At 42.9% G+C, this 62,757-nt stretch overlaps 1 protein-coding gene across 4 annotated transcripts; it reads left to right on the forward strand.

The window, feature by feature from the left end:
• Positions 1–9,564: 9,564 nt before the first annotated feature.
• On the forward strand, positions 9,565–45,583 carry NCOA5 (nuclear receptor coactivator 5). Of its 4 annotated transcripts, none has more exons than XM_083147881.1 (10): positions 9,565–9,739; positions 20,440–20,623; positions 21,769–21,876; positions 25,949–26,006; positions 26,863–27,222; positions 33,669–33,769; positions 34,139–34,265; positions 34,350–34,555; positions 44,196–44,513; positions 44,613–45,583. In XM_083147881.1, the coding sequence occupies exons 2-10, from the start codon at positions 20,461–20,463 to the stop codon at positions 45,314–45,316; spliced, it is 2,145 nt and encodes a 714-aa protein (XP_083004007.1). In that variant the 5' UTR covers positions 9,565–9,739; positions 20,440–20,460; the 3' UTR covers positions 45,317–45,583. The 4 variants fall into 4 exon arrangements, with proteins under 4 accessions (XP_083004007.1, XP_083004009.1, XP_083004008.1 ...); XM_083147882.1 differs by having other exon boundaries at positions 9,566–9,739; positions 34,350–34,549; XM_083147883.1 differs by lacking the exon at positions 20,440–20,623.
• Positions 45,584–62,757: the final 17,174 nt, after the last annotated feature.

Below are 62,757 nucleotides of genomic sequence, written 5' to 3' on the forward strand. Positions count from 1 at the left end.
GCTGTACTTGAAGTGATGGCCATGGTACTATCTTGTGAAGTCCCCGGTTGTGTTCCAAATGATTCTGCTGATGGTGCATATGAGCCAGCTGCAGGTTGGCCTGCTGCAGAAGGGCCAGGTGTAGGTTGCCCTGCTGTAGAATGGTCAGGTGCAGGTTGGCCTGCTGTCGAAGGGCCAGCAGCCTCCTCATTTCCCACTGGCTGCATGTGCAGTGGCACATAGGAGGTGCTGTAGTCCATCTGTGTGCAATTATATTTGTTTTGTATTCTTATTTATTTTTGTACATTCCTGCCATGTTGTTTTTGTTTGGGATTTTTTATTTTTTGGTCATTGCATCACAGTGGCATTGACTGTGACATGTATAGAAATAAATTTGTTTACTTTACCAAAAATGTGTGGTTTCATGAGTACATGTCGAATACACATGTGTATTGCTAGTATTAATATTCAGTCATGTCCATTGTTAGCAGTTTTAAAGTGTGTGACAAGTACAGCATATGTGGGGGATTAGTACGGTTTCCTTGAAGCAGCAATGGTTTCAATTAAAGCACTGACAAGCGTCCTATTAGTGAGTAATGAGTAAAGGAGTCGATTCTATTGGGTTCAGGTGTTAATGCTTGTAGTCATTAGGCGTACGTTCGCCTACCGCATGAACGAGTGGTGTCCGCAAAGCAATAGTACACTTGTGGACACCGCACATTTCTTCCCTTTTTGATCGCGTACATTCGGAGTGGTATCCGAATGTACGCCCCCCAACATAAGTGTACTCCCCCGTGTCCGCCCATGTTTCCGCCCCGTTTTGCCCACTTTGAAACTACGCCCATGTGTCATTCCGCATGACGCCCATAATACGCCCATATTTCCCGACTGATTGCGGGGAACAGTTTTGTACGGGATTTGGCCGAACAGGTACGGAGTCAAGGCGTGGCACATGCGCGTTGCGTTCTCCACGCATGCGCAGACGCCGTAAAGACGCGATCCGAAAGTATGCAGTAAAGTACGCGTCAATCAGAATAAGGGCCATAGAAAAGAGTCATAAAATTTACCTTTTATTATTTTTATTTTGAAAGTGAAGAACACGAAATATGACAAACAACAAATAACATTAACACAAGTGAAAACAGTGTGCTATTAAAAGGCACGTGCGAGTTCCCGGAGCAAATTCCCTCTATTCAATATTATCAATTACACTACTAGCTTTCTCCTTCTTGACCTTTAAACAATTGTTTGAGGAGAGAAGTGTGTCAATCTTAAATAGGTTTGTGTTCTATATACAAATGTAACAGCCTGTCTGTTAGCTACTTGGATGCGGTGTTTGGTACTCAATTGGTTGAGATTGAATTAATTAGCTCAATTAATTACCAGTTTATCTGGCGTGGTGCTGTTTGTATTATTTGTATATTGATAATAAAATTGAGCTGTGTGTTATCACAGAAATGCAGTAATATCACTAATCGGTTACCCCTTTCCGTCTGAGGTCACTATTAAATCAGTGCTTACAGAGCGGGTTTTTAGGGTGATGCAGCACCTCTATTATATGTATGGGTTACTGCTAGAGAATCAATTCAATGCCCGGATAAACATTGCTACCTGGGCTAGGGTTATTAATTAAGCTGATGGTGTGGAGTTATTTCCTTACGCCGTTTATTGAGAATATAGCTTATAGTTGCGGTCGCAGGGAGACTCTTTAACCAGTACAGCTTAAACCTGCCCTATATGGACGGTATGCAATGATTCCCCCAAAAGGTGAGGCTGGTGGTAACAGTAACAATAGTATCACAGGTACTAGGTAGAACCTCGTGCTGTCGACCTGATACTATGGTCGCGTACAGCTAGCGGGGAGCCGTCTGTTCTCCGTATAACAGGTAGCTATCGGCGCGCACTCCCTGTCCTAGGGACAAGTGCCGCAAACAGGATTTCAGTTGCCGTATGTCTTTGAGTCCAACCCTGTGCCACTGTCAGCTCGTACTGCTGCTGGCGTGGTCTTAGGGTGACTAGTGACAAGAGGCTGCTAATACATTAGAGTCCTGAAAAGGACTAATAAATACATTTCATAGAACACAAAAAAAGGGGGGTAGGGAATTGCTGGAGGAAAGTGCGCACGGCTGGGTCGGCCGGCGTACGCTTCGTAGGTCTTCCTCAGGGCCTGAGGGCGCCCTCTGACGAAGTTTGGATACGAAATGCATTAGGGCAGGGCTAGTGACGACAGCTTTCCTTGCACCCGGCTTCTCCTGCTCCATCCACGTTCGCCTACACGCTGATACGCTGCTTGTCTTGGTGGCTAGCCGGCAGTCTGTTCGAGATCCAGCGGCACCTTGGAAGGTGGTAGGAGTTATTGCCTGGGAGTTTTATGTCAAACCTTGTGGTAACCAGCCCACAGCGGTTATCTGCCTGGTACGAGTCTTTATTGATCTGTGTACCTGCACTTGTCTGTGTTTTAAAATAAATACGGTTTTACACTATGAGGCGCACCTCTTCTTGTTTTTGAATATATATATATATATAGACAGGAGTGTATCAAAGATACAAATAGGCGGCACTCCCATGGATTTGATAGAGAAATAATTCAGACCCACAACTGGATAAGTCTGACGTTTCGGTTATTTATTAACCTTTTTCAAAGACGTCTTTGAAAAAGGTTAATAAATAACCGAAACGTCAGACTTATCCAGTTGTGGGTCTGAATTATTTCTCTATCAAATCCGTGGGAGTGCCGCCTATTTGTATCTTTGATACACTCCTGTCTATATTATACCCTGGAGGGCACCGTGGTTGTTGTTGCATTATTTGGGAGTGCCGGACCCAGCAAGCAGTATATATATATATATATATATATATATATATATTTATTTTTATTTATTTTTTCTCTTCTTTTTCCACTTTTAAACTTCTGTCAAAGCAGCCCTTCCCAGCTTCTTTAAAAGCTTGGGTCCGGGTCTGCAGCGCCCTGGCAGTAGCCAGACGTCGGTCAGGACCTCTCTTAAAGGTGCCTGCCGGGACGTTCACAGTGTGCCTGCGGCCCCTGGACAAAGGGACTGTCATACACAGCTCCAGCGCCTGTCACTGCTATGTGGCGTCTCCCCTCTCTGATGCCGCGCAAGCTCCACGGCGGGCGGGAAAGTTCTGCGCTACTAAGTGCTTGGATGGCCGTCAGCTGGAGTCGGCGGTGGGGAGAGGGAGACGCGTAGGCAGGCTGGCATGTGCGCAGGGAAGGGGGGAGTGGGGTTGTGCACGCGGCGGGCGCCATGTTGGAGGTGGCAGGCTAGGCGCAGCCGCTCTTTTAAAGTATTTGTAAGGTATATATAGAGATACCTGTTAAGACAGTGCACTGTGCTTAAACTATGCTGTTGTTTCCTATACAGAGGATCTCACAGCTGCAGGTCAAGACCTTGCTGCAATATTAATCCCTTCCTTGCTGACTGTGGGGAGTTTTAGGGGTTTTTCATTATTGTGGGTTCAGGCAGATTCTCTCTGGTGCCCAGCAGCCCCTGGTCTCCCTGCTTTGCCTCACTATACTGTGGTGTGTCAGTAACTGGTACTTCCGTTGCTGGAACGATGACAGGCAGGTCCTCTACAAAGTCGGCCCAGAAGGCATTTGCTTGCTCCTCGTGTGGGGACAAGTTCACTCAGTCCTCAACAGAGGCTAAAAGCACCGCATGTACAAATTGTACCACAACCCCTTCCACAGAGGGGGATTCAAGCACAGCCCCATCATGGGCCTCTCTTTTGACGGGCGCTATGACTAATCTGTCATCTGAGTTGGCAGAAAGCCGTCGGGCTGAGCCGGCATGGGCGGCCTCCCTTACAAGGTCGGTTGATCATTTAATGACAACCCTCACTACGGCCCCTAAGACACCGGTATTTAGGGCCAAACGGCCCCTCCCACTTATCACCTCTGACGAGGAAGATTGTCCTCAGGAGGAGCCTGAGGAAGAGGAGGATGAGGAATGGGACGAGCTACCTGAGGACATTCTGGAAAAGCCAGAGCCAACACACTCTGGGGTAGATTCCCTTATCCTGGCAGTACGCCAGGTCCTAAATATCCCACAGGATCCCATACAGGAACCTCAGGAGTTTGACTTGTTTGGTAAGGAACCTTCCCCTTTTCCAGGTCAAGATCAGTTGGCAGCGCCCTGGAAAACCCCAGACAAACGTTTTATTACCCCTAAACGTTTTTCAACGATATATCCTTTCCAGGCTTCTGCACAGTACACTGGCCCACCATTCAATTCCTTTAATTCCTTTCGTCCACAGCAGCATTCCTTTCGTGGCAGAGGCCGAGGGTTTTCTCAGACATTTTGAGGCGGAAGAGGCCGTGCTAGAGCACAGTCTGCCGCTCGTCGCCAGGAACCCAAGCCACCAGCAAAACCGGTGGCATGACGGTCTTCTGGCCTTCTTGGGAAGGTCTCAGGTGGGTGCGCATCTAACAGATTTTCAGAATCAGTAGAACGACACCACCTCGGATTCCTGGATTCGACAGCTGATAAGAGAAGGATACAGACTCGAATTCACGGAGAGGCCTCCGCGACAGTTCCTAACAACCCCTCTGCTGGGAGATCAGCAAAAAAGAATTGCTCTTCTAGTGGCAGTACAAAAGCTTCTAGACGCTCAGGTGGTAATGCTGGTGCCGTCAATACAGAGGGGTCAGGGGTTTTACTCCATCCTCTTTGTGGTGCCAAAACCAGATGGTTCCGTCAGGCCTATTCTGAACTTAAAGTCCCTTAATGTATCCATTGTTTACCATCGCTTCCCTTTGGGTTGTCTTCAGCGCCCAGGATATTCACGAAGGTCCTATCCGTGATGATCGTGGCCCTCCGAGTAGAGGGGGTCACGATCATACCGTATATAGACGACCTCCTCATCAAGGCCCCGTCAATCCAACTGTTGTTGGAACATGCCAATCAGACTTACCAGATGCTCGTCAAGCACGGGTGGATGGTGAACTTTCAAAAGTCAACCCTAATTCCTTCCCAGAGGTTGCAATTTCTGGGATTAATTCTGGACACAAACTCCAAGAGGATTTTCTTACCGGACGACAAGGCATCTTCAATTCAGCGGATGGTGGCTCAGGTATTGCGACACAGGCAGGTGACTATCCACCTTTGTATCTGACTCTTAGGGAAGATGGTGGCGGCCTTTCCAGGACTCTGTACTACTGACCACGGATGCAAGTCTCCGAGGTTGGGGGGCGGTAGTCCTCGACCTTCGATTGCAGGGTCGGTGGTCGGACTGGGAGTCCCGCCTGTCCATAAATATATTGGAGTTGCGAGCAATTCTCAATGCACTGCTGAGCGCTCAGACGCTCTTGAGAGACCAGCCAGTCAAGGTGAGATCGGACAATGCGACGTCCGTCGCATACATAAATCACCAGGGCGGCACAAGAAGTCGAGGAGCAATGCGAGAGGCTTCCAAGATTCTTCGCTAGGCAGAAAAGTTCAACATCATTTTAACAGCAGTGTTTCTACCCGGCGTGGACAACTGGGAAGCCGACTTTCTAAGTCGGCAGGATCTCCACCCGGGGGAATGGTCGTTACATCCAGAGGTCTTCCAGCAGATAACACAGCGGTGGGGGACTCCACAGGTGGATCTGATGGCCTCACGTCAAAACCATCAACTGCCGACTTATGTCTCTCGGACGAGAGATCCTGCAGCAATGGCAGTGGACGCTCTCACCATTCCATGGATGTTCCACTTCTTTCACCTGTTTCCACCGCTTCCACTTCTAGGTCCGGTACTAAAAAGGCTAAAAAGAGAAAGGGTAAAAACCAGTCTCATAGCACCGTACTGGCCCCGCAGGAGTTGGTTCTCCGACCTACAACAGCTGCTGATGGAAGATCCGTGGAGGCTTCCTCTGCGACCAGACTTACTACTCCAGGGTCCGTTTCACCACCACTACGTTCTCCGGTTACGTTTAACGGCGTGGCTGTTGAAACCGAGGTATTAAGGAGCAGAGGAGTACCTTCAGCGGTTATTCCTACCATGCTGAGGGCCCGGAAGCCGGTGTCTGTGGCCCATTATCACCGTATCTGGAAGGCCTATGAGGTATGGTGTGCAAACCGAAGTTGGCCTTTCAAGACCTTTAAATTATCCAGATTCCTGTTATTCCTGCAATCAGGTCTGGATGCCGGACTGCGCCTGGCTACCTTGAAGGTTCAGGTATCGGCATTATCTGTTCTCTTCCAAAGGAAACTAGCCCAGATTCCAGAGGTCCAGACTTTCCTACAAGGGGTGTTACGAGTTCAGACTCCGTTTGTACCGCCAACGGAACCTTGGGACCTTAATCTTGTCCTAGAGTTCTTGCAATTTTCTATGTTCGAACCGCTTGAGAGGGTGGAGCTTAAGTACTTGTCTTGGAAGACACTAATACTCCTGGCATTGGCATCGGCGCGTCGTGTATCAGAGCTGGGCGCTCTGTCTTGTAAATCGCCTTATCTCATTTTTCACGACGACTGAGCAGAACTAAGAACGCATGCCGCTTTCCTTCCAAAGATAGTATCCTCCTTCCACGTCAACCAGCCTATCGTGGTTCCTGCATTTCAGGAAGGATCTGGGGGGACGGCACTGCTGGATGTCGTCCGAGCATTAAAGATCTATGTGACCAGAACGGCATCTGTGCGGAAGACGGACTGTCTGTTTGTCCTTCATGACGCAGTCAAGAGAGGTTGGCCTGCATCCAAGCAGACCCTAGCCAGGTGGATCTGTTCTACAATTCGTGTGGCTTATATGCAGGTTGGTAAGCAGCCACCTTCTTCTTTGTCAGCCCATTCTACTAGAGCAGTGGGTGCTTCATGGGCAGCGCACAGAGGGGCATCCATTTCGCAGCTTTGCAGGGCTGCAACTTGGTCCTCGGTAAATACCTTTATTAGGTTTTACAAATTTGACACTTTTGCCTTAGCTTCCTCCGCTGTAGGTCGTTTGGTGTTACAGGATCCATCGAGCTTTCCCTCCCAGGGGATTGACTTTGGAACCTCCCCATTGTGAACGCCAGTGGCCCCTGCTGGATGAAAGAGAAAATGGGATTTTGGTACCTACCGGTAAATCCTTTTCTCTGAATCCACAGGGGCCACTGGCCTCCCGCCCTGCTCGGAGGATCTGTCTGATGTAGTTCTGGTTTATGGTTGTCTCAGTTGTTTGAATGATGTTTCATTGTTATTTTCTGTTTCTATCTCCTCTCGTTCCCAAAAATTCCTAACTGGGGGTTGCTGGGTAATAGAGGGGAGGAGCCAGTTTTTTCTTAAGTTTTTTTTTTTTAGTGTGCTAGCTCCCAGCAAGCCAAGCTCTATTACCCATTGTGAACGCCAGTGGCCCCTGCGGATTCAGAGAAAAGGATTTACCGGTAGGTACCAAAATCCCATTTTTGTGCCCAGTTGTGGATCCCCACTGGTAAAGTTCTGCCACCAACACATTTCGATCCTATGGATTATTCTCAAGGTGTGTCTGCTCTCTCCAATATCTTGGTATATATAGCTCCCTAATTATCAAACAATTGATTCAGGTGTTCATTGTGTAATAATATCCTCTAATTAGTCCAAGCGCATTATGCACTATACATGGTGCCTCTATCCGCGGCTTTACTTCCAGTTACAAGCTCAATTTCGCCACGTTACTTCCGGCCCTTCATCACTTTGCGTCACCGGTTAGGGTCGGAAGTGACACGGCGAACATATGGGCAGTTTATTCCACTGAAAATTGAGGAACATATGTGAGGAGAAAGACTCCCCTGAAATGCTATTTAATTATAGCTCTATGTGAGTAGTTTGATAAGGGGTTCTTACCCCACTGCACTTTTTATCAAATCGTGGTTCCAGATACACTTTTAATGGTGTTATATGCATTGATTGATATAAAATCTTGTGAGTGTTTCTTGAAGGGGGATAATACCCCAAATAATTCATTATTACCCTATTCTTAGAAATAAGTTTATTTAAATGATCCTGGTGGTTGTTTATACAAACAGTATTACACGAGGAGATTTGCCCTCTATCTCCATTTTTTGTCATTCCATATACTATAAGATTTAGCAGAGCCTGCATGACACCGTGTCCCTATCGCATAGCAAAGGCCAGGACCCCTTGAGGAGGATGGGGAAGTCAAATGTCCTTTCGATGGACTATAGTACCATACACTACCTTGTATTAAGAACCAACTTGCAGTTTCCTCGAGGGGCGGCGGTACGCGTCCTCCGACCTTTTCATACCCCCACTATTCACGTCGGCGTGGAGTTGATTTTATATAGTGTGGCGAGCGCAGCGAGCTACTGAGCCCGAAGCGTGGCGAGTGCAGCGAGCCTTGCGAGGGGACGCGCATTACTTCAGACGTATTACGCGTCCGCTCTCCACGCTTCGGGCTCGGTGGCTCGCCACATATATCAACTCTACACCGACGTGGATAGTGGGGGTATGAAAAGGTCGGAGGACGCGTACCACTGCGCTCGCCACGCTTCGGGTTGGCGTTCATTGTGGGGTGGTGTTAACAATGGGGGGGGGGCATTTGACATACAAATTACCCATCAGGGTGGGTATACAATCAAAAATTGGGTATGGGGGCCATTTAACATTGGTTCTTATGTAAAATCGGGTCCATCGCATTGGTCGCATTGTATGCCATTATAATGGCATACAATGGACCCGATTTTACATAGGAATTTAACATTACACACAATGCTTACAATGTAAAATCGGGTCGGTCGCATCGCATGCCATTATAATGGCATGCGATGGACCCGATTTTACATTTGTCGGGAAACCTAAAAAAAACACAGAAAATCGGGTCCCATCGCATACCTTAAATTAAGGTATGTGATGGGACCCGATGGGCATCATGCTAGGAAACAAGTACCCTATTACCTATGACTATTACAATAAAAAAAGGTCCTATGAGGAGGACAAATGCAAAATAAACTATTATGAAATCTACATATAAAGGTTCAGTAACCATACAGTGCAACAACTTGATTTTAAATTGTTTTAAGTTTCATGTTGATCTATTTTTGCAATTTGGATGCTGTTTGCATTTATGTAAAAGCATATATGGTCCACCTCTTAATACCTCTGGCAGGTGGGTACCAAAATAAAAGATATACTGTATGGAAATGTCGTACCTTACTATCATAATAAATCTAGTGTATTCTTTAGAATAAATAATTTGTGCCCCCTTTCTTGTAGTACAGAATTTGTGCCACAGTTCTATACAAATATACAATGTTCCTTGTTAAAGTGTGCACCATTATGAAAACTTGGCATGAGCAGGTTCAAATATTGTAGCGCATCATAAATATTGTTGGAAGGCAATGCAATATAAATATTGTGTAAATGTTTGACGGTAATGCATCATTTATCTTAAATATTTGTAAGCAGATCATTAGGGGCTGATACAATTCTGGACAGAAGAGATCACGGTGACTTGTAAGGTAGGTGCACAGCAGAGCAGGGAGCACAGCAGCAGCTTTCACTTTGAATTTAACGTCATCCGCAGCCATTAGGCGCCGAAGAGAGCTGTCCGCAGACCACAAGATGGCGGCAGGTAGACCGGTCACGTGATTCATGCCGCCCAATCCGCAGGCGTAACCTTAGAGACCGGGGAAGGAAAGAGGGAGGGGGCGACTCTCGTCGTAAAGCGAAGCCGCGTGAAGTGCTGAATATACTACAGCGTGTGTGTCCGCTTTGTGTTGGGGAACGGTCATTGGCACCGGGGAAGGAAGACTCGGCTCCGGCTATAGAAGAGGATCCAGCGTGATCAGGTGAGCGCCGGGCCCGCCTCACAGTGTATGCGTGAGCGTGTGGTGCTATCATTACTCCGATAATACATGCTGCAAGCGCGCAGCCGCGTACACACACCGCCTCTCACACCTCCGTGCCACTGCCTGCGCTATAGGACACGGGCTGCAGCAGCCACCGCGTCCTCCGACACAGTCACCTGTATTTACAGTGTGCTAATTTATAAATGGTCAGGACACCTATGCTGGGGATGGCAGTAGTTAAAATTCTAATCGGGATTACCCTAAATTTTCCCTCCATTTGGGTTCGGTCTATTCTAGATCCTTGTGGGAGAAAGGGCCCCTGGCCCTGACGTCACAAGTACGGGACAATGAGGAAGAAGCAAAAGTCCAAACATGGAAGCTTAAATCGCTGGCTTTTCACGTTTTGACGTGGTGGCTCACATAATTTGCCACCAGTAGATGGTGGTGTGGATAGTGACAGTGTTCTTCCTCTTAATATTGTGTGTCATATGGTTGGTCAACACTAGTCCTTTAGCAAGGGACCCAACAGGGGCGCTTGGGCTAAGGATCGACAAAAATTGTGGTTTAAGAAGCCTGCTAGGATCTACCAACTACCAGTTTGGTTCTCTGTAATGACCCTCAGCCTCCTCCCATCCCCCCCCGCCCCATACTGTCTCTCATATATTTCTGTGACATGCTGGTGTACCTGGGATTACGCACTTTCCTGTGTAATATGCTATGAGCAGACACTTTAAAGGTGCCCATACACTGAGCCGATTCCGATGAATCGGACCTGAGTCGGTGGTTGGGATCGATCACATCCCAGGTGACTCGTGGGGAATCAAGTGGCCATACACTGCTGCGAGGTATCGCAGCAGCACCTTAAGGGTTATGGCATGCTGGTGTTTACCCACCTTTATTTTATATACTAAAATAATTTTATATTATTCAAATGCTATTTTATGCTTCATGATTTACTGGTTTATGCTACCTGAACTGTATATGCTTATCAGGGTGGTTGTTTTATTTAATTTAATTTTGCAACACAAATAATTTGCTTTTTTGCACCACAAAGAATTGACGGACCACAGGTAACCAAATCATTTTGCTTTCCTCTTTAAAGAATTATGTTTAAACCAAGGTTTTGTTCATGTAAGCGTTTTATTTTAGGGCTGGTATAAATTCTTACCTTATGAAAAAGCATGTTAAGATAATGCCTAACATACATTTTTCACCTATTTTATTTTACATAAATTATTTGTAATGAATTGCTGCCTTAAACATACAACCTAGTGGTTCCATACAAAATTGGTGCCTCTGGATCCATGGGACTTCGCGCCCATGCAATTAAAAGGCATCTTATTTTCATCGCATGGCAAGGTTCGTCTGCTCAAATAAATTTGGTAAATGTGACCCCCTTCTTCAGAAAATGGAATCTTTAAAATTGATAGTGGGTAGCTTATAGTGAGCTTGGTCAAATAATAAAATATGCTTTAGTTGAAAAAGTTATACATGGATAATGCAAAAAATGTCCTAGTGTCAAACTTGGCTACTATCGGTCACATTAGGGGTCCTCAAACTATTTTGCTCTGTGACCCCGTCAGACTATAAAAATAATTACAGGACCCCAGCAAGTTACTGCAGAAGGTCATCACATCACAGGTGTAGTCAGCAGACCGCACATACATGGCAGCATTGTGGAGGCACAAAATTATGCGAGGAGTCTAAAATAACAGACAAATCAGCAGATTTTTCAGACTCCTTGAATCACTGACTAAGATTAGAGAAGTCATCAACATGGAGTCGCAACCCCATACTGAGAAGGTCAGGACCTACTTTGTGGTCTGGACCTAGTGTTCCTTCTAGGAACTGGGGCGGGCAGAGCCAGTCGAGGGTTTTTTTTTTTTTTCTGTTTTGGGCGGTCCTGGGCGCCCAACATCACAAAAGGGCCGTGTCCATGCCGTGCCATGATAGAACATTACAAATGAATGGGCAGCCAGTGATTGGCTGAGAGCTCTCAGCCAATCACTGGCTGCCCATTCATTTGTAATGTTTTTCTCTTTTTCCTTGCAGAGACTAGTTCCTGTGTGTGTGTGTGTGTGTGTGTGTGTGTATATATATATATATATATATATATATATATATATATATATATATATATATATATATATATTTTTTATAATTTATTTTTTTGCTAAATATATGGTAAGCTTCCGGGCCTCGTCAAGGCTTTTCTGATACCGGAAGTCCTACACTGCACAATAACAGCACCCATTCTGGGCCATATAATTGTCTATTGAAGGCTGCATGATAACAGCACTTACCAATATATCTAAATTGAGAGCCAGCCAATCAGGAGTTACCCCTAAATCCTCCTTGTGGCACTACAGGAACCAGCATGCATTCCAAATGCAGGTCCCAACAAATGCCTCTTGCATATAAAAACAACAATGTGAGAGCTGCTCAAACAAACTAGTAATTTAATAAACTAATAGTCAGTCAAGTTATTTGGCAAATAGTTGTCTTGACATCCTCTTTAAAATAAAAAAGTGGACAAATTTGAGAGGTGGTGGACACACCTTGAACTGACATGGAATGACCCTACCAAATGTGCACTTTGGATGAGCAGCTGCTATGATTGATTATCTATCTCTGTCACTTTCTCTGGAAAGTTTCAGTTCTGAAAATGGAATACACTTCCTATCAACGTCAAGTCTCATCTGTATCGGAGTGTTTACTTCACTTTTTTGGTATGAATTTTAACAGTGCGCAAATTATGTATGCGTTACAACCGTAATAAAGAGTTAACATCATAATTTACATTTTTCTTCTTATAACTGTACCATGCTGATTTTCATGTGTGGTGGTAGTGTATACCTCTTTACCTTATGTCAAAATAAACTAGCGGTTTTATTTTTATATGCGTAAAACACAAGTTTTTGAGTTTTTGCGAAGCGTAAGACAGAGTAATTCAGTTATAATTTTTGGATCTGGGAGGAAAGTTACCTTGAAGGTAAAAATTTAATTGTGACTTCTTAATAAACACCTGTGATATTTGTAAGAAACTGGATAAAGAAACCGCGATTAGTAAATTTAAATGGAGAACTCAATATTAAACTAATTGTCACATGAGATATTTGGCAGAAATAGTTGTTTTGCCATCCTCTCAACTACAGTGTTTCATAAAAAAAAAAGATCTGACATGGGTGATCACTTTGTTGTAAAAAAAAAAAAAAAAAATGATATTCATCAGATTGAAACCTCTCACAGGACAATGTGGAACTGGCATCACAAAGGCAATGCACAACAACCTTCCCCGAATCAAAATCTGTCTGAATTAGTCAGTAATAACTGAAGGTCACTCAGTTTCTTTTCCCTTTGCCAAGAACATTGAATTCATACCTCTCATTGATGAGATTTGTTTCACGTTTATCTGTTGACAGCAATTCTTTAAATTAAAGTGCTAATTATTAACACTTTGTTATAAACCGGAAACATATTCCGCAGGGCTTTACAGAGAATATTTGAACATTCACATCAGTCCATACCCCAGTGAAGCTTACAATCTATGTTCCCTACCACATGTACATGTGTGCATACAGACATTCTTGGGTTAATTTTGTTGGGAGCCAATTAGCCTACCAGTATATTTTTGGATTGTGGGAGGAAACCTGAGTAAACCCACGCAAGTACGGGGAGAATATACAAACTCCACACAGTTAGGGCCATGGTGGGAATCGAACCCATGACCTCAGTACTGTGAGGCAATAATTTTGTTATTTCAAGAACACCATAACTTTTCAAGCTGCTTTCAGTTGGCCAAGTGAATGTATCAAAATTTGTAGTACACTTCTAAATTTCTGGTATGGTGAGAAATCTCTTACATATTTAACTGCATTTTCAGTTAAAATTTCTTTGTCTATTTAGACAGAAGATGCTACTGCATTACTTAACATTGTGCAGCTGCACATCTTGATACTTCCAGTTTAAGTACTAGTATTTAGAAACTATTCTTCATAATACTCCATTGGAAGATGTAATGCAGCCCACACACGCACCGATTCCAGCGTGCGTTGTGGGCTTAACTAGCACACACAGCATCGCATCGTATGCTTTGTGCATGCGATGCTGTGCTAGAAAAAGCTAGTACAAAAAGTATGTGCAGCACATACTTTTTGTACTGTACGATGAGGTGCCGCGGGAGCGTGCACCCCATCGTACAGCATCGCACCGCCGGCATCGGCGCGTGTGTGGGCTGCATAAGTGAGAGTAGATTGTGTCTTGAAAATGCATCTCTACTGTGCTCAGAAAAAGCTCTTCCCTTTGAAACCCGATTGAAAAATGTTTGTGTATTTTTTGTTCAAAGTCCTGCATGTACTTCACATTTTTGACAGAAAATAAAACACAACTTTAATATATGTGCAATACAATGGACAACAATAACATGTTTCACTTTTTGCACGGTCTGTACCAATTTGTTAATTGTAGAACAGTCATTTCAGAAGTCCCAAGTTTTAGTTCCTTCTCCATGATGTTTAAGTAGCCTTCTGATGTATGCATTTTCAAGAGGTACAACTGACAAAAAGGTTTCACCTACAGCTTTGTTCTTGTTATATCTCATATAGATGATTAACATATCTAGCTTATTTTATCTCAAAAATCAAATGATTATAAACATTTGCAATGGAGTTAAAATTCTTGTCAACTTTAGTAAACCTTCAAAGTCAGGAAAGTGTTTTTTGCAATGTAGTAGGCCCATTAAAAAGTTTTAAATGCTTAGACATCTCTGCAGGGTTAGTTTCTGGAGCAAGTGACAGATCTGGAGCTTTTACACATTTTTATTGCTGGTATGATTTTTGATGCTTCTAAAGCTGTCCATCTTGAATGGCCCTGTATAGCATTCTACTATCAACGACTCTACGAATTTCCATCTGCCTTTTCAGGAAATGAAGAACATATGTCACCTTTTGCAATACCAGTGGTCTGATGATAGATCAGCCATGGAAGTTCCATCTTGTCATGGGTTGATGGAGAACTACAGTAGAGGTTGTGCTTGAGCCATTTTCACAACTTGATGCCAATGCATCAGTCTCGTTATCACAGCTAGTGGAACATATGGGTCTGTCTTCTCTCTATGTAGACTCTGAATTTACTTCAGAAGACTTTGGAATAAAATGTCAGTCATAACTGTTTTGGATTTTCTTTAATTAGCAGTGTTTGTTTCATGTGATGTACCCCTCATTTTACAGTTGAGACGAAGATGAAGTAAACTATTTGGTACTTGTGAGTTATCCGGGCTGCCGATTTTTTTCATCGCGCCCGAAATCGTGGGCATCGCGTCGGTCGTGGCTGTTATAAGGAGCCGCGACGCGATGCCCACGATTTCCCATAGACAGTAATGTTAAAAGACACGATGGACCCGATTTCCGACACGATTTCCCATAGACAGTAATGTTAAAAGACGCGATGGACCCGATTTCCCATAGACAGCAATGTTAAAATAAAATTACAATGTGAAATTGGCCAATATGTTTTTAAAAAAAATGTTTCAAGGCCCCCCACCACCGTTAACGCCACCCCGCTATTGACGCCAACCCGAAGCGTGGCGAGCGGCGGCGATACGCGTCCTCCGACCTTTTCATGCCCTACTATCCACTAGGGCGTGGAGTGAGAATAGAATAGTGTGGCGAGCGCACGCGGACACCTTCACAGGTATCCGCGTGCCCTTGCGGGCTTCACAGGTGTCCGCGTCCCCTCGCGGGGCTCGCTGCGCTCGCCACGCTTCGGGCTCGGTGGCTCGCTGCGCTCGCCACACTATTCTATTCTCACTCCACGCCCTAGTGGATAGTAGGGCATGAAAAGGTCGGAGGACGCGTACCGCCGCCCCTCGCGGGCTCGCTGCGCTCGCCACGCTTCGGGTTGGCGTCAATAGCGGGGTGGCGTTAACGGTGGTGGGGGGGCCATGAAACATTTTTTTTAAAAACATATTGCCCAATTTCACATTGTAATTTTATTTTAACATTGCTGTCTATGGGAAATCGGGTCCATCGCGTCTTTTAACATTACTGTCTATGGGAAATCGGGTCCATCGTGTCTTTTAACATTACTGTCTATGGGAAATCGTGGGCATCGCGTCGCGGCCCCTTATAACGGCCACGACCGACGCGATGCCCCCGATATCGTGTCTTTTAACATTACTGTCTATGGGAAATCAGGGGCATCGCGTCGCGGCCCCTTATAACGGCTAAATCGTGGGCATCGCGTCGGTCGGGTGTCCTTAAGTTAACCAAACTTAAGGACAAAATCGGCAGCCCGGATAACTCACAAGTACCAACTATTTAAAAAAAAAAATTGTTTAAAGGTAGTATCTGTGAAAATAAATTGCTCACCCGATATAATAGGCTGGATCATTCCTAGGAAGATCAGTGTGTGCACCAGAAGTTCAAAATTGCTTGGTTCCTGAGGTGGGGGGGGGGGGGGGGGGGCGTGCTATTCAGCAGAGGCTTTGGGGGGAGGACACCACTGCCTGGTCTGTCGATCTCCAGCATGAGGGGAAAAGGGGAGGGGGTCGGCACCACTGCCAGTATTGAATATAAGTTCCGGCCTTCACGTGGTACCCCACCCTGGGTCCACACAGCTATGGGTGTAAACCACCAACCTCCACAGTCGCAGAGGGCACACAACGCAATACTGGACCGTGCATACTAGACGATAGGACAGAGGGCAGGCTGGCAGTCGGCACACACACTTTTGTCCATATAATGGCAGCTGCAAGGATATAGGCATGAGCAAGGTCTGCTCTCCCCCCCCCCTCCCCCTCAAAAAAAAAAATCTGGTTGCCATGGCGACCTGGGATTTGTCGAACCCTGCACGAATAGGACTGAGTGCTTCTTGGGCAGTGCAACATGTTTTCTCAGTTGACCATGATTATTTACACCTTAATCTTGGAGTGATGCAATTTTTTTTTATTATGGTTATTTTGAGTATAAAAATGATACTCATATTAAAGAGTAAAGAGCCCAATATTGCAATCGCTGCTCACCGGAATAAACAATAATGGATCAATGGTCTTGTTGAATTCCTGTTTGTGGATACACACTGAGCGATTATTATTTTTTAAATGTATTTATTTTTTCCGCCGGTTCAAGCACACTTCATGGTGGTGGACGGCTTTCCATTGCAGGGTGCTATGGAAAGCCATCCACCATGCCGCTCATCTGGTAATACTAGCAGATGTGTGTCAGCGGCCGGTGATGATACCGGAGGGCGCCTCAACGTTCATCACCGGGCCTTCAACACTGGACGGCTTTTGAGCTGAAAGCAGCTCAATCGCCCAGTGTGTATGGGCGTTAAGACCACTGAGTTGCGCTACCAAGGTAACTTTATTGGACAACCTAAAACAATTCTTGGTTCTCAAAAAAAAAAATTGTCAGGATGCTATGTCAACAATATAGAATAACTGAACAATTCCTGACCTGATTTTCATAGGTGCAGGCTTTGCTATCTGTTAAGCGCTCAACGATTCCCTTACACTTAAATTGTAAATAGCAGGTGATGTTTCTCACATTTTCAGTGTTATTTGTGTGTGTGAAGCACATGAAAGACTGGGTGAAGGATCCCATGACCACAAAAGTAGTAGGGCAGAATAGAAAGCTTTTGGAGACCATTAAATTGTGTCAAAAATAGTATTCAGCAATTGTATTTTAGCAAGTAAGTGTCTAGCACATTTTGGGGCAATTTTTTACTTTGTGTATATACAAGTTTGAGAAATATAAACATATCTAACTAGCATCTACAGACTCAAACCAATTTCCCATCAATTCAACACCACAAACAAATTTTTACTTTTTAGAGAAAATTACATGAAATGTGTATTGTCCATATTTTCCTTTTTTGAAAACCGCAATGCAGTGCCTGAAGTGCTCATGGGGTACTGCACTGTCACTTCATAGTTTTGTCTTAAATGAAAAATCTGCAATGACTCTCATTGAATCATGTGTTAAAGCAGATTTCTAATTGGATACTAAAAAGTTGCAAGATAACATATTTTCACCAAACTTACAGGCTAATTGAATCTGTAGTTATAGCTGAGTGCACACTAGGTGATTTTATAAATATGTACAAAAATTATATTGTTAACATTATTATTATTATTATTATTATTATTGTGCATATTTTTACTGGGTCCTTTTTACTAACTCTTCTTACCCACACTGCCCCCCTTCCTGTCCCATCATCTGGACATGCTGTAAAATAGCTAACTATCGGTGGTGGTGCTGTGGATCTTAATGTGTGCCCGGCTTTATTATGATAAACTTGATATAGCATTATAGGGGCCATTCGGTTGTGTGGGTTTTTTTTTTTTTTGGTATGCAGCTACCACTAGGGGATGCAAAACTTATCAAATCAATTGTTGCTCCGTTTAAGCACCCATTAGCTGTGGAGGTGGCATTTCATCCTCCTGAAGTTTGAGAAGAAAGTTGTACAAAGTCTATGTTTTAGGCCAGTGATGGTGTAGTTAGGTACATATGGATCAGATCATGGTTCTATTTGACTTATAATGGGATCTGCTATCTACAGTGGTTGCCTCTTGTTGCATATTTCTGTGAATTCATTTGCATATGGCAGTTAAGTACATTGGGCCTTATTCTGGTTCACTCAGAGGCGAATTCCTTCTCAAATGGAAAAAAAACGTGCACTGCAGGGGGGGGGGGGGGCATATGTAACATGTGAGGTGAGGTGTTTTTTTATTCCTGTGCAGGGAAAATACTTAGTGTTCCCGCTAGGCTGGACCGACCTGACCGATTTTTAGAGGGCAAAATGCGCCCTGTCCCTCTGGCAGCGCCCTGCTAAAACGGCCTGCCTTCCTTCCTCCCTGCAGGTGAGACCGGGGAAGCCGGCGCTGCTGTAGATAGTGATGCCTGGCACTTCCCCGGCAGTGCAAAGCGTTCGGGGTGGCCGGGCCCGTCCCCTTCTGTGACTGCAGCGGCCAGACCAGCCCACACCGCTTTTGTGACTGCGGCCCCGGACCGCCCAAAATAGTGACGTCAGCAGGCCCAGTCCGTCCTCTTCACGCTACCCCCTGTGAAGCGGCGCTCTGCCTGCCCTAGTTCTTAGAAGGAACACTAATACTGACTGCTTTATTTCTACACTGCAATATAGATCTCACTTTGAAGATAAACCCCACCCAAATTTTACTCTCTCTGCACATGTTACATCTGCCCCACCTGCAGTGCAATTTAATTAAATTTTTTTCCTGCTTGACCGTCCTTGCAATCTTGGTAAATAGTGCAAACCCTATATATTTGGGGAAACCTCAAAGCACCAGTACAATTACGAGCAAAACCATACTTCCTTTAGTAAAAAATTTTATCTAGGGAAACTCTGAACTCACATCTTGAGAATTTATCTATGTCAACACTGATTTTTGGTTTCGTGAAGCTATGGCTTTTTCAATGCAGAATTTTGTCATAGTTGGACTTTACACTTTCTGTACTTTACGATTCTGTTGGGTTTACTTCTGTGTGCGCATCTATTTTTGCAGTTTTACAACACATTTTTAATTTTGAACTAGTCCTTTATTTAGTATATTCATTACTATTGGTTTTCAGAATCTTACCGGCATTATTTTATGGTTCTGGAGGAAATATCCCATACATGAAATAGTTCCACTTAATATTAGTGTTTTTTTTTTTTTTTGCTTAAATTCTCTAAACTAGAGTGAAGCAAACGGGAAAATAATATCTGTCTAATGGATTAATTCAATTCATCAGCATTGAAGCGATGTGCTGTCTTCTGGTGCGCATATCACGTCCATCTGCTTCTCAAGTATATTCCCTTGCAGCTGCTGATGGTGCACAGGGAAACATGATCTTGGCACAAGACTTGGTATATTTTCTTGGCCAATCCAACATGCAGCATAGATCTGCCTTGTGCCATGCATACATCCCCTACACAATTTTAGGGAGATACTGCGCGATGTGCAGTGTTATGCTGCATTTGGTAGCATGGCATCGTATCACAATGTCTTCTGGTTAGCCATGCAGCACGATCAGAAGATGTTGCGTGCAATCGCGGGTACACCCTGAATAAACAACATACGTTACGGAGATCGTTGTAGTGTGTACCCACTCTAAGAGATCACTTAATGTGACCAGCGTATCGGAAACTTTCCAGTACTCAATGTGCAGATCTGTAAACGAGATTTAGGGGGATATTCAATCGCCGTCGAGCATCTCCCGTGGGGGAGATGCTCGACGGGCCCTATTAAATGCTGTCTTCCACGACAGCATTGAACAGGGTTTCCTTTCAGAACGAGCCCGACATCTCTAGCTGTCAGGCTCGTTCTGCCGAGAACAGCCGGGAAGTGACGAGCTGCCGGCTGCATCTCGTCACTTCCCGGCCGCAACTCGCGGCCACGCCCCCTTCTCGTCCCGCTGCAGGCGGGACATTGAATCCCGCCTGCATGTTCTCGGTCGAGCTGACCGAGAACGGGACTGGGTCACGGCAGGCGAGCAAGCTCGTCTGCCGTGACCCGAAGATTGAATACCCCCCTATGTGTAGAGGGACATTTCAAGTCAACACTCATTAAATAAAATATGGACATACAGCTGTCCTAAACTATATTAAATACGCATTTTGGAAAGCTGAACTTTTATAGTGTATTGGCTGTATCTTATTTTCAAAATGATATGCATGGCCATTTTTTTCTTTTTGCGAAGTTCCTTTGGGATTTGTCAACCATGTCACGCAAACAGAAGACAACAACTGACTTTCCAGGGAGTCGAACGAACAGTGACGATCCCAGTGAATTAGACCGAAGAATTTTTGTCGGCAATTTACCCACCAGCCGTTTGAAACGAGTAGAGATGAAAGAAATGTTTTCCAAATATGGAAAGATTAGTGGTTAGTACCATTTTATACTCCCTAATGGAAAATTACCAGAAGATATGCAGTAATTTTAATTTGTATTATTGTAAGATGTAGAACATGATTTATTTTGTAAGCTGAGTTTCTGCTTTTAATTTGATTGCTTGCTAGTTTTCTTTATTTAGCATGTATTTCAATTTCACACTTTTTTATTAAAGCCTTTTATATATTCATTGTAGCAGTTACTATTTCAGTTTTTGTGAGCTGTTATAGTTGCAACTGTCCTAGTGTCTCAAATTGGCTATATTTCTAAGAAATATGGCTTTTATATGATGCAACTATATAAAAAAAAATTAAATCGCTTATTGTGAAGAATCAATATTTTTCTTAGCAGTGTGTTAAAAAAAAAATGTTGCTATGCCGAGAATATTGTATGCCGAGAATATTGTATTAGACAGCATTTGCAACAGTCCCAGCCACTGTGGGGGTTATTCTAGTTCATTCTTTCTGACAAAATCCTTCTTAGATGGACAAAACCATGTGCACTGCGGGTAAGGCAGATGTAACTTGTGCAGAGAGAATTAGATTTGGGTGGGGTTTTTCTTCAAAGTGAGATCTATATTGCAGTGTAAAAAAAAGCAGTCAGTATTTTCCCTGCACAGAAACAAAATAACTAACCCACATCTAATTCTATCTGCACATATTACATCTGCCCCCCCGCAGTGCACATGGTTTTGTCCATCTTAGAAGGATTTTGTCAAAAAGAATGAACTAGAATAACCCCCTGTGTAACTTAAATGCTAAATTCCATACCCAATAAAATTTTGGGCTGTGGCAGTAAATCAGAACACGCATAGAAAATCCATATAATCTCCTTATTGATGGTGCCCAGGTTGGAATTAAATACATGGACAACAGCAAGGCAGTAATACTAACATCCATGCCACCATGTTATGTAAGGCAAATGTGTGTAAAGTCAACATTGTTACATATTCATTGTATTCATAATTGTAAATAGCTCTAATGCCATGTAAGGGATTTGAGCCATATCTGAACTTTTTGCTCCACTTTCCTATTGCTGTATGCCCTTTAAAATAGGCAAGTTTCCTCATTTGCTGCATATCTGGCTATAGCACCCAAATGGAGCTTTTTGTTGGCTGTAACTGCTATTCATTTTCCAGCCCTCAGCATGCTTCAAGGCTATGGTTTCGTGCAATACGAACGTCAAGAGGATGCAGACGCTGCTGTGATTGGTGAAAAGGGTCGTGTTTGTAAAGGGTATAAATTAGGTAAGGCTAATTCTGTAGCTGCTAGTACAACAACAATGAAATTAAACATTTTGCTTTCAGATTGCTGTCTATTTATTTTTTTTGAGGGTGGGGGTGTCTGTTTGTTTTGCACTATTTTGACACCAACATTCATATGTTTTTCTTGCAAGAGAAATTTTCAGTGCTATTTTCTGTTGTCGAGGAATATGTAGGGCTATATTCAATTGTCATATCGCACCTAAAAGGACTGGAGATTGCAGGGCGATATGTTGATGATTTTTCTTCACGCTCATTGCGCCTAAAATCAGATTTAGCTGTGCATAGTGGTTAATCCTGACCAAAATAATGGTCACGCTGTGAAAAGTTACGTGTGAGCGATCAAACTGGACTTTTTTTGCAGACTTTTGCTCGCCACCCCCGGGATACATGCTGAAATTCTGATGACGGATGCGTGCAAACAGAGCAATGTTTGAATAGCCCCATAGAGCACCCCCTAGTGGCTGCCGGCAGCGCAAACTATGGCCCATTGTGTCATTTAATCTACTGGGCCTAATGAATGGTCTAGAAGAGTTTACCTCTGGGATTTTTAGTTGTGTTACAAAAAATCGTGTAGGGAAATATAAACAGATGCTACCATTAAGCTAAATTACTTCTCTTGTCTAATTCTATTTGAGACACAAATAATGGAGCTAAAGGGAAGTGACTCAAAAAAACACCCCAAATTGGTGGACAATCTTTATGTATACGGTGGTACTTTGACTACATTGGCTTGCCTTCCTGTCCTGAATTCCCCATTACTTTGTGTGCTATGAATACATTATACAAATTGATGTCCCAGGTTGGTGTAGATGGAAGGTCTTCTGCCAGGAATACATGCAATTTAGATCTGACATCCTACAACCTTTTATGGATTGACTGGAAGAAATAAATATTTATATTTAAGAATCTTTGTTTGTTTTGGGGTTTTTTTCTTTTTTGGTCTACCTCCACCGCCCCCCCCCCCCCTCCCCCCGTAATGCTGCTTCTCCCTGATTCCCCTATGACCGCTCAGATGCTGTGTACAGAAATCCAATTCACCTGTCTAATGCGTCGATTTTCATTGGCGGCTGCTTTATGGTGCACTGCAGTAAGAGAGGCACTAAATCATTGTATGGAAAGTCACTAAATTTTGAGGCACGCATTGAGAATCCAAACCTAAAATATGTGGTGCTGTCAGATGAATGTCCCTTTCTGCAAAATATATATGTTGCATAACAAAAAATGACAGTGCAGCATATAGTGCCCTGGTGTTTTGAGAAGACTTCCCTGAATATCAAAGGTCAAACAAGACAGAATATGGAACTTTGTACACATTTAAAGTACTTAGCGCATTCTGCAGTATAGAATACCTAAAACACTTCGGCAGTGCTGTCCAGTGGGCGCTGGTCCCTGGTAAAGTGATAGACCATGTTGAATTATAATTACTTGTTCAGCTTATAAAAGTCCCTGCCTTTCTTTTCTTTATTAGACTGGTGTTACCTAATTCGTTATTGGAAAGGGGATGCTTCAACTCTGGTGTCTTCACATGTTGTTGTAGTGTGTGTGTGTGTGTGTGTGTGTGTTTTTTTTTTTTTTTTTACAAATTATTATCTTAAGTGGGTTTGTGGAAATTGAATTAGTAATAAGTTGATTTCATATGGTCCTACAGTTTCTTTGCTAATTACAGATCAGGATAGGGAACTTGTAAATTTACAATTCTAAATCAAAAATACATTTTAAATTTACTCTCCAGTAATTTTAGTTGGCAATGACGAAATACCAGTTTTTGTTTTCAAAATACTGTCCTCGACCTAAGGTCTTCTATATATATCTATATATATATATATATATATATATATATATATATATATATATATATATATATATATATATATAATATAATTTTAACAGCGAGAGAGAAAAGAGGTCGAGGAATAGCTGGGTGCACTCTGGGAACTGTGTGTTCAGCCTTACAAATATTAGAGAATCCAGTGTATCCACCTAGCTTGGAAGAACCAGCGAGGTGGAAACGTTAAGTGAAGGGGAGGCAGTTGAATACTCTTGACAGCGAGCTATTGTCACTGCTCGCCGTATAGCTTGCCATCCGGAGCATTGAATACCGCCCATTGAATGTAAGGGAACCCATATGGTCAATTTTCCAAATTAATTTGCCCTACGTTTTCTTTGATATGTCAGAATGGTGGAAAACCTTTTAGCATTGTATGTGAGGGGCAGTTTGCTCATATTTTTATCTGATTTCTATATGTTTCTCTTCTACACGGAGGTAGTTCAATGCGGCCGGCGAGAGGGTTAAACAGCGAGGATTGCAGAAAACCAGCGATCCTCGCTGTTTAACCCCCCTCACCAGCCGCTCGCCCTATTCAATGTTCTGGAGGAATCCTCGCCGTCACAGGACGGAGAGAATTCCCCAAAGCAGCGAGACCTGCGGCTAATGCATAAAACTCGCTGTTTTTAGTCACGAGTCTCGCTGCTTCTGGAGCCGCATACGCCAATTCCCTCTCGCTCAAAAAACAGCGAGGGGGGAATTGGCGTATGAGGGGAGTGTGTTGAATACTGACAGGGTGAGTGGTGACAGCGAGCAGGAAGCCCTTCTCGTTGTCGCCGCTCGCCCACGGCATTGAATACACCCCATCATATCTGTATGTATGTATGTTTTTCTTTTCCTCTTTATTTTGTGTGTGCTCTGTAAATCTCTGCACAGTATAAAGTGGGGCTTTTGGGCTTTTTTATATTTCTCCAGTTTGTTTCTACATGCACTATATAACATTTTGCTGCGTAATATGGAAATGCATAAACGTTTGAGTGTTACCACTCTATAATTACACTCTTCACTTCTTAGCTACGGCTGCACAACTTTTGTGAACTGTGAGAAATGCGGCTTGCGTTAGGCGACTATAAAGAAGTTTTCCATTTGGGACATGTGTTCCTGGTCACAAAACACCTATGGGTTAAGCAAGTAACAACATCAACAATGTTATTTATGTCGGGTATCAATTGCTATCGTAAAGTCAAAATGTGGTAACATTTATTTTCACCACATAAGAACACCAAACTTCTAAATTGAAGGACATTTTGTCTATTATGCTCATTTAGTGAAACACTAGACTGTATATTCAAGTGTTTTTGTACCCCACCCCTTTATTGCCCCTAAATGTACATTTTACATTTGAGGTATAATTGCTCCCTATCTGTCCAGTGGAATAAAAATAAAATCTTTGGTTTGGGCAAAGTTTAAAAAAAAAAAAATCTTATGAAGCAGATTTGGCATGAACATTTAAAAACAAATGGTAGGGCACAACTGTGGTGCAAATATGACTAAGACCTTCAACAGCGGCAGAGTTCATAATTGGTAAATATTCTATTTGAGGATGGTCAGTTGTATGTATTGCTCACAACTGCTTTTATAACAGAATGTCAAAATACTTTTATTAAAATAATGTATGCTGAGCTTTTGATTATTCTTAAAAGTAAGAAATGTCAAGGCTAATCGGTTTCGTGCCTGTACTAAAACTTAAAAACTTTATTGAACATAAAGGCTTATTCTAAAAGGTGGTATAAGCAAGAACTTGACAGTGGAAAAACTGCGCACACTTTTGACTTCCTCTTGACCTTGGTAGCGCTTAATTCATTATTGATCACATTCATCACGTTGCCTTCATGTGTTTTTAAAATATATTTTTTTCCCCTTGTGGCTGCAGTACTCCAGTTTCACCACCAGGTTGCAATGTTCGGTCTGATGTTGCCAAATGGCCACAACGTCTGAATTTCGACAGTTACAGCAAGATGCCATTAAAACAATTTTCCTGATGCAGTTGTAGCAATTTAGCAAATATATCAATAAAGAGTTAAAGACCTCTATTGGGGTTAAATATTGATTTGATAATACATATTTTAAATATTTGTAAAATATTTAAGAAAAGATTGATCTGATTGCAAATAAACATCCAGTTCATCCCTTTCCTTGGTACTTTGACTTATTCTTTTCATGCATGAACTTAAAATGCTTTCAGCTCCTTCCAAGTTAATGAACAGATGGGTTAATTGTGCTTTACAGATATTAAGAAGGCAGCTGAAGGAAGAAAAATGAAGGCTCGGGCCAGTCCGACACGAAGGTAATGTTCTTACGCGCGTCATTCATGGTGGTTTTTTTTTTTTTTTGTAAGTTGAGTTCCTTGGAACAAGTCTTCCGCAACAGCGTCATAAATTTGAAAATGAAATTACCGGACTTCAAGGCAATGACCATTTGGATTTGAATGTTGCCATAATAAAACGATGCGATTCTGGAATAAATAGCGTTTGCGTTTTACGTTGCGTTCCTCAATTTAACCATCCATGTAAATATTCATCGATGAAGAGGCTTAAAACTTGTATTGCATGCTTTCCTCCTAATAAAAAAAAATGTTCACCCAGTATTGCAATACTTACCTTGAATTTTATGCAGAATTCTAATTTTTATCATTCTAGATGATAGCCAGTTTCCCCATGTTTGGTCAAATAAAAAAGATTCTTTAACCATTGTTCGACTTATTTTCTTTTAAAGAAGAGGAAGTTGACTAAAACACTAATATAAGCACATAACTTTTAAAACGACAGTACAAAAAAACGGCCAAAATTTTCGCTAAGTGCTTGAAAATAAGCGTAAAGCATGTATCTATCGAAAAAATATATATTTTTTTTCTATAGCAAATGGGAGAAAAATAAAGGAAGCCTTCGAAACTTGGGTTTCTTGCATATTTTTGTTAATCTTTGTTCGTTTCTTGAAGCTGGTATTATGGTAATGTAAATATTTCAAGTCCATGGAAGAATTAACTGCACTTCTTTAAAGTCATTACTCTGGACAATTGAATGCGAATATCGATTTTTCTTAAATGTCGTAAAAGTTCAGTTCTAATGTTTTTTTAATGGAATGTGAGCACATTTTGTGGTTTTCAGCATTTTTAAATTAATGGCTGTCTTTTGGTACTTCAGAGAATTGTACATATATGGGGAAAGCCAGGAGCCAAGACGTGATCGCTCCCCTCTACGTTCCAGCCCCAGGAGAGACAGTAGAGAACCCAGAGATTCACGAACCGCTCGGGAAACACGAGAACCACGCGAACAAAGAGATATTCGAGATACTCTTGAGACCAGAGATGTAAGAGAGGGCCACAGTTCTAGGGAGATACGGGATACGCGTGAAATCAGAGATCATAGAGAACTGCGTGACCCAAGAGACCTAAGAGATGCTAGGGAAGTTCGCCTACGTGATCCCCGTGATGTAAGAGAGCTCCAGAGTCTATTGTTTGAACGTTACAGAGATGCTCGTGACCCAAGAGATCCATTATACAGGTATGGGTCCTTTTTTTTTTTTTTTTTTTTTTTTAAAGAAGAATATATATATTTTTTTCAATCCAAGTCTTAGAGCAAGTGATTTGACTTAAGGTCCATACACACTTGTAAGGTTCTACCCTACCCTTGCGTTTGTACACACACAACCGCAACTACAATTGCAATAATGAGAACACCAATTCTTTATGCTTGCACAAATAATCAATAACTAAAACCTCAAGTGGAGTAACCTAATATTTATTTTATTTTAGTCCTTCATGATTTCTAATCTTGGCGAAATATAGAGAACTGATAACCACAGCGCGCACACTAATTCTGCCCAGGGTGACATCAGAAAAGCTTCCACCACAAAGCTCAAACAATACAAGCAAAAAATAAATATAGTGTACCCACTGGTGAAATAGAAATTTTGAATTGTGTAAGTCTGAATCTAATATAGTGATGTCTTTTTGACAAAAAGGTAATATAAAAGATAAACAACTCTTACAGGGCTCGCAAAAATGTGCTATAACACATATTTTACTCTAAATTTGGCAGCTGGGACTCTGTTTCTGAAATTGAACGAGTTCCCATGGACTCTATGTGCTGCAGCACAATCACTGCAGCGGCCGGCGGCAGCCAATCAAAGTTCACTCTAGGCTTGTTCTAAACTTAAAGCCTTTGAGCAGTTTTTTTTACTGTGCGTCGTGCGCCCTTCCGCCGCCCCCTATGTAAGTCCAGTCCACTGATTTGGAGGGAAACGGGACACTGTCAGCAGTAAGTTTACTTTGGTACAGGCGGCATCCATGGCATAGTAAGTAGCGCGTGTCATTGCTTTGAGGGCGCCGCAGGAACATCTGTCCGGATGTTTTTATGGCCCCCCTATTAGACTGACCTGGTGATTGCCGCCCATACACTTCCATAGCCCCCTGACCATAGATAGACGGGACAGGATGGCTGCTCTCTGCAAAAGAGGGGAGCAAGCGGTCTGTGTGACGGGGGACTGTATGTGGCTGGAAGAGCTGACAAGCTGCTCAACTCAAAGCAGCGAGTCGGCTATTCTAGCCGCGTCACGTCCCCCGCCGCGCAGACACTCACCTACTCTGCTGAGCGGCGTGTCAGGTTTTCCAGCACAAATTACCCCCCCTGGGCAACTTGCACAAAACGCCCCCTGGGCAACCAGAATGTAGGTAAGCTGCACTTATGTGGTATAATGTATACTAGGCATAACATTGTGTGCCTTTAATTTGTACTGGGCATGGTGTGTGCCATAATGTGTGCTGGGCATTATGGTATTTGTTATAATCTAATTTGGTTCTGTCCCTGTTTTTAGAATTATGTCTTTTCTAGTATAGATGTATCTTGCTTTCTGCGAGTGGGCCAATTGAATAACCCCTTGAAGTAATTTGTGTCATTCCTATGTTCAATTTTGTGGTGACTGGTTAGATTTGCTTCTGTTTGTTCACATAAATTATGATTGGAAGCCACAAGCACTGGTTTTGCCTATTCCTTTGACCATAAGTAATTTGGGTACTTATGTTAGTTGGGCCCACTAAGCTATTTGCTTAGTTTTCCGTGTACACTCGCCATGCTTCGGGTTAGAATATATAAAATCAACTCCATGCCAACATGGATAGTGGGAGTATGAGCGTACTAACTATAGTGGGCGCCCAACTAACATATAAGTACTGTAATTTGAGTAGGACCTGGACCTCCAATCACCATTTGGGAACCACTGCAGTATCCTGATTTTTCATGTTTCCTAATGCACAGGTTGCAAACCAAATATTTGTAAATATAAAAGAAATTAAGTACTATGCTCTCACCATGTACCTCCTTTGCTGCTATTCTTGCTCTTTTTTGGGGCTGGTCACATTCCAACATCAATATCTGTTACGGTTTTAATCTGTACCATTTATATGAGATTTAAAATCTCCTAAAAATAGACTTTAGTCTGCATGTTTCTCTTCAAAAGGTAAAGACCATCCTTGCTACAGCATTATTCCAGTTTTCCATATGTGCAAAAAGCTTCACTGGAAACTTAAACTGTGATACATTTATTCTCTTTATGACATGTTTTGATTCGATCTAGTAACAATATCATAGCTCAAAAAGGTCTGTCATTTAAGTAGATGACCTACTTATTCAAATGCGGAGACTTTTTTTTGTGTTTATTTAATGCCAGGATCGGTATTCGCAAACCCATTATGTACAGGTGATCACCTGTACATAACTACTACAAAGAAAGGATTCCAGGATTTTTTTTTTTTTTCAGGGGAGTCTGTGCCAAAATGTATACAGTAATATACAAACTACACTGTGTGTGTGTTTACACCCAGCTAAATTGATGGTGCCGGGACCCGGTGGTTATGGCAGCATTAGCTAGTGCATACATATTTTGTCCGTGCCAGCAGAGACTCACACTGGGAGCGAGGTCATGCTGCATTCTGCAATAGAATGGCATTGCTCGATGGTGTAATGGTTAGCATTACAACCTCACAGCACTGAGGTCTCTGGTTTGATTCCCACTATGGCCCTAACTGCGGAGTTTGTATATTCTCCCTGTGCTTGTGTGGGTTTCCTACGGGTACTCCAGTTTCCTCCCACAATCCAAAAACATACTGGTAGCTTAATTGGCTTCCAACAAAAATTAACCCTAGAATGAATGTGTGTACATGTGGTAGGGAATATAGATTGTAAGCTCCACTGGGGCAGGGACTGATGTCAAAATATTCTCTGTAAAGTGCTGTAGAATATGTATGCGCTATATAAGAAACTGTAAATAAATTGCTAGTCACCCCAACCCCCCTGTGATTATGCTACATGTACATAAGATTGAGGTCACCAGCAACCTGCGGGAGCACACTTTGGTCCAGTGTGTGCCCACCACTTTGTAAGCATTTTCAGAATTGGTCTTAAGGTAGATCTTTTTAAACAATTGGCAAGTTTGTTAAATTAAAATATCTAGTGTGTGCCCGGCCTAAGTGTCCTCCCCATCTGCCTAATCTATTATTTCTGCAGTGCAGGTTGATATGGTCTTCTGATCGCCAGACTGCAACCAGTGACCACATCCTTTGAAATGTGGTTCTGATCTTTTTAAATGAACTTGCCCCTGATTTTATTGAACCAGGATGCATAGAGATCCCCCCCTATCCCTGGATTTCAGATGATTCAGTGCAACGGAATATGCTGCACTATATAAGAAACTGTAAATAAATAATACATTTCTGCAGTGCAGGGGGATACTCTCTGATCACCAGAGAAAAACTGCTGAACTCAGGGTTATTTTATTAGCACATGAAGAGTCCATGACTTCAAACAACGGTAGCCCTGAGTCTCTGGATGCCGGGTTGGTTAACTTTTTATCTGTGAGCACTGGAAAACTTTACATGTTTTCTGTACTCCACACCATGGCAAGCTAAAATTCTCCATTTAGAGTTGTGAACAATTTTTGGTACTTGTTTCCTAGCATGGCGCCCACGATATTAAGTTGTATGACTGCATCGCATGCCATATGCCCGCATGCGATTTTGAATAGTATAAGCCCCTATATGATTTTTTATTGTATAAGCACCCTAATGGGTGCTTACAATGTTAAATGCACCCCCACGCCACCCCCACTATCAATGCTAACCCCAAGCGTTGCGAGCGGCGGCGGTACGCGTCCTCCGACCTTTTCATACCCGCACTATCCACGTCGGCGTGGAGTTGATTTTATATAGTGTGGCGAGCCACCGAGCAGAAGCGTGGCTGCGCTCGCCACGCTTCGGGCTCGCTGCGCTCGCCACACTATATAAAATCAACTCCACGCCGACGTGGATAGTGGGGGTATGAAAAGGTTGGAGGACGCGTACTTCCGCTACACTTGCCACGCTTCGGGTTGGCGTTGATAGTGGGGGCGCTTTTAACATTGAAAACACCCATTAGGGTGCTTATACAATTTGAAATCGTATACCATTGTATATGGCATACAATGCGATGGTATACAATTTAAAATTGTATAACATCGGCTGCCATCGCGTCGCATCGCATACCATTGTATGCCTTATGGTATGCGATGCGATGGGCGCCGTGCTAGGAATCAAGTACCCAATTGTTGTTGTTGTTGTTGTTTTTTTTATAAATTCATTACCAAATTATCAAATATTTAAAACTAATTTTGGCATTGTAGGTGCTTTAGATATGCAATGCTTTATGTAGTCAGGCCTCCTCTTACAATGCTTATACTGTACTGTACCTAACTTTAAGGAGAACCACAAAACACACTGTTGGTGAAGGCTACTTAGTGTTCACTCTAGAAATTTTTTAGGACAGGGTGCTGACCACGGGGAGGGCACATTTTTCAGTGAGGAAGGCACATTTTAATTTTAACGGGCAAAATGATGCAAGATATTGATAGATATATCTATATCTATCTTATTCTGGCAACACAAAACAGACTACCTATACTAAACAGGCTGAGGTAACGTCACACACTGTAATGCCCATTAAGGTGCCCATACACTAGTAAGATTTATCTTCAGATCTGGCTGGTTGGAACAAAAACATGGTTATGGATGAGTGACAGTTTGTCAGTTTTCCAGCATTTCCAAGCAAATGGTCAACTGTCATTTGCTCTCATCCATAACCATGTTTTTGCTCCAACCAGACAGATCTGCAGATAAATCTGCGTGTGTATGGCCACCTTTACACGTTATGCCACACACAGTGATGCCATGACTGGACAATTTAAAAAAAAATTAGGGATAATACGGACAGAGCGTGCCAAAAGATTACACCATAATGCCTATCACACGTCACACCCATATAATTCCACATGGCATAATTCCCATTACATGTTATGCCAGGACTCAATTTAATAAAAAAATTAAGGACAACTGGGACAGTTTACACCAAATATTTCAACCGCAATGCCTTTTATACATCACACACCCATTACATAGTATACAACATGCCCATTACACATTATGCCACACACAAGTTAATGCCATTACCCATCAAATGATTAGCTGATTGTGCACAGACCCTAGAGAATCTGTTACCAGCCTATACAGAAGCCAAATTAGAGATGCAATCCATGTGGTTACAACATTCCCAGGACAAACATGAAAGCACATCTCTTGATTGCTGAATTTATGTACCATAGAGATGCTCAGAGCTCTGAAGGCTGCAAACGGCTTTCCTAGCAGCTGTTCTAGAGAGGGGACTTTTCACTGAAACCTCTGTTCTAGCGCCAGGAGAATAACAGGGGAGAGACCACTTTGTATTATTCCCTGGTATTTTCCCAGAACTGGTATAATAAATAACTATAGTTCTGACCACTATACATAGGTCATTGATCAGTATGATGCCATGGTAGAATGCAGGGTATGAATGGATTAGAAATAACAGCCACATTACAACTACAGCACTATTTACCAGTAGTGACAGAAGAATACTCTAGACCCTAATCCACACATATCAATATACATGAGTACAAAAGTCTAATGGATGCTAATGTACTGGAGCCTACCAGTGCTAGCGCGTTCGCAGGTCCCTGACTACTGGAGTATAAGTGGGCACCATAGCTCGCTGGAGGCAGGTACTCAGCCCCACTTGCCATGTGTCAGTCAGAAGAACCAAGATCTCAGGCAAATGCCCCATTAGATTAATGCCAGTAGCCTGTACAAATGAGGCCCCAGACTACAGACAAGACCCCACATCAGGTTAGGTCCAGTGGTTCCCAGACTGCAGACACCAGCATTATCAGTTCCTCCTCTGACATGCTGGCATAGTGGTGCTGCTCGAACTCATAGCGGGTGGTCTTGGGGGGACCCGCGGACAACCATCTCGGAGTCGGCAGAGGGAGGCGCGCGTCCACCGACGCCGGGGTCACGATGCGGCGGCACCAGGCGCACAGGAGAGCCGGCCAGGAGCTCACCATGACCAGGGCGTGAGACCTCTGTTCCAGGTCACCGCCCGGTGGGGGCGGACACGACAGCGACACACTGCTCCATTCACTCCCTACCAGCTAGGGAGACTGCAGGGCTGAGGGGGTAGTTTACACCCCCTGCCGCGCTTAGCAGCATACATGGGTGGGTGGGTGGCAGGCAGCAGGTCCAGACAGCGTATGGAAAATCGACAGCGGGGTCCCTGCAGAGGATGGGAACTAGTTCCCATACGCTGCTGACTGCCCATACGCCGCAGGGACCTCCTGCCTACCCGCGCTGCCCGGATTATCAGCGGCTGCTATTTACTGTGGAGGGCGCAGGGCGGCAAAAAACAGGCAGGGTGGAATTTGGCGGCCTTTAAAGGGGCAGGGCGCAGCGCCTTGTGAAATAAGCCTAGCGGGAACACTACTACTAATGATGGTTTTTATTTCTTTTTTTTAGCATCTTATTTTTTTTTTTTTTTTTTTTTTTTTTTTTATTGTACAATGCATTTGATGTGGATATTCTGGAATTATAAATTTACTTTGTTTCCCACAGATTTGATGATGTATATGATAAGTATCGGCTTGAGGATTTCTATCGCAAAAAGGAGGACTTCTATGAACGTTTTAGAGATTCCCTGGATAGACACCCAGACGGTGCGTAATTATTTTTTTAATAACTAATGAGTTTTCATCCTTACAAGTCGAAGTTTCCTTCCCCCTTTGACCAAATGTAAACGTCATGGATCTCTTTAAGATAATTAATTAATGAAGTGTTAGTTGCTGGTGCCAGCAAGGGGAGGGTTTAGGAGGGGTTTGTATAACTAATAAAATATGGTTGAGAATCCTTTTTTATATATATATATATATATATATATATATATATATATATATATATATATATATATTTCTCTTCCATGAGCAAAAATTGGCTGTCATTGTACCCTTGATTGTAACATTTTAAGTAAATTTCAAAACTATTTAACTTGGCTTTTTTTTGTTTCCAAATCTGTGTTCTGTGTGCAGATCGCTATAAGCGTGAGGAACGGAGAAGAGAGGATCTTTATAGGCAATTTTTTGAAGAACTCCAAAGGAGAGTGGATGCTGAACGCCCTGTAGACTGCTCTGTTGTGGTGGTTAACAAACAGTCAAAGTAAGAATGTTTTTGTTTGTATTGGTGTGTTTGTGTAAGATAGCAGAACTTCTGAATATTGATGAAACCTACCTTTTATTTTAGGGAGTATGCAGAGTCTTTGGGGCGGAAAGTCCGTGACCTGGGCATGATGGTGGACTTGATCTTTTTGAACACAGAGGTATCTTTAACACAAGCTTTGGAAGATGTTACTAGAGGAGGCTCACCTTTTGCAATTGTGATCACTCAGCAGCACCAGGCTCATCGCTCTTGCACTGTGAATATCTTGTTTGGCACACCACAAGGTAAAGGTCTGTTAAAGAATATTTGTTGTTGTTTGGAAAATATAATTAGGACGATGTCTGGGAAATGAATTTGTGTGTTCTGTGTGGATCACTCAAGAGCAAACTTCACCACAGTATTGTGGATTGAGGCACATAGTCCATAGAACAGTTTCTTCCTCCCCCACCTTGCATAAATTGTCTATGGAAACCCAAGGTGCACAAAACCTAACCCAAGTATCTTTGTAGTGTAGGGCATGGTGCTGATCACTACAGTTTGCAGTGCACATTTGATGTGCTACTAAAGACACAATGAGAGTTAAATGCACACCTGTTAAGTTTGTATTATTCACAGTACCTTTTTTTATTTATTTTTTGCAATCATTACATTTCTCTAACATCGTATTCTACATCCATTAGGACGGGGCAAAAGAACAGTGTAGGAGCCAGCTAAAAAAAAATAGGCAGGTGATCGTTCCCTACCAAAATGTATGCAAACTCTTAAAGACCACATCCAATGCCCATCAAGCCCAGCCACATGCCCAGTAATTGCACCCAAATTGTTTTCTGATGGATTATAGTGCCCCCAAAGAATGCCACACAGTAGTGTCTCCAGTTCCAAGCATGCCACACAGCAGGGTCCCCAATACATATAGGCCCTTATTCTGGTTCACTCGGAAAGCCAAATTCCTTCTCAAATGGACAAAACCATGTGCACTGCAGGTGGGGCAGATGTAACTTGTGCAGAGAGCATTAGATTTGGATGGGGTTTTGCATCCGTGACCTCTATATTGCAGTGTAAAAATAAAGCAGTCAGTATTTTCCCTGCACAGAAACAAAATAACTTTCCAGACTCTAATTTTCTCTGCGCAACTTACATCCATCTGCTCTGGCACCACCAGAGTCCGTACAGTAATCTTGAAGCGCAGCCTCATTATCTTTCCCTGTGTGTAGGTTGCCAGCTTGTGAGGTGGCAGGCTACCAAGCGATTACCAAAAACCTCCCTCTTACTTAAATGGTGTGTGACCTACCTCCTGGGTGCTTTGCTGGGGCTGAGTACCAGGCCTTTTTCTGTTTCTTCCCAAATTGTTTATATACTTATTCCAGGAAAATGCAAGCACACAACCCACCACCTTTTCAAAACGGCAAACGAAAAAGAGATTGGGTGTAGTGCTAGTGTGCAAAAATTAAATAATAAACTTCTGATCACCAAAAAAAGTCCCTTTTAGCAAATTGGTGTTTAATTACTTGCTAGAAATGGTTTATCATAGGAGAGCGCAAAACTAATTTTTAATAATATATGAAATATTTATTTTACAGAAATAATAATAAAAAAAGAATTCATAATGAAAAAGATTAATTGATGCATGAAAATGTCATTTTATATAAATCAACCAGCATAACCACATTCTGCATAGAATTTATAGCTCGATTTGTGTGGTGATACTATTGAATGTTCCTTTAAAAAGTATTGCACTTTGTATAGAGAGTTTTAAAGGGATAGTTACCATCCGTATTTGTAGGACTGCAGGTCAGTCCTATTCCTCCTTATGTGAGTATATATTGTGCCTCCAGATATATTTAGATGTTTCAGGGATGATTGAATAAAATCCACTGCTGCAACTCCTGTGTTGGAGGGAGCCTTTTCTGCTGACAAGCTCTATAGCAGTTACCGGGGGTTGTGTGGATGACCGTGAATTATGCGGCAGTGTTCAGTTGATAGTTAATAGCTTTCTGATGGTGCGCTGATAGTGTGCAGGTCCCGGCAAGTGCCGTCACTGTCTGGCCGCTCGCTTAACACAGTGTCCAGGCCAGTCTGTCAGATGTTTGGATGTGCAATTGGGACTCTGGGGAAAAGAGTGGACCACCAATTAGGGGAGGATCGACGGGGCACAGGAGGATTCTCTGGAACTGAAGGTGACCGTGCTGGTAGATTTAACACCTTTCTTAATGCGTTTCTCATCTGGTACGTGTCTGCGGTTTCCTCAGAAGTCACAATATATACTCATAAGGACTGACCTGCAAACTAAATAAATATGGATGGTAACTATCCCTTTAAAACTCTCTATACAAAGTGCAATACTTTTTAAAGGAACATTCGATAGTATCACCGCAAAATCGAGCTATAATTATATGCAGAATGTGGTCATGTCGGTTGATTTATATAAAATGAAATTTTGTTATATTAATTAATTGATGAATATTTTTTTATTTTTCATTATGAATTTATTTTTATTTTTTTATGTACAATAAATATTTTATGTATTATTAAAAATTGGTTTTGCGCTCTCTCCTATGATGAACTTTTTCAAAACAGCTAAAGAAAAAACATATTTTGAAGGCTTGAATGGTCTACTAAATCTTTTATTTTTTTTTTTTTATTTTTTTTTTTCTGATGAACTCCGTAATGCTTTGCCTAGATAGAGGGTTTTTTAATTGTTTATTGCTTATTGTATCCAAAGGAAATATAGTTTCCTGCTTTGATATGAAAGTGAGTACTATGATCACTATTAAGTAGAACAGTAGGATTAATTTGCAATACCACTATTAAATATATAATAATATTCCGCTAGGGTGTGGTCAGGCAGCTCGTATCTACTAGGGGTAGAGCTGCACCTTTGCGGTCACTATTGGGGCTTACTCGGTCATAGATATCACAGATGTGGGTGTTCTGGCAACTACGGAAGTGCTGGGGCTCCTTACAGTCTTTTCTCTTGATGTGAAAAGATGCAGTGCGCATTAGCTCTATTCATGTTTCTGTGGTTCGGCGTGGACAGGCTGTTTTATCAGGGTGTATTTTGCCCTTTTAAAAATCGGTCAAGGGTGAACATATTTTCTGTTTGTAGAAAGGCATTGTTCAAAGGGTCCTAAGAATACACTTCTAAAACCATCAGGCACTGAGAAGATTAAGGGCCTTATTTTGGTTCATTCTTTCTGACAAAATCCTTCTTAGATGGACAAAACCATGTGCACTGCAGGGGGGGCAGATGTAACATGTGCAGAGAATTAGATTTGGGTGAGTAATTTTGTTTCTGTGCAGGGAAAATACTGACTGCTTTATTTTTACACTGCAATATAGATCTCACTTTGAAGTAAAACCCCACCCAAATCTAATTCTCTCTGCACATGTTACATCTGCCCCACCTGCAGTGCACATGGTTTTGTCCATCTAAGAAGGATTTTGTCAGAAAGAATGAACCAAAATAAGGCCCTATATTATACGTTCATAGTAACCATTTCAAATAAACAAATAATCATGGAAACTGACAGCTTTGCAATAAAAATGTTTAAGCGCACTTAAACCAGTTCTGAAATTATTATCAAGCCAGTAATAACATTAAATGTATTTTACCTTTTTAATAAAATATATTTAACATATAAAAACAGTTATTCGGCTGATACATGTAGACCATGGTTTAATTAACGTGAAAGCAAATGCCCACCTTATGGAGAAGAAAAACTCTGCATCGAGAGTCTATGAGCAATGTGTATGTCCAGTATATAGAAGTGACATTCAAAAGGTTTTTTTCTTTGTAATTGAACTTTCACGAGGGAAGAGGAGGGCAGTTGTTAATGACTCAAAGTAATTTGAATAGCCAGGGTCCTAAGAATGACTTCAGAGCATCTAGTACTAGATTTAAGACCCCAATGTGCCAGAAAAGGACCAGTATATTGTCTTCATATTTTTTATTGGTTGTAAAACTTCATCAGATGCCAACCGAATGTCCAGGAAAACTATGTGCAGACTCTCATCTAATCCATTCTAATCAAAAAGATAAATAATCTTTGAAATGGTATTGGTGGGATCAAATACGAGGGGGTGCATATGTTTCCAGAAGCACAAAAACTATTTTATTTACAAAGTGAGCATTACATTTTTTTATAGATTTCAAAGAGTACTCCAGAGTTTGAGCATATGCAAAGTTGCATTCGCGCAAACCACTTGATGAAGCAGTTGGGTCAATATAAAGCTGGTATGTCTTCTACATGCTGGATAAGGGTCTCCACTGCAGCTTTTGGTGATTTCTAAATTTATCCTGCGCATCTTGTGCTTGATTTGTGGGAACATGACAAAGCCACAGGGGGCCTGGTCTATGGTGGAAGACCAAACTTCATGGAGCAACCAGCATGCAGAAACCTTGTTCTGCCCTAGCTTTTTGTGGAGTATCAGGTGGATAGATCACAATGTATCCTACTACTTTTAACTGTTCCATGGTCACCGCGGTGTCGACCTCAAACTATGGCCCACACAGCAGCAACATTATCATCGGCGATGGACACAGGTTTACCGCAGCACTCCTGGTCTTCCAGTGATTGTTTTCCAGACCTAAATTCTGCAATCACTCAAACATGGTGGTTTTGGATGATGCTTCCTGCCTAAAAGCAGATCGATCGGTCAAAACTCCTGTCGCAGAAGATCATGGCTCCAGTATTTTCTGTAGCTCTACAACAAGTTTATGAAGGAAGTGAAGATGCCGAGTACTTTAGTTTGCAGTGCTGCATTAGAACTTTAGTCAGAGCCTACAGTACACAACCAGATTATCAACCTATCCACAGCACATTCAAAAACTTATTGCACACCCCTCATAGTTTACTTCTGATCCACAAATAATAAATTCAAAGTATTATTAAATATTAACATGTTTCCTAGAAATGCCCACATTAACTTAATTGTAACTGGAAGACCTTGTTGTACAATCCTTTTTAGTTTTGAATATATACAATGTAAACAGTCTTCCTAAAAAAGCTTTCGGGGGCTCTAATTTGCTAGACTCACAGAAGTTGAGTACTGTTTTTCTAGTATTAAAACGAGAAATATATACTATGCTTATGCAACTATCATACATTGAGCCCTGTTCCCCTGCAAAGCATCTTGTCAACCCACATTCCCATAACCCCCTTCAAGAGCTCAAGTCACAACACCCCACCCCTGTACAGAAAAACTTTTCAAAATGTCCACCTGTCTGCACAGCATTTCTTGTCACAAGTGTCCTCCACCAGATTTGTACTTGCTGTCACTGCAGTTATCTCCTCCCTGCATCTCTCCAAGAAAGAAGTAGCCTTGTTTTGAATTCCAAATGGTTCATTTATAAATGTGGAGTGATCAGAGTTTTTTTTCCCCTACTTCTGTGATGATTCATTTAGTTGAAGGTTAAGTTCCTAACTTTTCCTCTACACTGAAATGCTTGCCAGCCAACTAGTTGGTAAAAATAAACCTGGTGTTTTTGGTCTCTGAGCATATGATAGCAAAATTGCTCTCTATGCATCTATGCTAAGGGACTGATTCAGACCTGTTCGCTGGGCTGTGAATTTGCAGCCCGAGCAATATCAGATGGGCGCGCATACACATGGTACGCTGTGCGCAAGCCGTCTCAATTAACTAAACAATCGAAGGGTAGCCTTAGCTGTCCGTATGCAAGGTGATTGACACCCTGCAACCATTTGGGGATGTTGAAAAGGGTTGATACTCAAGAGAGAGTATCAAAAAAAGAAACTCCCGGGTGGGGCACAACCTTCTAAAGTCTGTGTAACAGTCTAAAATGTCAACTTTATTTATTACTAAAATTGATCCTTTAATTGGATCAAACCACAAACATGAGACAAGAACATACAAATAACATGAATAATAGTATACAATTTGAGAAAAATGAGTGAAAATACATTGTAGACGTCTGAGAAGATAACTGTTACCTCTATCTTTAGTATCACAGAAATGTCAATGTTTGTGTGAGAGATTCCTCTCAGACTAGGCACGTCTTCACTTGACCAAATAATTGGTTAACACATCAAAGCATCAAGATAAATATCATATTAGGAATAAAGGGCTCACTGCCAAACAGCACACGTTTATCTAGTGAATATAATTACACTTAAAGTTAACTGCAGAGTCAGAATGTAAAGATAAGAGTAGAAATGAAGTACCTGGGCTGTGTATACTCGCGGGGTGGCTGCTATCTGTGCTTTCGGTGGCAATCTGGTATTTGCACAGTTGAGCGGACTCAGCGAGTGTCACAGGTACGAAAGTAGAGCAAAAAACGGGGGGTTTCTGCTGTCTCCAGAGGCGACCAACCTGGCCCTGTTATACAGAGACAGCGCAGAGTCAGGTAATGGGTCCTCCAGGGATGAGAGAACCCTGATGGAAAGGGGTCAGTAAAGAGAGCACCTTCACTATGTGTCCCTGGCACACGCTGCTATCCAGTGTGTGTGTCCATAGACACAGTGAACATTGGTTGAGCGGTATGCCTGGGTGGTGAATTGCAGAAAAAAGTATAGATTGCACTGTGGTACTGTGGTTTTCACTCGTGGATTCTTATTGTACCATGCAAAGGTGGTAAATAAAGGAAGATTTTTTTCAAATGAATGCAGTTCTATATTATCACAGATGTAATATCCTAAATTATCTAGGTCCCAGTGCAGATCTGAACTGATAGAGTCTGGGGTCACCCAGGTTTTGATGAACCTTTTAGCTGGGTGGCCTATTTGCAGTAAATACTGATCTATGATCCTTGATAGGGAATAACACTAAAATGTCAGTTATGAGAAATACTCCAATTATCTCCTATGCAGCGATTCATAATTTTTGCTATAGTTCCGCACAAAGAGACCAAGGTGCAAGAGAAAAAATCCTTATGTAAAGCAAAACACACAGTTTGAAGGATAAATCTATAGATCAGTAAATAACCTGCTACTATGTCAAACGTATAATGTAGCACTCAATCTTAGTATGTTGCAGAGTCACACATTTAGATATATATGTAACATCCACTGTGATCAATTGACGTGCAACATTGTGTCCATATAATCTTTTACGCAGTAGGTAACAGGTCACAGAATTTAGAGTATATATCACAGCGGAGTGCAAATATTACTTAATAACCCCATTACTAGAATGGTAAAGAATATGTTTAAATATAAAAATAAACAAAAAATAAAAAATATACTGCCCTGAGGGCTATTAGACTCACGGACACCCGGTCCCGGGTGTGTCGCTGGCCACTCTGGACCTCAGATAACTAAATCCCCTCGTGTGTATACTCCAAAGAGGTACTGCAATCAATTAGCCTTGGATATGTGAATTTATCATAGTAAATGAGTCCAAAGAAAAATGGTTTATCATGTGTGGCTGTAGGTTCAGCTGTTTAGTTCTGTACGGCAGCCGAGTTTAAGCGGGGGAGACAGACGGTAATTAGGTGTCCCAGATAGGGATTAGTTCCGTCAGCGGCAGAGGAATGAATTTGCCGCTATGTGTCTCCGGCGGCTGTGCTGTCAGTCAGTCAAAGCCTCAGTGGGGAAGCGGCGGTGAGAGGATGTCCCGTCTAGGTGTCGATGCCGTCGGCGGCGGGAGGGCAGAGCCGCCGGTCTGTTTCTCCGTTAGCAGCTGCGCTGCCAATCAGTCAGCCTTAGTGGAGAAGCGGCGGTGAGGAAATGTCCCATCCAGGTGTTGGTGCCGTCGGCGGCAGGAGGACAGAGTCGCCAATGTATTTTCTCCGTTTAGCTGCGCCGGCATGCAGTAGGAGCCTTCAGCTATCCGGGGGTCGTGCTGTTTGCTGCGATAAGAGCCAAGTGCAGATATGTGAAGCGTGCAGGGTCCCGCTCGTGCACAGCGGGGACCTGGAACAACCGAGACGTACGTTTCACTTTGGCAAGCTTTCTCAATCGGTGTCTCTGCGCTGTCTCTGTATAACAGGGCCAGGTTGGTCGCCTCTGGAGACAGCAGAAACCCCCCGTTTTTTGCTCTACTTTCGTACCTGTGACACTCGCTGAGTCCGCTCAACTGTGCAAATACCAGATTGCCACCGAAAGCACAGATAGCAGCCACCCCGCGAGTATACACAGCCCAGGTACTTCATTTCTACTCTTATCTTTACATTCTGACTCTGCAGTTAACTTTAAGTGTAATTATATTCACTAGATAAACGTGTGCTGTTTGGCAGTGAGCCCTTTATTCCTAATATGATATTTATCTTGATGCTTTGATGTGTTAACCAATTATTTGGTCAAGTGAAGACGTGCCTAGTCTGAGAGGAATCTCTCACACAAACTTATTGACATTTCTGTGATACTAAAGATAGAGGTAACATAGTTATCTTCTCAGACGTCTACAATATATTTTCACTCATTTTTCTCAAATTGTATACTATTATTCATACTATTATTCATGTTATTTGTATGTTCTTGTCTCATGTTTGTGGTTTGATCCAATTAAAGGATCAATTTTAGTAATAAGTAAAGTTGACATTTTAGACTGTTACACAGACTTTAGAAGGTTGTGCCCCACCCGGGAGTTTCTTTTTTTGATACTCTCTCTTGAGTATCAACCCTTTTCAACTGTACTTACCATACTCCCTGGGAGCACCTCCTCAACAATATTATATACTATAAACTCATACGTTGATTGGAGTTAACCTTCTAACCCCTTAGCAAATTAGTCCTGTGCCCTTGGCCTTTATCCCCCTCCCCTTTTCCCTGAGCTAAAACCATTTGGGGATGTAAACCCAGTAGTTTTGTGGGAGTGCCCCAGAAAAAGCAGTTGGGAGAGCTGCTGATGCCCTCAGTGGCCTCCTTCTCCCCATGGCCTTCCCATCGCTGAGTAAGTCTAGACTTGCGAACAAGGGGGAATCCATTAGATGGTGGGTGGTAACATATGGATTTTCCCCTGTGTGCACAGCTGCAAAAGCATTTGCAGCCTTGTACATGGACGGGATTTCACTTATGTGCGGCGGCGGTGTTAACCTGATTGCTGGGCTCGCAGCCCAGCGAACGGGTCTGGATCAGGCCAAAAATTACAATGGTTAAAACAACCAACTCTCCATGTAAGCATTCTTCTGCCTCTTCGTTTCTCTAGCTATTTCTCTTATTCCGGCCATAGTTCTATTTTATGACTTCCTTTTCATAAGCATGTACATGATTATCACTTTTCACACTCAAACTTCCACGTGTCCTCAAACATTTATGCATACATGCCATACAGCCCCTCTTGGCACACCAGTTTTACACGAGAATCTTTTAACATCGATTTGTGTTTAATTTTTGCTGAGAATGTGTAATCTTTGCAAGGCAATGGCACTAGGATGCACGTGGAGAAATAACACAACACTTTTAAATCTGTGTGAAAGTGAGTCTGACTCTGTGCAAAAAGCTGCAGCTTTGTTCTGTTCTGCTTCGTTTACAGTATGTCAAACACAATATGCAATTGTCATATGTCATATTAATCAGCACATTCTGCTTGTGAGTCTTCGCCGGATTGCGAATAAGATGCCTTGTCAGAAAAATTATGCCCATTGTTAGAGTTGCACAAGACCGGTTGGCTCACTCAGGCAGACGACTAGCGCTATATGACTTCTAAAGATTGGATCTAGGAGGACATATGTTAAAGCATCTACTACATCTGCAGACAATGTCATAACTGTCCTTCAATAAAATGTTGTGCATGGAAAAAAAAATATTCCCTGTGATCTGACACTTCTCTCAAATATTTCATTAGCTTCTGAGATGTTTTAAATGTGATTTGTTTCTAGTACTGTACTATGCCTGAAACCCCATGCACTTTCATTGACTTTCCTAATTGAAAATAAGGTACATATTTGCACATTTTAGACAATTGGTATAGCATCTGTAGCGCATTTGCAGTCACAGAAATATTTGGTAATAATACATCATTCTATTGCAGAGCATCGTAATATGCCACTTGCCGATGCCATGGTGCTTGTTGCAAGACACTACGAGCGATTCAAAACCGAAACACGGGAGAAAGAACGTGAAGATATTGCACGGCAAGCTGCCAGGATGTCTGCAGAAGCGGTCTTAAAAGAGCGTGGTCCACCTGTAGAGGAGGGAATAAGAGCGCCTAATCCTCCAGGCATTATGACTCTGCTTGGGTTGATTGCTGATAATAGATATGTTACTGCTGATGAAATTGACAAAGTTATCCTCTATTTACGCGAAAGGAAAGAAAGGTTGTTAGCCATGTCTGCTGATTCTTTACCAGGTAAGTGATATTACATTGATTAATTAAGAAAATTATATATTTTTCTTTCACTACAGCCATGTATTAAATGTAGGCACTTTTTTGAATTTTGTTTTACAGGACAGCTCTCAAGACCATCATTGGGACCAACTTCAGCACCATCAGTTGATGGCTCATCTACTATTGGAAGCAATCCACCACATCAGATGAGCCAACAGATGACTCAACAGATGACTCAACAGATGAGCCAACAGATGACTCAGCAGTTGACCTCTGCTACAGCTGCTCAACCTGCGGGCAACTCTCAACAGGAGTTGCAAGCAAAAATTCTCAGTCTGTTCAATAGTGGAGCTGCGGCTTCTACTGCTAACCCAAACCCACCGAGTACTGCAGCAGCTTCCATCAGTGCCCAAGGCCAGAGCTATGGTAATATGTCAAACATTCAACAACGAGTATCGGGGCAGATGGATGCAACAAGTCTTGGACCACCTCCACAGAGATCTCAAACTGCAATGAGCCAACTTCCTAATTCCATGGCTCAAGGTGAAGCGGTTAGGGGTGCCATGCCCAGACCTGTCCAATCTCAACAAATGCAGGGTTTATATGGGCAACTTCCAATTCGTGCTCAAGCTCCCGGCAGTTTACCTAGACCAGGGGTATCTTCAGGGATAAACTTTGACAACCCTAGTGTGCAGAAGGCTCTGGACACATTGATCCAGAGTGGGCCTGCACTTTCTCACTTGGTGAGCCAGACAGCTGGTCAGGGTGTTCGCAGTGGCCCACCACCGCAACAGTCTATGGGTTCTTATCCCCGCCATTATTAGTTCCATGCTGCACAGATCTTTGTTATATACTTGTAGAGAGAATCTACTAGTGCGTTTCTTAATATTTGAGGAACAGCTGTAAACTTAATTTTTATTTTTTTTTGTCATCACCTATCTGTTTTATATGATACCCCACTAAAGACATTAATGTCCTCCGCAAATAGACTGCAGCCATTGTTGTGACTTTTTTTTTTCTGTTTCCAGAAGTATGCTGTTGAGGCTCTTTTTCACAGGTTTGCATTGAATTAAAAGGTTTAGTGGCGTTTATTCCCTTACATGGTTCTGTATGTTGAATGGCATAAAACTGTATTCTGTTGCAAGCAACTTTTTTAAGTAAAAGATTATTAAAACAAAAAGTAAGATCCATTTATTTTATATTAAATTTTGCTGTGGATTCAGACCACTTCAGTGTCAGACCACAGACATCTGGAAAGACCACATGGTATCTTAAAGATTTACATTGACATTGAATATTGACACATTGTAGAACCCTATTTGTTAGCCCCTATCATTTTAGTTGTCTGCGATGTGCCGCCGATATTTCCGACGTGGGAAATAGTGGCGTCTCCCTATTCAATGCTGTCATTAACGTCAGAATTGATGCGGGATCACGGCAGAACGGGCCTGACTTCAGAAGCTGTCGGGCCCCTTCTGCCGATAACTGCCATGGATTGTCATGATCCAGGCCGCAGCTGGACAATCCACGGCCGTTTCCCCGGCTGCGCCCATCGGCAGATGGGACATTGACTCCTGTCTGTCGTTATACGGTCGATCTGACTGCAAACGGGCCATGGATCACTGCTGTCAGCGGGGATCAACAGCCATGATCCCACATTGCATACCCCCCACAGAATTTACAATATTATAGTTGAAAAATGTGGTGGTCAGTCATTTTTCTCTTTTGTCCAGTCCGGTGACACAGCTAACCTTGAGATGTAGGAGTTTCCGCAGGAGCCAGGCACCTATGATTCAAGTCTTTGGGAGCAGGCTCCGCCCTTCAGCATCCCACAATGCTTCAGTTCATTTTAGGTGCCCACAGGAGTGGGTGCTAGGTGCTGCAGCTGCGTTTTTTTTTCTTTGGAATTTTTACTAGCTTAGCTAGGGTTTTTATTATTTTTTTTAACTTCATAGAGCAGGTTTTCCAGTGTGTTGCTTCACTGAAGCTTGCACACACTGAGAGCGCAGCAGAGGCTGACAGAAGCGTGTCCTGTCAGCTCTCTGTGTGCGAAGGGAAACTGCGGCTCTCTCTGCACAGCGCTTTACCTCTTCCTAAAAGAGGTTTTCCTGTGCTCCGGGGGTGTCCTAACTGGCCCTTTGCTTAGAAGGGGGTCTTGGGGGACAGACCCTCCGCAATGGTGCCCGCCATCTTGGAAAAAGCTTAAAGATGGAAATCTGGGGAGTTTAAGTCTTTTACAGGAGTCCAGCACTGCTGGAAAACTCAAAGTGGTCCCATGGTGAAGGGGAGGCACTTGTGGGAGCGGCTAAAGGGGGTTTAGGTGCCAAAATGGCTACCTTCCACGCTGAAGCAGAGACTTGGTCTCTTCCTGCTCTGTGCACTGGCGCCATTTCTCTCCCTGCTGCGGAGCTGAAACAAGGTGGATTTCTGGACACAGACTTCTGTCTCTCCTACAACGCGCTGCCCTCGCTGATAACAGAATCTACACAGATAAGTATGTGACGCTGTACCATCATGGGCTGCTGCTTTAGGGAGGTCTTTGAATGCCCTACACAGAGGCTTTGACCAGGCAAAAGGATTCATTATTAGGCTCTCCTGCCCATATCCCCCCTTCTCAGACTTCAGGGGGGTCAAGCGAGGCAGATTCCAGGCCGGTAGAGGAAAGACTCCCAAATCCCGGTTTGGGGCCTTTGCAAAGAAACATACAGCTAAAGGGGATGATAAGTCCTCTGCATGACGGGGCAGAGGCTCCCCGTTCTGGGCTCAGAGTGGAGGGTCGCCTCCTGCTGTTTTGGGACAGGTGGAAAGAATCCACCGGGTACCGGATAAATCTCAGGAGCGTCCCTCCAAGGAGATTTCTTCCTACTCCCTTAACAAGGACCACGTCTCTGAGACCTGCGTGTCACGACCACCATCTCAAAGTGTGAGGTCACACGCGCAGCCAATCACCACTCAGCTCTACTCTTGTCTGACTAGCCGGGCCAGACCGGCAGTCAGTACAAAGATGTCTACCCGCTAACATCATTGGTCACTCCTGGCTATCCCTGTAGTATCCACTACAGCTCTCCTTCGCATCCTGTTTAAAGTCTTCGCTGATCTCCCTGCTGATCGTCCACTGCTCCACCATATCATCACGGAACCCTCTGCCGCTTATTAGGATAGGACAAGGTTAACCCCCCAAAGGGTGTCATCTTCTTTCTTCATTCCTCACGGTTATCCTTGGTCGCATCCCTGGTCCTGCAGCTACGATCTCACTCAGCACATATTCAACTGGACTTCATCTTCTCTTTCATCCAATCATTCAACCATCCAATTCTTCATCCAATCTTTCTTGAATCATCCAAACCTGCAATCTTCCAATCATTCAATTTCCCAATCATCTTCAAGCGCTCCAATAAGTACTGTTTATTATTGCCTTCTTTCAGTTTATCAATATCTACAGGTATTCTTTATGCCATCATTCATATTTGGTACCGCAGTATCTTTATTAAAAAAGGTTTTATTTTATCCAATTGCTTCACTCCAATCTGTCGTTCATGCAACAGCCCTACATTAAAGCACCCAGCCTCTGTTACACTCCAGCTGGTGCTTCACGAAACGTGACACTGCGCTCCTGGGGGCAGCTTTGTCTCTCAAAGGGAAGGGGGTAGTGGTCCCGGTACCTCAGGAGGAAAGAAAGGATTTTATTCAATTATTTTCTTAGTTCCCAAACCAGAAGGGTCTTTCAGACCTATTCTAAATTTGAAACCTTTAAATCTTCACTTATGGGTGGATCATTTTCGCATGGAGTCATTGCGCTCAGTGCTACTAAGCATAGAGCCAGGGGAGTTTCTGGCATCTGTGGATGTTCAGGATGCATACCTCCATGTACCCATTTACAAGGAACATCAGTCCTTAAGAAGCCCACACACGCACCGATCCCGGCGGTGTGATGGGGTGCGCGCTCCCGCGGCACCTCATCGCACAGTACAAAAAGTATGTGCTGCACATACTTTTTGTACTAGCTTTTTATAGCATAGCATCGCATGCACAAGGCATACGATGCAATGCTATGTGTGCTAGTTAAGCCCACAACGCACGCCGGGATCGACGCGTGTGTGGGCACCATTACTCCGATTTTTGCAATAGGAGAGAACCACTGGCAGTTTCAAGCTCTGCCGTTTGGTCTGGCAACGGCTCCGAGGGTATTAACGAAAGTGATGGCAGTCATGGCTGCAGCTCTCAGACTGAAAGTAATAACAATTATACCTTATCTGTAAGACCTTTTTATTCAAGGCAGAGAAGCTTCAGGAACATCTGAGCATCGTGACTCAATTCTTACGAGATCACGGGTGGTTGCTAAATCTCCCCAAGTCTCATTTGACCCCCACGCAGAGTCTGCAGTTTCTAGGGGTGATTTTGGACACACACCTTCACAGGGTGTTTCTATCGGAACCTAAGGCAACAGAAATTCGTCAGATGGTGTTAACCTTTTCACAAGATCCTGCACCGTTGTGGCAAGGAGTACGGTTGCTTGGGAAAATGGTGGCAACATTCGAGACACTTCAGTTTACCAGATTCCACTCAAGGATATTTCAATGGAACATCCTGTCGTGTTGGTCAGGGAACGCAAAGACCATGAAGCATGAAAAGTTGATTCTGTCTCAGGGGTTGGGGGGCAGTAGTCCTTTACCTAAGGTTGCAGGGCCTCTGGTCCAGGGAAGGATCAAGTCTCCCGATCAATATCGTGGAACTTCAGGCGGTATGGAATGCTTTGCTACAGGCATAAGAATTTCTGAAAGGATCACCGCTACGAGTACAATCCGACAATGCCACAACAGTGGCTTACCTGAATCACCAGGGCGGAACTCGCAGCAAGATGGCAATGAAGGAGGTATTGCGGATCTTCTTCTCCGGGGCAGAAATCAATATTCCAGCATTATCGGTTTTGTTCATTCCGGGCATCCGGAATGTGGAAGAGTATTTCCTCAGCAGGGAGAATCTGCTGGAGGGAGAATGGGCACTTTATCAGGAAGTTTTCCAGGAGATGGTCGACCGCTGGGGTCTTCCAGAGATAGATCTGATGGTTTCAAGGAGCAACTGTCAGGTACCGAGGTTTTGTTCCCGGTTAACGGACCCGACAGCTTGGGCAGTGGATGCCTTGACCATTCCTTGGCATTTCAACCTGGTCTACTTATTTCCACCATTTCCAATGATCCCGAGGGTACTGAAGGGCCAGGGAGTGCAAGCCATTCTGATTGGCCCAGGAGGTTGTGGTACTCCGACATACTGAGATGGTTGACTGACTCTTGGCGTCTTCCTCTTCAACCAGATTTGCTAAAGCGAGGGCCGTTTCTACACCTGGACCAAGCTTGTCTCAATTTGATGACATGGCTTATGAAACCACCTTATTAAAAAAGGAAGGGGTTTTCTGATGCGGTTATACAGACCATGCTCAGGGCTCGTTCGTCTGTATCAGCAGCAAATTACCATAGGGTTTGGACTATCTACATCAGGTGGTGTGAACGTCAAAGAGTTCACACCTCCTAGGTTCAAAGTTTCGAGACTTTTGGAATTTCTGCAGGACTTAGTCTACAGTTTTTAAAAGTACAGTTATCTGCATTGTCAATTTTCTTTCAAAAGAGGGTAGCTCTGTTACCCGATGTTTAGACCTTTTACAAGGCGTGACCAGACTTAAACCTCCATACAGGCAACCGGTGGCACCTTGGGATTTGTCTCTAGTTCTGTCTGTATTACAAAATCCTCCTTTTGAACAGTTATCAGCTGATTTGAAATGTTTCTTGAAAGCTGACCTTTTTTTTTTTTTCTTTTTTTTTTTTTTTGTGGCCATTGCTTCGGCTAGGCATGTGTCAGAGTTGGGTGCCTTGTCCTGTAAGTCACCATTTTTTATTTTTCATGTTGATAGGTCTGTGCTTCGAACAGTTCCTAGGTTCCTACTTAAGGTAGTGTCTTCTTTTCATTTAAACCAAGACATTGTTCTTCCAGTGTTTTCTCCTCCTGAGGGAGTCAGACCTAGGGACAAATTAAAGAATTTGGAAGTGGTTCGTGTCTTGCGAATTTACGTGAACATGGTAAATTTAGGTCATTCGCAAATCTGATTTGCTTTTGGTATTGTATGATGTGCTTAAGATTGGGTGGCCTGCTTCAAAGCAGACCATTGCTCGTTGGTTGAGGTCAACTATTGCCTTACTGCATACTGTAAGACAAGCAGACCAGGTTAGTTGCTTCCTCGTGGGCTGTGCGCCATGGGGCTATGGCGGAGCAGTTGTGTAAGGCTGCCACCTGGTCCTCTGTTCACACCTTACCAAATTTTACAGGTTTCATGAGTTCGCATCGGAGGATGCTCATTTGGACGGGCAGTGGTTGAGAACTGTTGGTCTGAGCATTCCCTCCCTAAATACCGGCACGTTAACATCCCAAGGTTAGCTGTGTTACCGGACGGACTCGACGAAAGAGAAAAGGGGATTTTTGTAAAAACTTACCGTTCGAACCCCTTTCTGAGTCTAGTCCGGTGACACCGCAATCCCTCCCTTTACGCTCAGTAAGTTGTACCGTTCATATTTTGTCATGTTATGGTTATATGAATATGCATATAAGATGTTCAGGCATTGTACCGAGTTATGTATCCTAGTGTGTTCTTGAAGTTGAACTGAAGCATTGTGGGATGTGGAAGGAAGGAGCTTGCTCCCAAAGACTTGAAGCATAGGTGCCTGGCTCCTGCGGACCCTCCTACATCCCAAGGTTAGCTATGTCACCGGACTGGACTCAGAGAAAGGGGTTCGAACGGTAAGTTCTTACAAAAATCCCCTTATTGCTACCAGTTTCAGACTGGGGCATGAATGGCCCACCAGGAATGCAGTGGTGTTGGCCCATACTTATGAGTTTTGGCCATCTATTAGAGAATGCAAACAACATGGATACTTCATGTTTGCAGGGGCTGGCGATAGTATCGACAGCCCTCGCAAGGGGTGTGCGCCCCGTGTCTACGGAGCTGGCAATGGGTCCCTGCCACCACCCCCCTATCCCTGCCCGTTTCCCTGAAGTGGAGACGGGCAGGGAACCGCAGTGGTGCCCTCCTGAAACTGGGACGCATGCGCATCCTAGTCAGATGGAGCGCCGACTATCGCCAGCGAGGACATTCTGGTGATCCCAGGCCAAAGTAGAGAGGTGCTCCATCTGTAGGTGGGTCTCCTTGGAGGAAAGCTAATTGGATACCTTTTTTTTTTTTTTTTTTTTTTACCAGTACCTTTCTTAGTTTAGCGGGTGAGTTAAAGCTGCGATGTTCCATGATCCAACTGTTAAATCGAATACTGAAATTATTTCGGGAGGCAAGGCACTCTTATGATCTGTAATGGGAGAAGAGAGGGGAAGTAAAGAGGGGTGGTGCGTGGTTTGCAATTATGTATGTGGGAGAAAGGAGGGTAGGAGGTGGTATGAGTGAGAGCGAGCTAGAATAAAGGTGCAATAACATAATTAATGAATTAAGGTGCCATGCACAGGGCTATAAGACTGGAAAAATATGAGAAACATTTTAACATGTGATAAACCGTTAGTTGAAGAAAGTCATCTGAATATCCAGGAAAGGTCATGACATACTACACCATCTATAGTACACGCTAAACCAGGAGGACATTTTATGGTTATTGATGTCAGATTGGCTGAGGGGGTGGATCACTAATACCCCTTTCACACCGCAGCTATAACACTGTATATTGCCGTTTTTTTTAAATGTTTCAAAACTGTTCTAGCTGCAATGTGAAAGTGCCAGAGTGAATTTTTACTGGTTTACCAAAACCCGGTATTTGAAACCATTGTAAAAGAAGGATCCTACACGTTTCAAAGCCAATCCATTTGCAGTGTGAAAGCCTCAAACCCCGTATTTTGAACATATTACTCTGCAAAAGGAGGTTATAGGCTGTCTCCCTGTCTAATAACACTATCATGGATCAGGAAACCAGACAAATAGCATTGGAAGTAGAAAATAAGCATTGCTGGCATATTTTTACACTACAGAACATACAGTTATAGCAACATGGACTGATGAGGAGGGGGCAGGAGATGCTTAAATAAGAGGGAAGGTAGACATTGCCAGAGAAATCACTGGCACTGTAAAAGATTCTTAAATATATGACTAAATGCATTTGTAATTGGTCCAGTAAATAATCATCCACAAACCGGCTTATTTTTAGCTATATTACAAAAATGTAAACCATAAAAATCCATTACAAATGACATCCACTGTTTTCTATGGGTGAAACGCGTTCAATGTGAAAGGTACCAACACAGTAATGAATCGGTAATATACTGGTTACAACTGGTTATGTGAAAGGGGTTTAACTTGCTCACACCCGTTTTAAGAAAGGTTTCAAATAAGGGGATTTTTGTAAGAATTTACCGTTCAAATCCCTTTCTCTGAGTCCATCCTGGTGACACAGCTTCAACCTTGGGATGTAGGAGGGTCCGCAGGAGCAAGGCACCTATGCTGACTTCTTTGAGAGCAGGCTCGTCCCCTTTGCATCCCAAAGTCCCTCAGTTCAACTTCTAAAGCACACTGGAATACATTACTCAGTACAACGCCTGAACATTTTATAATGCACAATCAAAATAACCAATAACATGACAATGCATGAACGGTATACTTACTGAGCCTAAGGGAGGTATCGCTGTGTCACCAGGATGGACTCAGAGAAAGGGATTTGAACGGTAAGTTCTTACAAAAATCCCCTTTTTTCTTTTGCCCATCCTGGTGACACAACGTCAACCATGGGACGTTCAAAAGTCGGTCCTTAGGGAGGGCTATGCTCAGGCTTACTGTTCTCATTACTGCTTGCCCAAATGAAGCGTCCTCAACGTGAACTCATGGAACCTATAGACTTTGGTAAAGGTATGAAAAACCTATGAACAGGTGCCAGCCCTGCATGACTTCTCCACTATGGTTCCTTGACACATAGCCCATGAAAAAACCCCACTAACCTAGTGGAATAGTCAATCCTATGGAAAACAGCCTACCGTAGTGTAAGCAAAGGCAATCACCGACCTTAACCATCTAGCAAAGGTCTGCTTGAAAACAGGCCACCCTCTCTTATGTATGTCATATAGAACAAATAGCAAAACCAGTTGTTTTTTTGCAAACATCCTTTACACTGTCCACATAAATGCACAGAGCGCGAAGAATTTTTTTTTTGCCTTCTCGTGAGCAGAAAACACTGGAAGCACAATCTCCTGGTTTAATTGGAAATTGATACTACCTTAGATTGACAACTTTGTTACTGTTCTGAGAACCGTCTTTTCATTATGAAAAACCAGAGATGGAGACTTGCAAGGCAAGGCCCCCAAATCTGAAATTTGCCTAGCCGAAGCCCTGGCAAACAAATAGTAATTTTCCATGAAAAATAGGATGAGACGAGCTTAAAGGCTCCAATGGAGGTTTTAGTAAAACCGAAAATACCAGAAACCGGTCCCTAGGTGCCACCGGCTGCCTATATGGGGTCTTGAATCTTATAACTCCCTGTAAAAAGTTCTGTACTTCTGGCCAAGAGCCACTCTATTCTGAGAGAATATGGATAAGGCAGGCAGTTGAACCTCTAAAGACTGCAGGCTAAACCCTGCTGCAAACCCATCTTAGAGAAGTCCAAACGTCAAATGACCTAGAACCTAGAGGTGTGTATCTTCTGACGTTCATGCCACCTGATATAAATCTTCCAAACACAAAGGAGATTAACTGCCAAATACGGCTTGCGAGCCCAAAGCATGGTTTGGATAACAGCAACCGAGGAACCTTTCTTCTTTTTAAAAAGTTCGTCAAAAATACTAAACTTCAGAAAAGCGAACTTTGAATCATTCAGGGAAGCCCTGAAAGGAATTGTGTGGGAAGCGGTTATGGGGGGAAAAAATGCAGAGGAAATGTGGGATACTTTTAAAAATGTGCTTGATTCATTAACTATTAAACACATTCCTAAAGTAAATAAGGTTAAATTCAACAAAAAAAGCCACCACGGTTGGACAAATAAGTAAGGTCTGCTATCAACAGTAAAACTAGAGCATTTAAATTCTATAAAAATAATTTAAAAGAGGAGGCGTTCACCAAATACAAAGAATCAAACAAAACTTGTAAAGGGTTAATCAAAGCAGCTAAAAGATTATATGAAGAGCGCATAGCCACTGAAAGCAAAACCAACCCCAAGAACTTTTTCAAATACATAAATAGTAAGCGTATAATTAAGGAAAACAAAGGCCCATTATCTGATATCAGTGGAAAAAGTGTTAAAGAGGATAATGGAAAGGCAAAACTGTTTAATGAATTCTTCTCATCAGTATTTACTAAGGGGGAGCAGACTGTGGAACGAACGTCTGCCACAAATGGGACAAATAATCCAGATCTCATTATTGATTTCACGCCCAAGGAAATAATACGGAGACTCAGAAAAATTAAAAAATCACCAGGGCCAGATGGGATTCATCCCAGGGTACTAATGGAATTAAGGGATGAACTAGCTACCCCCCTACATTATATCTTTAGCAATTCACTATCATCAGGGAAAGTTCCAAAAGATTGGAGAATAGCAGAGGTAGTGCCAATATTCAAAAAAGGTAAACAGGAGGATCCCGCTAATTACAGACCTGTTTAATATCAATAGTGGGTAAACTATTTGAAGGATTTTTAAGGGATGGTATCCAGGAATATTTAGATCACCGTTTACTCAGTACTAACCAGCACAGGTTCGTAAAAAATCGTTCATGCCAAACTAATCTGCCAGGTTTCTATGAGGAGGTTAGCAAAAACCAAGATAATGGAAAGGCTGTAGATGTGATTTTCCTAAATTTTGCTAAAGCCTTTGATACTGTACCACACAAGATGTTAATAAATAAAATGGAGGAACTGGGATTAGGGGCAAATATCTGTAGATGGGTAGGGAACTGACTCAAAAGTAATTATACCACTGTATAGAGCATTGGTGAGACCACCTCGAATACGGGGTGCAGTTCTGGGCCCCGCGCTATAAAAAGGACATCATAGAATTGAAAAAAATTCAAAGAAGAGCAACAAAGCTTATTAATGGAATGGAGAATTTAAGCTATGAGGAGAGATTAAGTAATTTTGAGACGTTTAAGGGGGGACATGCTCAACATGTACAAATATATCAGGGGCCAATATAAGGAACTGTCAAATACCCTTTTTTCTACTAGAAAGGAATCTAGGACGCAGGGGCATGAGTATAGATTAGAAGAAAAAAGTTTTTGTTCATTTAGAAGGAAAAGTTTCTTTACAGTCAGAGCAGTCAAACTCTGGAACTCTCTTCCTGGAGAAGTGGTGGCGGCAGACACTTAATAAGGTTCAAAATAAGGTTGGACAAACACTTATTGGTTAAAAACATCCATGGGTATAAATAAGAAATATAATCTGTCTTTAAAATATCAAGAACATACTATACAGCAGGGGATAAACTATTACAACAACCTAGGTTGAACTGGATGGATGCAAGTCTTTTTTCAACCTTACCTACTATGTAAAAAAGATGTCTCAAAAGCTAGGTCTTCAAATCTGAGACAAGCTCGGTCCAGGTGTAGAAACGATCCTTGATTGAGTAATTCTGGGTGAAGAAGACACCCATAGTCCGTTGACAACCTCAGTATGTCTTAATTTCACAACCTCCTGGGCCAATCCGGAGCAAAACAGTATGACTTGCACTGCCTGTGTCCTCACTCTCCTTGAGAATCTGAGCAATAATTAGAAAACGAGGGGAACACATAGGCCAGGGTGAAACCCCCTGTAACTGTCATGGCAACCACAGCCCCCACAGTGGGATCCGTGGTCCGAGAGCAGAACCTGGAGACCTGACTCTTTTGTGTCTGTATGCCATCAAGTCTATATCTGGGAGACCCCAAAGAGACTGGGTGAGATTTAATAGGATGAGAGATTCAGAAAGTGAGAGATTTGGTAAGAAATCTCCAGTTTTTTTAAAGCGGCAATCCTTTACACTGCAAAACCAGTTTGATTTTGAAGTGTAAATGATTGCCGCTCTACAAAAACTGGAGATTTCTCACCAAATCTCTCACTTTTTGAATCTCTCATCCTATTAAATCTCAGCCACTATTTCTTGAAAGACTTCTGTGTAACTACCACTCTCCTCACAGCCATTCTGCCCTGTTGAGGACGTCCGCTTCCACATTACGGATCCACTGAATGAACACCACTGAAAAATCTGCATAGTCATCCTGCTGCGAGTACTGCCTTGATGAATTAAGTAAGCCAAAGCCGTGTTATTGTCTGAATGTATTTTTCTTTGGACCACAGACCTTGAAATCTGAGGTGCAGGATCATTGCCTTCCCAGCCCCTGAGACTGGCATCGGATATGATGACCAGCCAATCCCCATGAGCGAAGGAAAACGCCCCATTTGTAGAGATTCCAGATCTGCCCACTTGATCAATGAGCTCCTTGTCTCCAGAAACAGCCACAGAGTTCCCTGTTTCAAGGTTTACGGGTTCCCTGACAAACAGGTCAGAATGTTCCACATAAAGGGCCTCCCCACACCTACTGGAGAGTTTCAAAAGATGTTACCATATTTCCCAACAATTTTAAACTCTGCAAAATTTTTAGTTTCGGCGATTGAAGAATCGACCGCAGCAACTGGTGAAAGTTTATTAGACTCTGTAAGGAACAAAATGAAGATGTGCATCCAAGATCACATCAAACAAATAATTTTCTGAAAGGGTGTTAGATGAGACTTAGAAAGAATCAACATCCAGCCCTGATCTCTGAGAAACTGTGCTGCCATCATCAGATGTTCCTGCCATTTTTTTCTGCAGATTTGGCCTTGACACAGAGGTTGTCCAATAAAGGAATAATCACAAATCCTTTAGCTTGAGCTGTTGTCATGACAGCCATCACTTTTGTGAAAACTCTTGTAGCTGTGGCTAACCCTAAAGGTAGAGCCAGAAATTGCAGAAGAGTTTCTCCTCTTGCGAAACACAGAAGATTGATATTCACAGTCTATAGGCACATGTCAAAGAGGGTCCTGGATGTCCACGGACGCTATAAACTCTCCAGGTTCTATGCTTAAGAGCACCGACCTCAGAGATTCCATCCTGAAGTAACCCACCCACTTCAGGTTTAGAATCGGTCTGACTGAATCGTCCAGTCTGGGGATAAAGAAAAGAATGGAATAAAATGAGTTCTTTCTTCCCTCCTGAGGCACCGGGGTCACCACTTATCGAGAATGGACGTTGCCGCCCCCAAGAGTACTTTTTGCAAGCGAGCTTCTTGCGGCAGGGTTGTTGGGAACAATCTCTCTCTGGAGGGGTACTCCTGAGATTGATCCTGTAACCCTGAGAAATGATGGAGATAACCCAAAGGTCCAGTGTGGAGATTCCACACATCTCGAAACTGCAGGAGGTGACCCCCCCCCACTCTGATTCCAAAATGGGGAATCTCTGCCCTAATATGCTGAGGCCTTAGCCTTACATTCGGAAAGGTGGTCCTTTTGCAATGGTCCTTAAACGTGATCTAGGAGCCTTTCTTATGCTAGAAGGAAATTTTCCTCTACCTGTTTGTCCTCTATTGGACGCACCCTCTATAAAGGAGTGAAAGGATTACCTAAAAGCTCCAACACAGACACTAGATGCATAGACTTGGCGGGAAGGCAAGAGCTCTTTCCACCTGTGGCCTGTATAAAGGTGGAATAACCTTCCACTACAAACAGAATTTCTCCCTAAAAGGTCAAAACATCTAGAGACTTCTTGGATTCACTGTCAACTGAGAGCTCTCCTGGCTGTCACTGAGGTAGCTGTACTCCATCTGACTTCCTGGCGCCTTATTACCCAGCTACACAACAGTACTCCACAGCTCACTTTAACATTTCCGTCAAAGCAAAAGCTACTGTGTCAGACTGACGTTGAGTACACCAGGCATATGCCCACTTTACCATGGCCTTAGAAAATCCAAGCAGATGTCTTTATATGGTGTAAGGTAAAAACCTACCCCTTTATACAGCCGTAAGACAGCTCTCCATCTTTTTTGTCTATGGGGTCCTTTAAAAACAGCACCCCCTCATACGGTTAAAGCAGTGAATAGACAACCTGGTCACAGGCGCCTCCACCAGAGTGGTCTTTTCCCCCAGTTTTACGTGCTCCTCTAGCACTAGGCACTTGTTTGCAAACCTTTTATGGCATGAGAAGCCTGATATCATGCATCTTCCATGCTTCCCCAAGTAATGCTACCATACCCTCATCCGAGGGAAAAGGTAACTATCCCTGCGCAGTCTCTAAAATACTCTGCACTAGCACTTTTATCCTCCTCTGAGAGTTCAAAGCCTATATAACTGCTAGAATCAAATCCTCAATGCCAGGGACACGATTTCTTCCCTTAAGATGTCTTCAAGACACACACCTTATTAACAGAATTAAAATCAGCTGGGGAGGTGTAGATAAGGGTGCCTGGGGAAAATTACCACAGGAGCCTTGCTCAATGAGCTCCTTGTTTGCAGACATTTTATGGACACTGAGTAGTATCCTGCATACCCTGCAGTAAAGCAGAGACTCCCTAAGATGGAGTAATAGGGCTAACAGAAGGTTGGGAGGAGCAAAAAGGCCTAGCAGATTTTACGAAGTCATCTCTCTGCCTATTCAAGACCTGTGCTATGGCAATTATAGGTCTCTTCAGGACAGCTGCCCACGCAGGTACAGGCTGCTCAGACCTCTGGATTGAGCCCCACTTGAGGGGAACAAATCCCCCTGATCCATCCGCTATTTAACACTACAATCTGCAGATAATTAACATGGCAGGCGTTCCTTCCATATGAGCAGCAGCATAACACTTTTTAGTCATAAAAAGACCTTGTACAGAGTACTTATCTGTCTTGTTCTGCTGAAATGAATCCTCCGTGATCCAAGGGAAACCGCTGCCCAGGAGAGACTTTCACTCAGTTCTGCAGTGTAATCCATACTTCTGCTCCTCAGTGTGGAGAGAAAATGGCGCCAAAACAGAGTGTAGGAAGAGACCCAGTCTCTGCTTCAGTGAGGAGGGAAACCTTTTGTTGGCCCCATTCCTCCAACAGCCACTCCTACGAAGTGTGTCTACTCATCTCCAGTGACTCTCCTCAGACCAAAAACACTCGGAGGCGTCCAGCTACGCTGGACTCCTGTAATAGGCTTCACCTCCATTGCTGGATTTCAGCCTATAAACCCCTTAAGATGGCGCCCGCCATCGCGGGAGGTCCATCCCCCACGTTACCCCCCCAAGCAGGGAGCCGGTTCAGGACGTCCCCGGGGCCCAGGACAACCTCTCTGTAACGGAGGTTGAAGCGCTATGTAGGAGACGCAGTTGTGTCTCTCTGCACACAGAGCGCTGACAGGACGCGCTTCTGTCAGCCTCTGCTGCGCTCTTTGTGTGTGAACTTCTAGTAGACGTAACACACTGGAAAGCGTGTACTAACTAGTGAATTATTAAAATAACAAACACCTAGCTACTCTCACAAAATGGCTGCAGCCAGTCAGCACAGCACCCACTTCAGTGGGGACCTAAAACAATCTGAGGGACTTTGGGATGCAGAAGGGAGGGGCCTGCTTTCAAAGAAGTCAGCATAGGTGCCTTGCTCTTGCGGACCCTCCTACATCCCAAGGTTGAAGCTGTGTCACTAGGATGGACGAAAGAGAAAAAACGGGTCTAAGCAGGTTTTGCGATGTGAAAGCAGTGTGAGATTTTGATCTTGTTCAGTGGTCAGGTGAGCCTTCACATCTTTAGGGGACAGGAAGTCTTTGTGGGTCGGCCCATCATAAATGCGTAATCTAGTGGGATATAATAATCTAAATTTGAGACTCTGAAACAAATTTGAAGCAAAATGGGGGAAGAAGAGCCATAGTCCGTTCCAGAGTAATCCTGAAAAATCAGAAGCTTGTTGCCTTCCCACTGTATGTCTTTGACACATCTGAAGGTCGATCATATCCGTTGCTTATTAAGGTAGTCCGACTCTGTGAGCACGTTCATCAAGTTTATTTAACATAGTTATCAGTGGTGAGAGATAGTCAGGTCCATAAATATTGGGAGATCAACACAATTCTCCTATTTTGGGCTCTATACACAGCCACAATGGCTTTGAAATGAACCGAACAAGATGTGCGTAACTGCACACTTTCAGCTTTAATTTGAGGGTATTTACATCTAAATCATGTGAAAAGTGTAGGAATTAAGATTTTTATATATGCCTCCCATTTTTAAGGGACCAAAAGTAATGGGCCAATCGACTCAGAAGCTATTTCATTGACAGGTGTGAGCTATTCCCTCGTTATTTCATAATCAATTAAGCAGGTAAAAGGTCTGGATTCGATTCCAGGTGTGAAATTTTCATTTGGAATCTGTTGCTTTCAACTCTCAATATAAGATCCAAAGAGCTGTCACTATCAGTAAAGCAAGGCATCATTAGCTGAAAAATCTAAACAAACCCATCAGAGACATAGCAAATACATTATTTATGGCCAAATCAACTGTTTGAAACATTCTTAAAAAGAAAGAACGCATCAGAGAGCTCAGCAACACCAAAAGACCCGAAAAACCATGGGAAACCACTGTAACGGATGAGAGCAGAATTATTTCACTGGTGAAGAAAAACCTCTTCACAACAGTTGGCCAGATCAAGAACACTTTCCAGTAGGTCGGTGTATATGTGGCAAAGTCAACAATCAAGAGAAGACTTCACAAGAGTGAATATAGAGGGTTCACCACAAGATGTAAACCATTGGTGAGCCTCAAAAACAGGAAGACCAGATTAGTTTGCCAAACAACATCTAAAAAAGCCTTTACAGTTCTGGAAAAACATCCTATGAACAGATGAGAAAAAGCTCAACTTCAGAAACCGCGGTGTGCGTTCATATCATCTGCGTCCGCGTTCCTTTCCTGCTCATCGGTGTGTTTTGCAATGCAGGCCCCTGTCCTATGCCGTCCCCAGGCATTCTCCATGGCAGGATCTGAGTGGCATTACCCTGAACTGTTGCCAGCATCCCATGTTGGTCCCAGGCCAGGCCCACACCTCATGGGCGCCGCCATGACCCCTGCATGGTCACATGACTGTTGTCCAATGCTTTCTATGTGACCTTGATACTCTGACCTGTGCACTGACCCATGTGACCAAAGGTGTGGACAGGTACTTCCTGGACTTTATTGCTGCTGTGGCTTGCAGCCCATCACAGACCAGTAGGCGGGGTATAGCTGAGGCCTCTGGCTCATTTTCCCTGCCTTGAAGAACTTGTCTGATTCCTGTGTATATCCAGTCCTCAGCGTTCCAAGGCTCCAGGATAATGTTCAGAGTCTCTGTGGGTACCACATGCAATTGAAAAGAAGAAAAGCTGCGCTCTGAGGAAATGTAACATTTGATTTTTAACGTTATTATAACTTTAATTAGACACTGTATACATAATGAAAAAACACAATACAAAATACAATAAAAAAAATATATACTATATGAACTTAAGACTGGTAGCATTGTTGAATATAATTATGGGATAGGCACCCCTAAATAAAGTTCCTCATTTGTAAGGATCCTGTTCATACTGATAACGCAGAGATTTGTTTGATAAGATTAGCTATGATTGATAACCCAAACCTGTATATATTTACTTTATTACCTTTAAATATAACGGCAACGCTGAAATAATTGCACACCCACACAACCTTGTTATAAAATGTATGACAATGCTTTACTTAAAGAATAGCTTCATTACAGGTATTTGCAAATGGAGACTAACACAAGAAAAATAAAACTGACTAGCTAATACTTAACCAGTAATTCTAAATCAAATCAAAATGGACACCTTTCAAGGACAGTGATCAGCCATGATTAAACCTCCTTCATAGTTACCTCCAGCCCCCTGTGCTTCCTTGTTCTTCCTCAACTGCCTCTCTCCTCCTTCTCTAACTCTCATATTTAAACCTTAATCACATTAATTAATTAATTACTCATAAGCATTGAGTCTTATTGGAAAGCTCTGCTTTCAATCATGATGTCATAATTAACCCAACACCCAACTTCAGTGGCCTTGTGGGTCTATACATGTGTGGCCTTGTTCCCATATAGTGATGTTTGTGGAGTCTAGGTGTCTGTCCTTGCTCCATTATACTTCTCAACATCACATTCTTAAGCTTCTAAAACCAAAAACAATTCTCTATAAGAAATCACTTTTACAGCACTGTTCTGAATGATCAGCCATTTTATAATGTTATTATGCAAGTCATGATTCAACAAAATGGCTGCTGCTTCTAACAAACACCTGCT

This window comes from Crinia signifera, chromosome 6 (genome assembly GCF_055691185.1).
Source record: "Crinia signifera chromosome 6, ASM5569118v1, whole genome shotgun sequence".
In the NCBI taxonomy this organism is placed as follows: Eukaryota; Metazoa; Chordata; class Amphibia; order Anura; family Myobatrachidae; genus Crinia; species Crinia signifera.

What these genes read in the sequence shown, in the direction of transcription:
- NCOA5 (XM_083147881.1), top strand. Translation starts at nt 20,461, where the DNA reads ATGTCACGCAAACAGAAGACAACAACTGACTTTCCAGGGAGTCGAACG. An exon ending in CCAAGAGATCCATTATACAG is followed by an intron (nt 27,223 to 33,668) that starts GTATGGGTCCTT and finishes TGTTTCCCACAG; the next exon opens with ATTTGATGATGTATATGATA. An exon ending in GTGGTTAACAAACAGTCAAA is followed by an intron (nt 34,266 to 34,349) that starts GTAAGAATGTTT and finishes CTTTTATTTTAG; the next exon opens with GGAGTATGCAGAGTCTTTGG.